We start from the raw sequence: 62,573 nt of genomic DNA, 5'->3' as shown, positions 1-62,573 counted from the left end.
TCGGACGAGAACAGAGACTTCTGGAAGGAAACGACCGAAGCTCTTCTCAGAGGATGTCATTCTTCAGAAGATGCCCCTGGGGGCTGGAGACAGAACAGTGGGTGGGAAGCTTGCCTTCCACATGCTGACCCAGGTTCATTCCCCGACAGCCCCTATGGTCCCTTAAGCATCACATGAAGGCAGAGCCAGGAGTAACCTCTGAACATCACCAATAACAACAAAAAGGCGTCTATTTCAGTTTATTGGCACATCGCAGGTAATGCACGCTGAATCTATTATCAAACCTTCCAGTGTTGAGGTCCACGTTTCTAAACTCCGAAGAACTTCTGGAATTCTACAAAAGAATTTCTGCTGTATTTATCACTGAGTTTCCTATGGGGTTCCTTATCTTCTAGTTTCCTCTGCTCTTGCTTTCCAGTCTTATATTACTTCCACCCAAATGCTCCGTCAATTCCTTGAGTCACGTTTAGCCCCTCAGGTCATCTTCATCCACCCCCAGGTGCCAGTTGCTTGCCAACTGGTCCAGTTTTGGTCACTTTTACAACTTATTCATCCTTGGCAAGTCCGGCAAAGTCAAGGCTGGAGCTGGAGTATTCTGGGTAGAGGCCAGTCACTCAGCTACTACACGTTTTTGCAAGCCTGCTGCAGTCACGGATGCTGTAATCCTTTCAGGAGGGCATCAGTGTCATCGCAGTGATTTTCTTTGACCTGAAGCAGCACTCCCCAGGGCAAAGGCGCCCTCTAGGCAGTCGTCCTTGAAAAGTCTAAGTAACTGTAGTAACCCATTTGTCCTGTGAGATAAAAAACACACACTCTAGTATTGGGATAAAGATCACCAGTAAAAGGGAGAGTTTCCATGAGCGTGATACTAACAAGCAAAAAACTGAAAGCTATCTAAGCAGTTTGTCCACTGCACTATCACCGTAATCTAGGATCTTGGAAGAGGGTCGCCGTGGAATCTGAATTGCTCCCGGAGTACACACACCGTGTGCACACAACACGGAGATCTAGAAAGTCTAGGGTGTCCACTTCACTGTGGCAGTTTGCGAAAGATTTTTATTTGTACCCTGAGACAGTGCTCAGAGGCAATGCATTCTGCCCATCAAAGCCTTGAAATCTGGCACTGACTTGCTCTCCGAAAGACGGAAGTCCTTTCAGGATCCCACTGGCAGTTTTATCCATAATGAACATTTTGCTCTAGTATATAATTTTTTCCCACAATTAGCCTATTTGGAATGTCTACTTTCCCCCTCAGCTCTATATCAGCACTCAGGAGCTCACCACTCTCTGGCATTCTGTAGTAACTACCCTAGGACTGTTTGAAGGACCCGGGGTCAGCAGTAAATATAATGTAGTTTGGTCCAGGCTTTTCTGACAAGGAAAACAACCTTCTTGCTTTGGTCATGGTTGTCATGGTGCCAAAAAAAAAAAAAAAGAATCAAGCAACCAAGTAGGAAGTGATCAGTTGTCCTGGTCTACAACTTTGGTGACTACAAGTTCCTACATATCTGATACATCTTCTCAAAATTTTGTGATTTGTTCTTGTCAAGATTGCAACCATGATGAAATGTGGAATATGTCAGTGAGTAATAACCATAACTGATTTTCCCCTTTTGTTGTCCATAATCTTTCTGTTTACTGATGAATCATTTGATATGTCTCACTGGCAATATTAGCAATGGCGTTTGTATGGTTAGGGACCAGGATGAGTATACAGGAGTTTCAATCAAACCTAAGGGGCGCTATCGAGACTTGGTCAATGTCAGATGTCTGAGGATTCTGCAGCTACCACATCATCAAGCACTAGGCATCGTGGGACATGGTCCTGCAGACTCTGTCTTATCACTATCAAGCACATCACTGTCACTGTCATCCTATTTATTGCTCATCTATTTGCTGGAGTGGGCACCAGTAACGTCTCCATTGTGAGACTTGATGTTACTATTTCTGCGTATCGAATATGCCATGGGTAGCTTGCCAGGCTCTGCTGCGCGGGCTTGATACTCTCAGTAGCTTGCCAGGATTTCTGAGAGGGGCAGAGGAATCAAACTAGGGTCGGCCGAGTGAAAGGCAAATGAACACCCAACCGCTGTGCTATCGATCAAGCACATCATTGTTGAAAAAGCAACCCAAGTTTTAACATCAACTCCAAACTCCTCTATTACTATAATTCACAAAATCCTATTCAATATCAAATTATTCTTAGGTCTTCTAAATAAAAGGGATTTTTTTGGGGGTGGATGGGTGGATGGGTGGGAGGTGGTTACACCTGGGGCTGCTCAGGGCTAACTCCTGGCTCTACGCTCAAGGATCACTCCTGGCAGTGCTTGGGAGACATCTGGACATAATATCCAGATCAGGTGCATGCGAGGCAATCGCTTTACCCGCGCTTATTTCTCTGACCCCTACTGGGCTTGTAATTGGTTAATCTCTGTACAGTAGAGATAAAATACATTTGCTAAAGTTTTAAGATTGTTGTTCTCTTAGTACATGAATTTACTTTTCAAAGGCTAAAAGATTATCCACAAAAACATTTCAATTTTTTATTAACATTGGTTACATATTGAAGTACACTGCACCATCTCACAAAGACTTAAAATGATTAGTAATATATATATAAAGTGCAAGCAAGAGAACCAAACTTATTCCACATACATCTGCAAAATGTAGCAGTTAACTTAAATTTACAATTATCATTTAAGTAGGAAGAAGAGAGATATCAGAGGGAAAGTACTATTCAATATCTGAAAAGGCAATTTATTAAATGAATATAATACTGGGAATTAAATTAATTATAAAAGTGGAAAAATCCTAAATATATATCATAGTGGTTTTGCCTGTTAATTGTATAGCCTTGTTTTATTCTAAGGGGCCCGGTTTTGAAGATGTGTGGTCCATGTAAGAAAAAAAAAAGTAGCACTATATCTGAATTTTAGCAAAAATCACCTTGCTCTATTAGGTGAAAAATAACCAATTTATTTAAATGACTGTTCTTTTAAATTACTTTAAAAGTCTAGGAGAGTATTTTTAAGTGAGTGAGCTGTTCAGTTTATTACATTCTTTCTGTCTCTCAGGACAGAAACCACATCTCTAATACATATTTCCACTTTGTGGAAAATATTCTGGGAGATTTATTGTACCTGCCTGTTTTTGACAGAGGCTGCACGCAGCTGGGCTCAGGACATCTGAAGACAATTCCCCGGTGACGCCCGGCCCAGCAGACCAGGAGACGGGTCAGCGCGTGTGCCGGGCTGGGTGCAGGGCTGGGCTAGGCTGGGCAGTGCCCGGGCACCACCGCTGGTGTCTGGGGGGCGCTGGCGGGGGGCTGAGCAGTGCGAGGCTCGAACTCAGGGTGTCTCACATCCTAGACATGTGCTCTACCACTTGAGCACTCTTCACGGCCCTATACATTTCCTATACATTTCGATAAAGACTTAATTTTTGGTACTTTTCGGTAAAAAAAAAAGTGTCCTTTTCTAGATCAAAAGCTAAATCATAGTCGCTGGGTCTGTTAATCTGTCAGCAGGATTTTAAACAACGACATCCTAGAATGGGTAACAAATACTGATAAACATTTAGCTAATAAAGAAAAAAAATAAATAATGGAGATTGTCATGCCTGTTCTCCGGGAAGTGTACCTTAGCAGGTGGAACGCCTGTGCAGTTCAATGTAACTGCATTAAAAATGGCAGCGCATTTACAACGCTTCATAACAAATACGCAAAACAGTAGAAACAGGGCTGGGGAGAGGCCAGCGGTCGGCGGCACATGCCTTGCCTTGCAGAGTCTGAGCCGCAGTCACAGCAGCCCGACTGGGTGTGGTTCTGGCAGCTCTGGACCACAGCGAGGGTGGCCGCTGTGGACGGTGACCTGGTTTGCTGAGCACTGCCATGAGAAGCCAAGGGCTGGCCCCTAAGCACTTCTTTCTTTGCGGGGGCAAAGGGTACAGTGTTCTGGAATTGCTCCTGGCTCTGTGCTCAGGGTCACTCCTGGCGGCTCAGAGGATATGGTGCTGGGGACCAAAGGCAGCATAAAAACACGCTCCGGCCTGGTCCCCACGCACTGCTGGAGGACCTCCACCAAAAGACCCAGACAAAACAGTGGCAAGAAGATAAAAATGAAACAGGGCTTTTTAAACAACCGAGTACAAAGCAGATAGAAACATTTTTAAAAATGAAGCTGACTCACAGATCCTAGGAGACTTTTTCAGAAAGTGAAATAGTAAAGGCACTGTATAATTTCTTTTTCCTAGCTCCAATTATTAAGGAAATTAATTCACCAATGACACTTGGCACAAAACACTTTACTCTTATAAAGTGCATCATATATAATTTTATAAAGTTAAATGTGTTAAAAAGAACATCAGCCCGATTACACTACAGAAAATTAGCCACATGTAAAGGAATAATGTAATGCCAGGAGTCAACACAGTTAGGAACTTTGTAGTAATATGGCTTTTTTATTAAGATTTTTGTTTAGTGTTTGCCTAGAACTTATGGTCTATTTCCCAAAGGGTATGCCTTGATTAGCAAAAAGAGGTAGTGTTCTGAGAGGCAAACTCACCAATTCTAAGTGGAGATTTAAGGTAAATGCAGAAGGAAAATACATAAGAAGCTGGGACAGTAGTTATTATACAGTCTCTGGCTATCAATGAATTAGCTTTTAAAATGAAAGCTATCAGTTTCATTATTCTTCTATCTTTTTTGAATAGTTTCCCTTTGGTTGGTACTAGAAAGTTTCCTTTTTTCAATAGCATAGCACTCCAAATAAGCCATTTTTATTAAAATACAAAATAAGCAGGTTATTATTTTAAATTCAACTTTCAACCACCGATTCAAACAAAAGTGAAAACATCATGTCAAAGAGCAAAGGATCCACCAACCAGGCAGTAACATGCAATTTTCACTTGAGTCACAGGACAGACCCGGATACACGCACACAACACTCGAGCCACCACACTCACAGCCATGTTACTTGGGAGCAATCCACGGTCCCAAACGCCACAATAACTTACGCACAATATTCAAGAACGTGGAGCTTGATAACAGAATTCCTAACTAGGACTTTTTTAGTATATTAAGTACAACAGTTGGCTAAAGGATCATCTTAAGCAGCAGTGAATATATTTCTTATTACAATAACTTAAACTGTATGTAAACTTTATACATGTGCATTCTTACTGTTTTCAGTAAATGTTTCAGTCTGTTTTAAAATTTTAAATTTCTGCCACTCTGGAATGGGAACAAAGACGAAATATTTGCCACTCTATTCTAAAGCTGATAAGACAGACATGTACAGAACTGCTCGTGACGCTTCAGTCTTCTTCAGCATTATATGCCACTTCTGCGACTTCTATCTCTGATACGGAATTTTCAGGTTCACTAAAACTTAAGTGTGTCTTATTACCAACTCTGTAAAGAAAGAGAAACATCAATGAAGAGACTGGATATATGCTATTTCATTTTCCATAAACTTAAAAAAAAATCTTTTAACATATGTAAAGCATATTTTTGTACTCAATGAAAAATATAATCAGAAAGTATTTAAATATTTTTGTTTTGTTTTTGCAACACATCCAGCGGTGCTCAGGGGTTAGTTCTGGCCCTGCACTCAGAAATCACTCCTGGCGGGGACTGGGGGACCATATGGAATGCCGGGGATCGAACCGGGTAGGAAGTGTGCAAGGCAAGCGCCTTACCTACTATATACTATTGTTCCAGCCCCCGAGAAAGTACTTAAATTGTTAATCAGAAAAAAAAAAATTATATTTTGGTGGTGGTGGTGGGAAGGGGGGGAGGGGGTGCATCCCACGCAGTGCTCAGGGTGTCTGGATCCCTCTCTGGGTGCTACTCACCTACTAGGTCAGACGGCTCACGCCAGGGCCGAGAGTACCACCCCAGAGCAGCTGGCTGCCAAGTGGGTAGTGCTCTGGGGGCTGCTAGGGCTAAACCCATGATACTTGGGGGTCAACTAGAAAGTTAGTATTTGGAAGTCATCACTGCCATAGAACTCTTTAAAGTTTATTCTGGACTCTTCCAGCTCTCTCAACTACCACTTACCAACATAAATCTAGTCTGCAATTACTTTTGCCAACAGAAACTCCATGTACAAAACTACATTTGAAGCTCTGCCATTTAAGTATTGAAAACGACCTTGAGTTTCTAGGCAATACGGATTATAAACCGTCAAATGCACCATCATTTAATTAGGTAGGCAGGGTGGTAGTTATATCATGCCATATTTTTGAATGGAAAAAGTAACACTGACGGAGATAAAAGCAATCCATCAAGATAAATAAAAAAAGGGGCCAGAGAGATAGTATAGTGGGGAGGGCCTCTGCCTGGCAAACAGTCGACCCAGGTTTGATCCTCAGCATCCCATGGTCCCAGAGCACCGCCAGGAGTAATTTCTGAGTGCAGAGCCAGGAGTAATCCCTCAGCATTGCCAGGTATGATCCCAAAAGCAACAAGAACAACAACAACAAATAACGATTCATTCAGTGCTGAATGTATGTTTACCGAGTCAGTGCTCGGTTAACAAAACTTGGTTAATTCGGAATAAGTTTCTTTTATTCCGAAAAAGGGGAATAAAAAAATGTAGAGCCTGGACACCAAAATTCACTGTTAGGCCCTGGTTAGAATATCCATCGTCTGTTTCCGGTTTTTTAAGGCAATTAATGATGAAATGCTGATTCCATAAAAAGTAAGCCAAAGAATTATCGTTTCTGTCCAATGATCAGGATGACTAGTGTGTAAGACACTAGACACTATGTACCGAGGTTCTTCCTCCAAGGCCTCTCGATCCCCCTCGGACGCAGTGCACTCCACCTTCCGGTCAGGCCCGTCTTCTGCCTTGTACATGTGCAGTGACCCTGCCGGATCTAAGGAGAGTGTTCTGAAAGGAATCAGAGCAGCCAGTGAGAGTCCAAGAAGGAGAGACGTGTGCTTATTACTGCGAATCCTGGTGGCGCTAGTAGCCTTCAGCTATTAAGTCTTAATACGGTCAGATGGCTAATGAACTGCTGATAGAGTCTAATGATTAATTTTAAAATGATTTATTTTTAATTTTGGTATTCTTTCTTTCAATTTGCATTGACACTGGTTTTCAAAGCCGCACACGACAGCTGTTTGAGAGAGACGTCCTGACACCAGTCCCACCACTGTCCCAACTTCTGCCCCCAGCCTTGGCAGAAATACAATAAATTTGTTTCATATTACCTGGTCCATAAAACTTAAAGGAATGGCAGATGGAATTATCATAAAATGAATCAGTAAGTGAATTTGTGATGACCGATTACTCTATGATTTTAACCTATATAGAGAAATTCAGATAATGTACTACAATATAGTATACTATTTTCATAACTAAATGCTCAACTCTGGCATCTAAAATATATTGCCGCATGCTATATTTGAATCTTATTGTGGTAACTCTCATGCCTTTCCTGCAAGAAAGCTTTTCATAAACAAAATTCTGTGCAATACATTTTAGAGTTTCCATGAAATAGGCAAAACCTTCAAAAGCAAACTTTAATGAGGGACAGGAATTAAAAAATTTAAATGGGAAAATATAAACAATTGTATAATAGTACAAATAATATAAAGCACTAAGAATCCTAAGAAAAGGAATATTGGTTTTTTATCAGAAAATACAGATACTGTTAAAGTGTCTGCATTAAGTAAAATATTATTTTTTGGGCACTTTATATGCATGAAACTTTATTATTAACAGTATGTAAATTACATTCCCCCCCAATTTTTTTAAATTAGTGAATCACTGTGAGGGTACAGTTACAGATTTACACATTTTCGTGCTCGTGTTTCCCTCATACAATGTTCGAGAACCCATCCCTCCACCAGTGCCCATTCTCCACCACCAATAAACCCAGTATCCTTCCCACCCTCCCCAATCCCATCTCCCCCCCACCCCACCCCAACTCTGTGGCAGGGTATTCCCTTTTGTTCTCTCTCTCCAATTGGGTGTTGTGGTTTGCAATAGGGGTGCTGAGTGGCCATTGTGTTCAGTCTCTAGTCTACTTTCAGCACGCATCTCCTTTCCCGTGCATGGCTCCAACCACATTTAAGTAAAATATTATTATAAAAATATCTCTGGCTGTAAAAAAAAAAAAAGCTGATCAAACATAGGTCAATATAGATATTAACTCATTATTGAAAAGGTATAAAAGGTCCCATAGTGAGCTGGCATGATATAACTACCACCCTGCCATAGCTCACTATTAATCTCATAGTGAGTGAGATTAATCTAATCTAGTAGATTAAAAAAGGACAACTTAGGTTTAGTGAGGGTCTTTATGGAAGGTTTGTCCTGACCTTTATAGAAGCTCTTTTAATGCTTACAAAACTGGCTTCAGGGCTATGAATTCCCTAAGCTGTTGTATGTCCCTGAAGTTCTTTATTATTCCTTCAAATCTAAATAACAAGCTAGCAGGATATACTTGGTGAGGTGTCCATTTTGTTTGTTTTGGTGGTTTTTTTTCGTTCCCCCCCCCTGCTTTCTGGGTCACACCCAGAGATGCTCAGGGTTTACTCCTGGCTCTGCACTCAGGAATTACTCCTGGTGGGGCTCAGGGGACCACATGGGATGCCGGGGACTGAACCTCAATTGGCCGAGTGCAAGGCAAAGGCCCTCCCCTCATTATTACCACTCCAGCCCCGAGGAGACTGTTTTGATGAGTTTCTGTACTGCATCTCTCTATTCTCTTCTGGCTTGTAGAATCTCAATTTAAAAATGATTTTTAACATTGATTCAATAAATTTTGATAAGATGACAAACTAGAATCTTCATATGCAAAGTACTGCTAAGTATGGCCTCCACCCATTAAGTAAAAGGCCTAAAATGTACCATGTAAATACATTAAAATGCACATTAATAATTGAACAGGTAGAGCTTATTTTTTGATGTTTCTTCCCATTCTCCAAATGTGTAGTCACCTGAATAATCAAGATTCCAGTCTATAGGTAGTGCACCGGGCGTAACTGCAACTTCCTGAGTCGTATCAAAATACAAAGGGTACTGGCCAAGAGGACTGGGAGCGGAAGTGGCCAGACCAAAAATACAAGTACCACGACATACCTGAACCTGCTCTGCAGCGTGTCTAAGAAAAGCTGCTTCTCGCTGAGTAGTTTCTTCAGCGATTCCACTTCTTTTTGTTTTTCAAGGAGTTCCTTCTGTAAACGGTAGTTCGTCTCTTCTAAAGTTTCACAAAAAGCCTTAAAAATAATGAAACACAGACACAGAATCACTTACACAATACCATTCGTCACAGCCTAAGCTTCTTAAACTGAGTGTGGAGCATTCCAGAAACTCAACGTGAAGTCACAAAAAACTTAGCAGTAGCACAAGATTTCTGAACGTGTAACTCGCCAATCAAAAGTGAATTCGTTTTTGATTTGACTTTTGCACATGACATCAGAAAGACGGCTGAGTTTGATTTCTTTTTTTTTTTTTTGCATGTGGCCAACCAGATTTCCCAGCATCATTTACTGAAGAGACTTTCCTTGCTCCACTTTATAAATTTTTTGTGGCTTCATCAAAGATCAACTGATCATATACCTGAGGGGCTGCCTCTGGATTTTCAACTCTATTCCACAGGTCTGAAGGTCTGTCTTTACAGTCAGAGGGAGAGAGACAGACACGGGAGGATCTCATTCGCACGTGGGCTAGAGAGAAACTACACTAGGGAATAACTAAAACCCAAAGCAACAGAAACCAAGAGCACCAGAATTGGTCCTTAGTAGGAGGAACCTTACCACGGGGAGGGCGGGGGAGCTGGGGGAGATCAGGGAAGAGACCCCTACAGCGACAGAGGAAGTGGTCACTGTGACCCAGGACTTGGTGCTAAATGGAGGTGGAGTGAGTGATATGCACAGTAAACTACAGTGCTGAAAACGGTGCGGGGGGGGGGGGGGGGTGGGGGGTGGGGGGGGAGGGTGTGGGGGGAGGATAGGGAAAGAAAAAGAAAAAAATAAAAGTGCCTGCTTTGTTTCTTTCATTCGTCCTATATGAATTTAGTTCAGTTTAAAAATCTTAAAAATCTGTCATATATGACAGATATGTCATATACTCATTAACTAAAATTTTGCATTTTGTTTCATATATATATATATTTATTTTTATTTATTCATTTTGTTTTGCTTTTTGGGTCACACCTGGCAATGCACAGGGGTTATTCCTGGCTCTGCACTCAGAAACTACTCCTGGTGGTGCTCAGGGGACCCTATGGGATGCTGGGAATCAAACCCGGGTCAGCTGCGTGCAAGGCAAACGCCCTACCTGCTGTGCTATCGCTCCAGCCCATGTTTCCCACATTTTTTATCATTAAAAGAAAATTATTTCAAACTTTATTTTACAGCATTTACAAGTATTTAAATTAAATTTAAAAGTAATCAAATTAAATTAAAATTAAATTTATTTTACTACATTTGAAAGTATTACTTGAACAAAACCAGAGAGGCAGCTGGGAGGACACAGATAAGCTAACCGGGCGTATCCCTGGTAGGAATGATTACTGAGCAGAGCCAGGAATAAACCCCAAGCACCTCTGAGCATAGCCCTCAAACCAAAAAAAAAAAAAAAAACACCCTGAAATTTATTTAGGAATCTCATAGATGACATATCCAAGATACACAGTTACAAAGCTGTTCACTGGATTTCAGTCACACACTGTTCCAATACTCACCAGTGTACATTTCCCAACAATAATGACCCCAGTATCCCCCCCCCCCCCCCCCCAGGCTGCCTCTACGGCAGGCACTTCTCTCTCTCTCTTGCTCTCCTTCTCCTTCCTTTTGGGCATCATGGTTTGCAACACAGGTACTGAAAGGTTACCATGCAGGCTGCCACTCCCTCTAATACAAAGAACTCACGCAGTTTAACTGAAAACATAACAAACCTACCAATGAAGTGTGCTCCTTTTAAATACTACCAAACATTTGGGGTGGGGGTGGGGACGGGGGAACAGGCATAATTTCCAAGCCATTCTACTAGTACTAAGCTCTGCTCTGTGAGTCTGGCCCAGCTGCGACCAGAAACAGGCTTGAATACATCAGTTGATGCAATCTGAGCAGCATCAGGCTTGATCTGAGTGGACGAGACATAACTGCTAAAGAGTTTCAAACTTAATGGTAGGTTTTTCACACAAATGCTTAGAAAGCATCCAAATAATACTTTTAAATGCAGTAAAATAAATTTCAAAATAATTTTCGGTTAGTGGTAAAAAATACGGAGAACAAAGTGCAAGATTTTAGTTAGTGACTATATGACATATCTGAGTATTTAATTTTTAAACTGAACTAAATCCACAAGCGGTCAGTGAAAGAATGTAACCTTTGACGCAAGCATTAAAAGCTTTCTGTGCAAAATTACCAAGTCTGAAATGATATTTAATTATTTTCTTCATTTCAGCAACAATGGCGTCATTGTAGTACATTATGGGTTCCTCTTACATGTGGTACATGTGATATGCAGCACTCACCCTGCTTTCTTCCAGGCTGTCAAATGGACCTGGTGGGTCATCCAGACAAAGGAACTCTCTCACTGCAAGGCTTTCCAAAGGGAAAAAGGAAAAAACAAACCATCAGCCAGGGCATAAATAAATTTATAAGACAAAAAGCAAAAAGCAAAAGTTACTCTGAAGCTCTGCAATGTTTAAAGCAAGTTGAATTTGCTGATAAACCAAAAATAAAAGCAATTTTCATACAAAATTCAAACATGAAATCTATTGAAAATATAAAATCTTACAATATTAACAGATTATGAAATTTTTATACTGACTACATACATGAAACATAATTCAGATTGGCACAGGAAACCAACCTAAATGCTTTTCAAAAGAATATGTGTTTGAACTAATCAGAAAACTCATATCCTGTTAGAAGTTAATAAGTTAATGTAATTTCTAATTCATACTTCATTTATCTCGTCTTAAATGGCTGCTTCTAATGAAAGAGTATTTATTTTTTTAAAGTTAGATTATTCTTGGAACCATACTTACTATAAAACTTTTCCTAGACAGAACAAGAAAAAAAATTAGCATTCCATTTCTAAAGATTATAAATAACAAAATAATGAATTATTATACCAGGTTAGGAAGGCAGATAACCCAAGTTCCTTGTTACAAAAATACTCTTAAGCAATTTTGGACAGACAATTCTAAGGGCATGTTAAAACAAATATGGAGACAAATTTAGATATAAATAGGTAAGAATATGATTTTTTTTCAAATAATTTATTTATTTTTAATTAGAGAATCACTGTGAGGGTACAATTACAGATTTATACACTTTTGTGCTTATACTTCCCTCATACAAAGTTCGGGAACCCATTCCTTCACCAGTGCCCATTCTCCACCACCCGTAAACCCAGCGTCCCTCCCACCCTCCCCAATCCCATCTCACCCCCAACCCACCCTGCCACTGTGGCAGGGCATTCCCTTCTGTTCTCTCTCTCTAATTAGCTGTTGTGGTTTGCAATAAAGGTGTTGAGTGGCCACTGTGCTCAGTCTCTCGCCCTCATTCAGCCCGCAACTCCCTTCCCCCACATGGCCTTCGACTACAATGTAGTTGGTGATCGCTTCTCTGAGTTGCCCTTTCCCCGGAACGTGAGGCCAGCCTCGAAGCCATGGGGTCAACCTCCTGGTACTTATTTCTACAGTTCCTGGGTATTAGTCTCCCACTCTGATAAGGAATATGATTTCTTAATATGCTACAATGATAGCACAGGGCTGGAGTGATAGCACAGCAGGTAGGGCATTTGCCTTGCACGTGGTGGACTGGGGTTCAATTCCTCCATCCCTCTTGGAGAGCCCGGCAAGCTACCTGTGGCGTATTCGACATGCCAAAAACAGAAACAACAAGTCTCACAATGGAGATGTTACTGGTGCCCGCTTGAGCAAATCAATGAACAACAGAATGAGAGTGCTACAGTGCTAATATGCTACATTAACTGTCTATAAAGGTGGGGTATCCACGTTTAGTTTGGGTCATACAGGATAATTACTGACAGAGGAAGATCATGAAAAGAAAAATGGGAAGTTTAGAGGAATCATCCAAAAGAAAATACCCCGAGAGTATCCCTTGGTACGATTATTATTTGAGACTGGGTTTTATTTATTATCATTACTTTTATTGTGTGGTGACGGGGATCTAACCCTGAGTCTCACATTTGCAAGCTGAACGCTCTGTCACTAGGCCACATGCTTGCACCCCTGACTTTGTACTTAGAAGAGAAAGAAAAACAACCCTAAAAACACTGGCCAAAATCTATTAAAAAGTTCACTAAGAACTATGTAAAAATGCATTGAAAATACAAAATATTAATCATCAATACCAAAATTGCACAAAAAGTCACTGTATAAAAGTACTAGAGATACTTATGTTAGGAAACATTTTATTTTGGGGTTGCAGGCGGCAGCACTCCAAGTGTTCTGGTTCTGAGCTCAGGGGGTCATACCTGGCAGTATGTGGGGACCATGTTCAGTGTTTGGGGACTGACCTCGGGTCAGCAAAAAGCAAGGCAAGGGCCCTAACCTTTGTACTGTCTCCCTGGCCTGAGACAGAAATGTTTTATCAGTTTTTCTCTTCAGAACTTGCCACTTAGTTAAAGTAACAAGAAAGCTCTGGCCTATAGTCCTGAGGGTAAGGGTGGGTGGGCATGAGGCCGAGGGGCCCAGGCTGAGCTCTCGGGGAGCCGAGAGGGCCCTTGGTGGGGACCCAGACTAGACCCTGATCACCTCTCTAGTTACTAAGAGCTCGACTGCCTCCCCACGCTGGGTTTTCTTTCTTCTAACCCAGAATATATCAAAGACAAATGCATTAATCTCAAACCTAGCTTCAAAGCTACACGTGCCTCCTTGGTCAAAGAGGGAAAGGTCAAGCTCCTAGTGTTACTAGAAAGCACCCGCCTATACTCAAGTTCAAATCCCTTTCCCACTCGGCAATCCAGTGAGCTCCCAGGAGCATCACGCTGCTTCTTGCATGCGTCTGTGTTTTCACTCATGCAATTAATCCTAGACCATCCTTTCTTCCATCATCGACTAAATCATATTACTCTTCATGACTCACCTCATTTATTACTAATAGCACCGTCTTTGTCGAAACTCCCTTTTCCTATTCTCTAAAAGGGTTGAGTACTCTTACAGATACCACAGTTTCTTGAAGATAGCTACTTCCTAAAACGCATTATATAGTATTATTTATTTTCTGTTTACCAAGCATTCTGTTTCACTAATAATTAGATGACAGTTCCTGGAATGTGTAGAACATATTAGGATCAATCAGCATAGCATAAATATTCTACAAATAATGAATTTGTAAGAGTTATGTAATTAGGAAAACGAAGCTATGAAAGCAACAGAACAAATTTCTGTTCACTGTTACTATGCCGGGCTAGAGCAATAGCACAGTGGGCAGGGCATTTGCCTTGCACGTGGCGGACCCTGGTTCAATTCCTCCGTGTCCCTCTTGGAGAGCCTGGTAAGCTACTAAGAGTATCCCGCCCGCACGGCAGAGCCTGGCAAGCTACCTGTGGCATATTCGATATGCCAGAAACAGTAACAATAAGTCTCACAATGGAGATGTTACTGGTGCCTGCTCGAGCAAATCGATGAGCAACGGGATGACAGTGACAGTGACAGTCACTATACCATCATACAACTCACAAATATGAGGACTGACTTTTCAACAGATGCTTGAACTTTCATATAAAAGGAACTGCCTAAAATTATTCCATTACTAAGCTTAAAAAATTAAGTTTCGTGTAAACTCTCAGAGATATAGTTTAGCTAGGGAAGTGTTTGCATGTACCTGAATACAAAGCATTTTTTACTGCAGTTTTCTACCAAACTAATATTGAAGTCAGGCATCTAACTAGTGGAGTCTTCCAAAGCCAGTCTGCGGATGATCCTGTTCTGTAAGTGTAACACCACCGGTCTACGAGAGCAATGGTTTCCAACCATACCCCCCCCACAGGTGTAAAAAAACACTGCCTCAGTTATGGTGCACCTAGGTAGTAACATGCTGACTCCCATGAGATGAGGCGAAGCATGACACTCATAACTGAATTACATCATTTTATAAAAATACAGAATTGACTCAACCTCTCTTGATAACATCTTCGTATTTAAAAAAAAATAATGCAGTAATAAAATCTCCTTGAAGACTGCTGATTAAAAAATTTAATTATTATTGCCTAAGAACTAAGGAATTACTGAGTTTTATAACTAGAGGTGACCTTAGAAATAATCTAATCTAATATATTCCATTTAATAACTTCCCTTTTAATTGCACTGATTGCTATCTCTAAGAGTAAGGTAAAACTCATTTTCTCAAAAATCCGACCATCTTTCTATTGGAGAATATGAAATGATACATAACTCTCTTATCTAAACAAATAGGGCCTGACTCTCACTTCTCACTCCGGACGCGTGCTGGCTCTCCACAGCACACGCTCAAAAGGATGTCCACACGCCTTATCAAGATCACTCAAAACCCATTAAAAATTTGGACTCTTGACTTCAGACTTGCTGGTTCATGATCAGAATTTTAACAAGCTGTATACATTTGGAGAAGCAACACTTAAGATTAAACATTGCTTTTTTTTTTTTTTTAAGTAAACAGATTTTATTTGGAGGGTTTTTGAGGGGGAGAGTGTGAGAGTGAGAAAGCGAGCAAGAGAGACAGAGAGAGAGCAGAGAGGAGAGAGAAAGACAGAGAGAGGAAAGAGGTGAGAGGAGAGAGAGAAAGATGAGAGAGAGGAGAGAGGAGAGAGAGGAGAGAGAGAAGAGAGGAGGAGAGAGGAGAGAGGAAAGAGAGAGGAGGGAGAGGAGAGACAGAAGAGAGGAGAGAAAGGAGAGGGGAGAGGAGAGAGAGGAGAGAGGAGAGAAAGGAGAGGGGAGAGGAGAGAGAGGAGAGAGGAGAGAAGAGAGAGAGGAGAGGAGGGAGGAGAGAAAGAGAGGAAAGGAGAGAAGAGAGAGAGGAGGGAGGAGGAGAGAGAGAGAGGAGAGGAGAGAGGAGAGAGTGGAAAGGAGAGAAGAGAGAAAGAGGAGGGAGGAAGAGAGAGGAGAGGAGAGAAGAGAGAGTGTGAGAGTGAGAGTGAGAGAGAGAGAGAGAGAGAGAGAGAGAGAGAGAGAGAGAGAGAGAGAGAGAGAGAGAGAGTGTAATGCACTCAAGAGAGAACTCGGGCTTCTCCAAGAGCGGAGAGAGCCCCTAGACACCCCAGCATTAGACAGGAAAGGATGAAAGTACACTTCTCAAGAGGGGAGATGTGGGCGACACACGTGCTCGGGTGACACATGTGCTTGGCCACGTGGGTGCAAGCAGCACATGGGCTCGGGCAGCATACGCACCTAAGTGTTACCTTTTAGAAAATAAATGAAATAAATGATAACACTGCTGGGAATGTTGGGGAGAGAGTGATTCTGTTTTTGTTTTGGTCCATACCAAGGTGTGCTCAGGGCTTACTGCTGACTGGACACTACGGCTCACTCCTCGCGGGGCGAGGGGGCTACTGGCGGGGCCCAGACTGAACCTGAACCTGGACTGACTGCGTGCAAGGCAAGGGCCTCCCCTCGCCCTCCCAGGCCAGTCTGAGAGGGAATCTTAAGTATTCTGAGATCCAGACTTCAGTCTCTCTCTCTCTCTCTCTCTCTCTCTCCTCTCTCTCTCTGCTTCCCTCTCTCTCCTTTCTCTCTCTGCCTCTCTCTCTCTCCTCTCTCTCTCTGCTTCCCTCTCTCTCCTTTCTCTCTCTGCCTCTCTCTATCCTCTCTCTCTCTCTGTGTGCCTCTCTCTCCTCTTTCTCTCTCTGCCTCTCTCTATCCTCTCTCTCTCTCTGTGTGCCTCTCTCTCCTCTTTCTCTCTCTGCCTCTCTCTATCCTCTCTCTCTCTGTGTGTGCCTCTCTCTCCTCTTTCTCTCTCTGACTCTTTCTGCCTCTCTGGTTCCCTCTCTCTCCTCTCTCTCTCTCTCTTTCCTCTCTCTCTGCCTCTCTCTCTCTCTGCCATGTCAATGTCCCATATACTCTGGGAGATACGGTAACGTGCCCAGCTTTAAAGAGACCCAGTGCCAGCTGTGAAAGCACAGACCCTGTTCTGCTTTAACCCGGCAATAACAACCAAGGCTACCACGGAGGGGGTGGTTTCGGACAAAGCCCTTTCTGTTGCCGACAGGCACGAACCAGGGAAAGGGGAAGGAGACAGGAGGAGCACGCTTACTCGCTCCAGGAGAGGACTCGAGTGCGAACCACTCTGCAAACCTGAGCGAGGACTTTGACTCCAAAGCGGCCCTTCCCTGCAGAGAGCAGGGGCTCCAGGCTGGAGAAGCGCGAGAGGCCGAGCTCCGCAGCTGCGGCCCAGCAGCACGAGCACTCCCCGCCCAGCAGCACGAGCACTCCCCGCCCAGCACACGAGCACTCTCCCTGCCCAGCACCACGAGCACTCCCCGCCCAGCACCACGAGCACTCCCCGCCCAGCACCACGAGCACTCCCCGCCCAGCACACGAGCACTCTCCCTGCCCAGCACCACGAGCACCCCCGGCCCAGCACCACGAGCACTCCCCGCCCAGCACCACGAGCACTCCCCGCCCAGCACCACGAGCACTCCCCGCCCAGCACACGAGCACTCTCCCTGCCCAGCACCACGAGCACCCCCGGCCCAGCACCACGAGCACTCCCCGCCCAGCACCACGAGCACTCCCTGCCCAGCACCACGAGCACTCCCCGCCCAGCACCACGAGCACTCCCCGCCCAGCACCACGAGCACTCCCCGCCCAGCACACGAGCACTCTCCCTGCCCAGCACCACGAGCACCCCCGGCCCAGCACCACGAGCACTCCCCGCCCAGCACCACGAGCACTCCCCGCCCAGCACCACGAGCACTCCCCGCCCAGCACCATGAGCACTCCCCACCCAGCACCACGAGCACTCTCCCTGCCCAGCACCACGAGCACTCCCCGCCCAGCACCACGAGCACTCCCCGCCCAGCACACGAGCACTCTCCCTGCCCAGCACCACGAGCACTCCCCGCCCAGCACCACGAGCACTCCCCGCCCAGCACCACGAGCACTCCCCGCCCAGCACCACGAGCACCCCCGGCCCAGCACCACGAGCACTCCCCACCCAGCACCACGAGCACTCTCCCTGCCCAGCACCACGAGCACTTCTCGCCCAGCAGCATGAGCACTCCCCGCACGCCCAGAGCAGCTCAGAAACAAACCCGACTGGAGAAGCGCGAGACAGAGAAGGTAGAGGGGTGTGCGGAGATGTTTCTAAAGTATCGATCTCTGCCAGTCTGAAGCGACTTGTGACACATCTACCCAACGCCCCATTTGCTTCACAGAGAGACGCACCAGCCTCTCCGGCAGCTCGACAGACAGCTCGGTTCATTCTCAGCCCACCTGCTTGTCTCTCATTGTTTAGAAACAAAATATTTACGTTAGGGGCTGGAGCGTTTGCCTTGCAAGCGGCCGAACCGGGTTTGATTCCCAGCATCCCATATGGTCCCCGGAGCACTGCCAGGGGTGATTCCTGAGTGCAGAGCCAGGAGCAACCCCTGAGCATTGCCAGGTGTGACCCAAAAAGAAAGAAAAAAAAAGAAAAAAATATTTATGTTCAACAAATTCCTTCATTAAGAAAACTTTACAATGAAGCATCAAAGAAGTCAAATGCCAATTGATTTTATCCTTCGCCCATAAGCGAAGATGGCTATTGTGACCCCCCCTGCACATTAAAAAAACTAAAAAATGAGTATTCTCATTTCTACTGTTTCCTCCTGTAAACTGTATTTCAGGCACATATGACAGAAAGAAATCCTATGGGCCGGAGCGACCGTCCAGCAGGGAGGGCGTCTGCCTCGCCAGCCTCCAGCCTGGGCTCAATCCTGACACCCCATAGGGTCCCCCAGGCCCTGCCAGGAGCAATTCCTGAGCGCAGAGCCGGGAGTGAGCCCTGCCAGAAAGAAAGGGGAAAAAAAAAAAGAAAAAAGAAATCCCAGGAGTTGTTAGTCCATATCTCCATGCAGCAGGCTGGTGGCTGTGAGGGAACTCGAATTAAAAACAAGTCATTAAAAACAGGGCAGAGGCATAGCAACACGAGGAAAAATTTATAATTTTAACCCCTGTTTTTTAAAGGGGGAAGATGTGGGCATATCGAGATCCATACATAAGTACTTTGGAAAATAAATAGTCAAAGGGCGGGGGGGGGGGATGGCAGAGGGAAAGGCACTGCCTTGCGTGCGGCCAGCCCTTTCATCTGGCGCCCGAAGCCCCCACCCCACACTGACCCCCAAGAGCAGCCCTTGAGCACAGCAGCCTCTGAGCACTGCTGGGCGGGTCCCCTCCCCAAAGAGAAAATAAATAGTAAAACATTTGTTGTCATTCTAATGACATAACAACTTCAAAGCAGCCCACGAAAGCATCAAGCATCACAGCACAGTTTAACTGTAACAGAGTCTGTGAGGTAAGATAACTCCCGACTCTTTCCATTGTTACATGTATTTTCACATTGGCAAATTAAGTTACAATGCCATTCTTGGTATGCTTTTTTAGTGTTGGCATCCTGAAATTTCGGGCATGCGGCTGACTCGGGTTCGATTCCTCCGCCCCTCTCGGGAGCCCGGCAAGCTACTGAGAGTAGCCCGGCAAGTTACCTGTGGCGTATTCAATATGCCAAAAACAGTAACAAGTCTCACAATGGAGACGTTACAGGTGCCCGCTTGAGCAAATCGATGAGCAACGATAGTGATACAGTCATCTAGAAATTGCGTTCTCTCTTATCTGGTAATTTCCTTCCTTCTCTCTGCCAGCAGAATTACCACTTATTCCTAAAATCTAGCAATCTCAAATAATCTTCCTCTAACACCCTCAAAGTCAAAAGCTCTCTCCCTGCTCCTCTACTGAAAAAGATCGAACTTTATCTATTGTATTTTTTGGGGTTGCACCTCCATCCTATTCTCTTTCTCTCAACTAAGAAAAAGAACTAAAGTGCTTTCACGTAATTGCAAAACTTTAACACAGAGTTAAATGTATTTATCAAAAAGAAAACAACTTTTATTATAGAACATTCGTCTTACTTTGTACTTTCAAATGTACTGGAAACTAATACTCTCTTAAAATATTCAAACTAACATCATAATATCCTTTCCCAGTTCTTATTGTCTTCCCTTTCTACTTTGTTACAGCTAGAAATATCGCAATAGGAAAAGATGTCATTTGTAAAATGGCAAGCTCTTAGCAAACATGAAATTAAGAAATAACTGTGTCAGGACTGGAGCAATAGCACAGCGGGTAGGGCATTTGCCTTGCACGAGGCCGACCCAGGTTCGATTCCCAGCATCCCATGTGGTTCCCTGAGCACTGCCAGGGAATTCCTGAGTGCAAAGGAATTCCTGAGTGCAAAGGCAGGAGTAACCCCTGTGCATCGCCAGGTGTGACCCAAAAAGCAAAAAAAAAAAAAAAAAAAAGAAAGAAAGAAAGAACTGTGCCAGAGGTGCCGAGGACAGTCAAAAAAAATATGAAACTTAAACTTAATATAATTATTTGGCCAAATAAAGACAGCAACTTCTCAACTAATAGACATATTCCAAAGTGCTATCTTAAATTAGAGATTTTTTTATTTTTTGGGTCACACCCAGTGATACACAGGGGTTACTCCTGGCTCTGCACTCAGGAATTACTCCTGGTGGTACTCAGGGGACCATATAGGATGCTGGGAATCAACCGGGATTGGCCTTGTGCAAGGCAAATGCCCTACCCACTGTGCTACTGCTCCAGCCCAAATCAGAGATTTTTTGAAAAGTTTTATGTTTTGATAGAAAAGAGCTCTGTTTTCTCCTTTGGAGGAATAGGACTTTGTTTTTTCTTTTGGATTATAAAAATAAAAGAACTGTTATTTCACTTTACGCCTACATTTTTGGAACCAAAAATAGCTTTTGTTTGGTGAATTACCTTATGAGCCAAAACTATTTTAATTTAGACTATAAAAATATTTAAAATACAGAACAGTAGTACAAAAGAAGTATTAATAGTGATGGCATAATAACTGCTAAAATTCAGTCTGTTACACTTCGATAATTAGGCATTTACCTCGGAGAAGGAACAGAACTCTGAGAAGACAAAAATAATAATAGAAAAAAGGTGTAGGAAAGGTATCACGTCAAACTGATCATCAATTCCTAAGTGTCTGTTTGACAAACTTAGAATTTTCAGATTGTCTAATCATTTGTGATAATAACTTCTTCATTTTTTTTTTTTTTTGGGTCACACCGGCAATGCTCAGGAATTACTCCTGGCGGTGCTCGGGGGACCATATGGGATGCCAGGGATGGAACCCAGGTCGGCCCCATGCAAGGCAAACGCCCTACCCGCTGTGCTATCACTCTGCCCCCGATAATAACTTCTTTGAACCCGTAATTTAAGTCCAGTACTCAATGCTCCCAAACCCCACCTCCACATAGAGAATTAATACAAAGGTTAAGGCACTTGCCTGAGGATGCAGCCCGGAGCCGGGTTCAAACGCCACCACCTCATACGGACCCTCTGACACAGCCAGTGTGTGCCCACCCTCCCATGCCCCGGTCTTAGGTGAGTTACCCAAATCCCACCACCCGCCCTGCTCGGCCACCACCGACAGTACTAATCTTCTGCTTCTCTGAGTTCCTGTGTACTACCAAATGGCATTTCAAATATCCTGTACTTTGTTCAAAAGAAAGTCTAATTTCTTTAAGAAGTACTGAAAATGATCCCAAAGAAGACAATGGGTATCTATCGTCTTATTGTGACAGAGCTTATTTCAAGTTTTTTTTTTTTTTACTGCACTCCCTAAATGTATGACATTATGGCATGAGAAAAGCAAATCTTCCTGATTTCTAACAAGTATTAATAAAAACCAAAATGCCAAGTAAAGTCCTAATTTTTTTTTCAGAGGCAAGAAAATACTACCATCTTTAGAGGACAAATACATAATATACCTGAACCCAGTATTTCTGTGATTGAATAGCCACGATTTATTATTCTTTAGCTTAAATCAGTTGCTATAATGCATTCACAATCTCGTAATTCAATTTGTTACATACCAGTTAGCAATGTCCTTATGAGCTATTAAATTTTGAAGAAACGCTTGTAATCCTAATTGTCTATCTTCTAAAAAGTCGGCGTTGTAATTATCTTTAAACCAGCGTTTTGGTGGAAGCGCTAATCGAAAGCCTGGAAACATATCTTTTAACTGAAAAACAAAACACAAGTTTCAATTTAATTACATCAACGACAAAGTACAGACTTGTTGACTATGTTGAAATTACTCATGAAATAAGGTTAAATTCAAATCAGATTCAGCTAATTTTTTTTAACACCTTGTTTCTTTGATTTCTAGTGATTTTGCAGCACAGTAGTTATGGCTATTCCATATCCTTGCCAATCCTTGGCAGGCTATTTCCAATGCTGGCTATTCTCACTGGCTATGTGCTATCAGTTAACTGAGGTTTAATCATCAGCATTTCTGGGCCCTGAGAGATAACACGAGGTCGTAGGAGGAAGTAAGGAGCTTGTCTGGCACACAGCTGACCGCATGTGGCCCCTGGCGTAACCCTTACACAGAGTTAGGAATAGGCCCTGGCCACCACTGGGTGTGGCTGCCCCATCCAAAAAAAAAAATATATATATATATAATATAAATATATATACATATACATATATAAAAAAATGCACGGCAGAGCCTGGCAAGCTATTAAAATGTTTTGACTCAGTTTAAGAAATTTTATTGTCTTTATTATTATGTTGTAAGAGATCTAGATAAAATGCCTTTCTGAACTACATGTGTGTGTATAAAACAAGTATTTTCTCCTAGACTATGGCCTGATTTGTCAGTAGTCTTAAAAAAGCATAAGCTTTGAACCCGATACAATTCATCCATCTTTTTCCTTCGGAGGTTATGATTTTTAAGAAAGCATCTAAAAAAAGTCTGTTCATCCAAAATTGAAATATTTTCTTCTGTGAGTTTTCCTAGCAGCTTACTATTTTAGTCTTTACATTTTGGTTTATGACCCACTTTGAATATTTTGTTGGAATTTTACACTCTTTCCTGGGAAACCTCCTGTGGTGCTTAGAGCACACACTGCTTGGGGGGCTCAGAGGGTCCGAGCAGGGCTGGGGGTCAAGCCTATGTAGGCGGATCAAGGCAAGAGCTAGAAACCCTTTGATGGAAGATTTCCCCCCCCAACCTTCTAAACTAGAAGGCTGCTTATAGCTGCATCTCCAACAATACCCTCTATATTACAAGTAGTCAATCATCCCAGAATCTGGAAACAACTTGAGTGCCTGAGAACAGATGACTGGTTAAAGAAACGTTCGTACATCTACACAACGGAATACTTATGCAACTGTTAGGAAAGATAAAATTATGAAATTTGCTTATAAGTGGGTGGTCATGGAGAGTATCATGCTAAGTGAAATGAATCAGAAAGAGAGGGACAGACATAGAAGGACTGCACTCATTTGTGGGATATAAAAGTACATAATATGAGACTGACACTCAAGGACAGTAGACACAAGGGCCAGGAATACTGCCCCATAGTGGGAAGCCTGTCTCATGAGCTGGGGGAGAAGGCAGCTGGGATACAGAATGGATCACGAAGCCAATGATGGTTGGAGGGATTGTTCAGGATGGGAGATGCGTGCTGAAAGTAGATAAAGGACCAAATGTGATGGCCTCTCAGTATCTATGTTGCAAACCATAATGCCCCAAAGTCGAGAGAGAGTACGGGGGAAATTTTTTGTCACAGAGGCATGGGAAGGGTTGGGAAGGTCGGGGGGATAGTGGGGAAACTGGTGGTGGAGAATGTGCACTGGTGGAGGGATGGGTGTTTGATCACTGTCTGACTGAAACTCAAACATGAAAGCTTGTAACTGTATCTCATGGTGATTCAATTAAAAACCAAACCAAACAAAAATCAAGCAAACAAAAAACCAAGCAGTCAATCATCTATGCTTGAAAAATGAAGGAATAAAATCAAATTTCTGTACTTCAATATAATGTATCACACAGAAGCAAAGGAAGAAATTCACAGGCTAACTGTTCAGTACAAATATAAAATATAATGTTGGGGGGCCGGAACGATAGCACAGCGGGTAGGGCGTTTGCCTTGCATGCGGCCAACCCAGGTTCGATTCCCAGCATCCCATAGAATCCCCTGAGCAGCGCCGGGGTAATTCATGAGTGCAGAGCCAGGAGTAACCCCTGTGCATCGCCAGGTGTGACCCAAAAAGCAAAAAAAATATATAAATAAATAAATAAAAAATAAAAAAAATAATGTTGTGCCTATATTTCTATAAATATTTAAACAATAACAGACAAAAATTAGAAAGCATTTGGACAACTGAAAACTCTGGTTTGAGGCAACAAGATGTGACCAGACATTTTTGGTTTGTTAGTTTTATAAATGTGTTTGGAATGAAAATAAAATAGTAGTAGCCTAGAAGAAGTTAAAATGTATTTCACCTGTAAAAGGTTATTTTTTGGGGGGGATTAAAGCAGAGGATAGTGTTGGTTCAGGCCATATTTAGCAGTGCTCAAGAGCTAAGTTGTTTCTGTGCTCAGGGCTCACTCCGGAAAGTGCTCAAGGGAATTATAAAGTGATACAGATATTGATCCATGGCTGGCTGCATGAGAGGCAAGAATAAAGCAGCCTTAAATCTTTTAATAATTTAAATGTATGACTAGTTTTTTTTTTTTTAACCATTAAAAAATTATCCTCAGAAGAGTGCGTTGTCTTGCACCGAATTCTCACTAAGTCTTTATCTTCTGGGTGTTTTCTCAATTATTTTTGAACAAAAAGCACAAATTGGAGAACATATGGTAGCTTGAAACAACTTTAATAAATGCTAATTTTTGTATTTCATTAAATCAATGCAATTCCTGGGAGAATGACATCTTAATAACTGTATTTCTTTCTTTCTTTTTTTTGCTTTTTGGGTCACACCTGGAGATGCACAGGGGTTACTCCTGGCTCTGTACTCAGGAATTACTTCTGGTGGTGCTTGGGGGAGCATATGGGATTCTGGGAATCAAACCCGGGTTGGCCGCGTGCAAGGCAAATAAATGCCCTACTCGTTGTGCTATCACTCCAGCTTCCAATAACTATTTCTATAAACAAAACTTCAAAAAAGTAATGTACATGTTTTTGGGGTTAGGATGGATACCTGAGCACACTTCTTTATGAAGCTCCACTGCAGTGACGAGGAAAAAATGAAACCTCTGGAAACTATGAATGTAGAGTGATGACTGACTTAGAAAAGCGAAGAAAATACTCAAGCACAGGAAAATCAATACCAAGTTTACATTGCAAAAACCTCAAATTGCTCAGAAACTGGCATTACCAGGCAGGAACTCAGAAAAATGCTTTCAGAAGAGTTCAATGAGCACAAGAGAAATGGCATGCAGAGGCCATCATCAGGAGGTCGCCCAAAACGGTCCCTCTCTGGTCGCCTTTCAGGAAAGCTACGAAGTTCATTAATGTAAGGGGCAGGAGACAGCACTGCGGGTGACTGGGTTCAACCCCCAGAACTGAGTATGTGCCCGGGTGCTGCCAGGCATGATCCCTGAGCACAGAGTCGGACCAAGTTCTGAGCACCGCCAAAGGTGGCCGCCACCAAGAAGGGGAGACCTGGAGAGAGAGAGAGAGAGAGAGAGAGACACGGTGTGCAGGACGTTTGCTTTGCAAGTGGCCAACACAGGTTTGCTCTCTGGCACCCCCGATGGTCTCCCTGGTCCCGCCAGGAGTATTCTCTGAGCAGAGGAAGCCCTGAGCACTGCTGGGTGAGACACTCCTCCGCCCCAAACTAAAAGGTAAGAAGCCAACATGAGCCTCAGCCAAGAATTTGCACCCACGGGAGGCTCTTTATCATGGAAGACAGAGATAAAGCCAAAGACAACAGAAAGATAAGAAGACAGAAATATGCCAAAGCCATCTCTGCTTAATGGATTAAAAGACACTACTTCAAGATAGAAGAAAGGGGCATCAAAAGAGGGGGGCACTCAGTGAATGGGGAAGATGCCCACAGAAAACCTAACAAATCTCACTCACAGTGAGGAACTAGTCTTAAAGGTCGATTACATAAAATCCTGCAAGGAGCTGTGATACAGATGAAGTCATAAGGCAGTATGCTCAGTGAAGGGACAAGTGCATAGGATTTTTAAAAATACGTGGAATATAAAGAAACAGAGCAAGCAATTTAAAAATGGCCAAAGCTAATAGCCAATGAGAGTAGGCCCACAGAACTGAGTTTCCCAAAGGGGTCTGGCGGGGACCGGGAGGGGGAGGGGAAGGACGCTAGGACACAGCCAGAGGGATGCTGTCTGGCCTTGGACAGGGGGTGTGGAGCTGGCACCCGAGAGGCTGAAATGCTACTAACCAGGCTGGAAATCACGGCGCTGAACCTGAAAACCAACCTTCCACCACCCCACAAGATCTTAAAATGCGATGAGAAGTTAGAAAAAGAACCAAGAACATAAAAAGAATGATTAATAAAGCAGCTCAAAACTATTTCCCCGAACAAAGAACTTAACAAATTAAATGTGCTGATCAAGTATACAATATAATAGAAGGAAACGAACCTATAAAAATTATTGTTACACTGTCATTGCCAGGGTTACTCCAGGCTCTGCACTTAGGGGAACATATGGGATGCTACAGATTGAACCTGGGTTGGCCACATGCAAGGCAAATACCCTACCTGCTATACTTTCTCTCTGGCCCTGCAAAGGTAAATTTTAGACTAATTGTGTAGAGCGGATAATACACACTCACTAAAGTTAGGATCATATCCCTGTCAGTTTTACATACCTTTTAGTAAAGGATAAAACAGTTCCTATTTAGCTTTTAGTATTTTACCTTTTACTCAAACTAGTTTTGACTGTTTTCAGAATGGCAGAAACGTCTCAGCAGTCAGGGGATTGTGAAGTCACACAGATGGGATTTCCCACAACAAATACTTTCATTAGAGCATGCCAATTTAAACCATGGGAAAATGAGAAGGGAAGCGAAGGCTGATGTAAAATAAAGCTCCCAAATCTGACTGGGTTAAACTGAAGCAGAGCTTGAGGGGGTTCTCTGGGAAGCCTCAGAATTTCAATGGAGTGTAATAACGCATAAGTCAACTCAATAGAGAAAAGTTTCTAATTTTATTTTCTTGGAGTTATGGTTTCAACGTTGTATAAACCTACCTGGAATTTGTATTCTGTGGATTACTCTATTTATATTGTTTGCTGTATCCTCTACTTTTAGGTTTACTTTTAAAATTTATTTTAAAGGTCTTATATACTAAAATTTTATTACCCTCCCCGGGAAATTCGACAAAAATTCATTACCTTTGCTCCTGGTATGAACTTTGTGATTTAGTTGCTAGATAGCAAATGGAATTTTTGCAAATATAATTAGGTTTCTCACAGCTGACCTTAAGACGGGAAGATTATCTGGGTGAGCTTAATCTTATCACCTTTCAGAAGCAGTTAAAAATAAAACTTTCAGGAGCAGTTTTTCCTGCCCTGTGGCAGAAAAGAAAGTCTGAGGGATTCAAAACAAAACGGAGAAATGACCTGGCCTGCTGTCACTGCCTCTGAAGACGCTGGGACCATAGGCAAGGACTTGAGCCAGCTGGGAGCTGGGACAATTGCTGGCTGGCAGCCAGTAAGGAAATGGGAACCTTGGCCCTACGACGGCAAGAAGCTGAAGTCGGCCTGCAGCCCTGGAAGCAGATTCCTCCTCACAGGGTCCAGATTCAAGAGTCCAGTAGAACCAACAGCTTTGATTTTGATCTTGTGTGACACGTGGTGGCAAATCCAGCTGAGCCCACACAAAACACTAGGTAATAAGCAGGTGTGCTGGCAGCTGCTGGAGCGACAGCACAGCGGGTAGGGCGTTTGCCTTGCACGTGGCCGACCCGGGTTTGATTCCTCCAGCCCTCTTGGAGAGCCCGGCAAGTTACCGAGAGTATCCCGCCCACACGGCAGAGCCTGGCAAGCTACCCGTGGCGTATTCGATATGCCAAAAACAGTAATAACAAGTCTCACAATGGAGACACCACTGGTGCCTGCTCGAGCAAACTGATGAGCGACGGGATGACAGTGCTACAGTGCGCTACAGTGCTGAAAGCTGCAAAGTTTGTGGTACTTTGACACTAATACCATTTGTTGAAAACACTTTCTGTTCCTTCTCTTTCAGTCCTGTCATTTTTATGCATCTCTTTCAAATTCACACAATTATATCTCGTTACTCCTGTTAACAATTTTAAGATTCTCATATTTTATACCAAACATAATTACTGTGTGGCTGGGGCTTGAATGACAGAGAACAATCAGGACGCACTCAAGACCCCGGGATGCCGTAGCGGGAGGGAACCAGAGACACTGTTTGGGGTTAGAAGTCCCCACGCTTCTAATAAAACAAAGCAAGTAAATAAAAAGAGCGACTCACTTTCCACAAAGAGCAAATGCACATCACATTTGAAAGTTACTTTTAAATTACTGAATCACTTACTTTGTCGTTAAGTCTAGAGAAGTCGGTGTATCTCCTGAAAACTACCCAGCTTTCCTCAGGTGTTCTCCTTACGAGTATTTTATAAACCTATTCAGAGAGAAAAGTATTTAAAAATACAAATAAATCAGTTTAAAAACTTTTACTTCACAAACCAGATCATAGTCATTATTACATAAAACAATATTAGAAATTATGTTGACAACCGAACATTCAGGCAGACAATGTAGGTACCAAAAGTATTACCTTCTTCTTAAGAAATATACATATGACAAAATCGAGACAAAATCTTTTTTTCTGTGCACACTAATAAATTTACTCGGAAGCTTCCAAAATATAAGCCAGCATATTTTAAGACCGATGAAAAAATAAATTATGGTCTTCAAAGATTCAAGATAGTTATTTTTGTTTTATAAGATAATTTTCAAAATCAACAACTATGGAAGTTTCCAAATAATCTGTTAAAATATTCAAAGCTGAAATACAAACTGAAAAATGTCCATGTACGTTTATTTCTTTATAGTTACCCACAATTATCTTTGGCTATTGACTAGAAATCTTGAAGCTATATTATAAAGTATACTATAAAAGTATATTGCACTGTAGCACTGTGGTCCTATTCATCAATTTGCTTGAGCGGGCACTAGTAACGTCTCCGTTGTGAGACTTGTTGTTACTGTTTTTGGCATATCCAATATGCCACGGGTAGCTTGCCAGGCTCTTCTGTGAGGGCGGGATCCTCTCGGTAAGCTTGCCAGGCTCTCTGAGAGAAACAGAGGAATTGAACCCGGGTCAGCCATGTTCAAGGCAAACGCCCTACCTGCTGTGCTATCGCTCCAGTCCTTAAATTATATTATAAAAATATATTATAGAAGTATATAAGAAAAAACTTGGTTCTATTAAAAAATAATTTTAGAGCTAATTATGAGGAAGTTCTACTTAGAACAGAGAGTCAGTTCTAAGTTCAAATATCTGACAGTTTTAGTACGGTATTTTGGGCCAAGCTAAATGCACAGTGCGGACAAAGTACATTAAATTAATAAAAGTCCCTTTGAAGAGAGTATCTTTGTACTGCACAGTAGAAACTGCAGTTCTAGAGTTGCCCTCTAGCTACTGAAGGCGACTGAACACTTCAACTATGGTTAGCCCAAATGAAGGTGTGCTGTGAGTATGAAATACACGCTGACTTTAAAGACAATATACAACAGCTAAAAGTACTTGATTAAAATTGTTTTAGTCATCACACATGGAAATCTTTTGGGAATACCTTAAGTTAAAAATATTTTACTCATATAATTGTACCCGTTTGTTCTGGCCGATTTTTGACATGGCTACTAAAAATTAAAAATGACAAACATTAATTCACATTTGTGTGACATCAGAGTTCCCCTGCATCTAGAGACAACCTACTATTCACACACCAGATGATTCTCACCGGCTGCCTTAAGAGTGCTCCTTAAATCAGAATGCTCTTTAAGTCCTTAAGAGGGACAACAGTGAGGTTGTTCGAATGTGGAAAACAAGAGATTCATCTTTGTAACATACAAAGGAGAGTATGATAATGTGGATATTGAGTGTCCACAAAGCCCAGTGCACTCTCAAAAGAGACACAAAGGAAATATTTACATGCCTAGAGTCACCAATTCAAACAAAAGGGGTTAGTCAACTTCAGTCATTTGAGTATGAATAAGTGATGCATGACAAAAAGCACTCTGGATTATTTACATGTAATGTGTATTTTAATTTTCCTATTTTTTTTAAAAAAATGCCCCACCCTTGTAATTAAATCATACTCCATAGTGGCCTCTAGATACTCCTGTTTCTTTAGAAAAGATGAAGCATAGAATTTTTTTTTTTTTTTTTTTGCTTTTTAGGTCACACCCGGCGATGCACAGGGGTTACTCCTGGCTTTGCACTCAGGAATTACTCCTGGCGGTGCTCAGGGGACCATATGGGATGCTGGGAATCGAACCTGGGTTGGCCACGTGCAAGGCAAACGCCCTACCCGCTGTGCTATCGCTCCAGCCCCTGAAGCATAGAATTTTATATTTCGGCTTTTTCTAGAAAGCTCTCCCGTCTATCTGTTTAAATTCTGCTTTCAATGAAAACGTCCGGCACATTACCAAGCATCCCTAACAGCACTGAACTGTCTGTGCTCTGTTTGAAACTTAGTATATTCTCTTATGTACTTTTTATGGACTCCTTGTCTTAATACTGCCAAGTAAATGATGTCATATGCATAAAACACACTGAATAATAAAGATACTAATAAAATAATAAAAACAATAAAGGTGCACAAATCCGAAGTACGTAAGTTACTGGATTTTCAAAGTGAAATGCTGTGTGGCCGGTACCCAGAGCAGGCCGCAAAACATTCCAACACAACAAGCTCCTCCTGTGTCTCCTTCCCGCCCCTACTAAGGACTCCATCCTAGGCACTTGATTTCAATCACTTTCCAAGATTTGATTCTGAGACCTCACCACCCAGGCCTAATATCAGGGGCTGGAGCGATAGGTACAGTGGGCAGGCATTTGCCTTGCACGCGGCCAACCCGGGTTTGATTCCCAGCATCCCATAAGGTCCTGAGCACCACCAGGAGTAATTCCTGAGTGCAGAGTCAGGAGTAACCTGTGAGCATCACTGGGTGTGACTCAAAAGGCCAAAAAAACCCACAAACCAACAAAACATCAAATACGGTGAGGGAATGTCTTTATTACAATGCTAAGACTCCCAGGCTTCTATCTCAGCTTGAACCTCTCCCTAAAAGATGCACGGTACCTCCATCACCGTGCACAACACACATAGGCACATGCATGCGCCCACTAACATCTAACATCTCTCCCACTAACACATCCGCTATATTCTTTTTTGTTGTCTGTTTCTTAATGTGTGTGTGTCTGGGTGGCGGCTGCTCAGGGGCTACTCCCGGTTCTGTGGTCATTCTTGACTCCAGACAGCACTGGGGGACACACCCGTGCAGGGAGTGGAACCACGGTCAGCCACCTGGTCCCAAGCAAGGCATGGACCTGCCCACCTGGACTACCTCGGTGGCCCGATGGGGTGATATTTAATAAACATCTCGACAGCTATGCCTGAAAACAAACACTGTTCCTACCCCCCACGCCTAACTGAACGGCAATCTCCTTCCTTGCTCTCCTTGTTCAGGCCCCAACCTGGGAACCCCTTTTAATTTCCTTCTCCCCCTTCCACAGTACTAGCACTATCCTCAAAACAGACCCTGAACTTCCTCTCTTAGTCGTCACCCTACCCCAGTCTGCCATCACACATCTCTGGGGGATGCTTCAAGAACCTGCCACCCCTGGGGCTGGAGTGATATGATAGCACAGCGGGGAGGGCGTTTGCCTTGCATGCGGCCGACCCGGGTTCGAATCCCAGCATCCCATATGGTCCCCTGAGCACCGCCAGGGGTAATTCCTGAGTGCATGAGCCAGGTATGACCCCTGTGCATTGCCGGGTGTGACCCAAAGAGAAAAAAAAAAAAAAAAAGAACCTGCCACCCCTGTCTACTGTTGTCCAACAAACGTTACTCTCGACACCGTCAGAGTCAGTATGAACTTTCTAAAAGTGTTTTAGAAGATTCCCATCTAATACAGAGTTAAAATCTAAAGCCTTTGCAACAGTCTATGCAAGCTACTTAGCCCTTGGACTTCACTCGTTATCTCAGGTCCCACGTCACTCTCACTGATGCCGCTGTCATTCATAAGGTCTCTGCAGTCTTTCATCTGTCTGGAAAGCATCTTCTCAAAATGCTCTTATGGTTTCCACTCTCTTTCAGAACTACACAGCTTTTCTGTGAGGCCAGGGCTAAGAAGGTCAATTAAACCACAATTTTAGATTCTCACTTTTCTCCCTTTGTAACACTATCATGTGAAATACTACTCTTGAAATTACTGACTCTCTTCTTTCATTCATCTGAGCTGCTGGACCATAATCACCAGGAACAGAACCTAGACTATAACAGGTACCTCAAGCATTTTCCCCCCTTGAGATTCCCTTTATCATTTCACAAATTTACAGCATAAAATATTGGAGTAAATACAAAAACTTTACTTCCAGAAAATCCAAAAGAAAGAAATACTTTAACTTATAAATAGATTTGGGTTGCTATCATACATAAACATTAATACACAAGACCAAAATAGATGAACTAACAGTAACCAAAGAGAAAAATCAGAAAGATTTCAAAACTATTAGGAGGATAACCACATGGAGAAATAAATCTAGTTAAAAGATGTAAAACCTCTGTACTGAAAACTACAAAACATTATTAAAAGAGACAATTTTGAGTGAACAAATTAGATACATAGGGCCAGACTCACTATGGTAAAGGCTTTAGTTCTTGATTAGTGTATAGCAGTCTTCTGAAAGTGGGTGGGATCATCTCTGGGGGCCACAGGAATGTGTGTGTGTGTGTGTGTGTGTGGTGTGACAGGAACCAGAGGTACAATTGAGGAGGTGCTTTTTTGTTTTGCTTTGGGCCACAGGAATGGGTGTGTGCGTGTGCGTGTGCGTGTGTATGTGTGTGTGTGACAGGAACCAAGGGTACAATTGAGGTGCTTTTTTGTTTTGCTTTGGGCCACAGGAATGGGTGTGTGTGTGTGTGTGTGTGTGTGTGTGTGTGTGTGTGTGTGTGTGTGTTTGTGACAGGAACCAAGGGTACAACTGAGGAGGTGCTTTTCTGTTTTGCTTTGGTTTTTGTGCCACACCTGGTGGCACTCAGGGGTTACTTATGCCTCTGCCCTTAGGAATCACTCTTGATGGCTCTTGGGGGACCATAGAGCCTAGAATCAAAAGTGAATGAATAGTTGGCATACAAGGCAAATGCCTTACCTGCTATACAATCACTTCGGTGCCATTTGGGGGTGATTTTTGTATGTTCATTTAAAAAAGGTGGATTTCCAAGGGGAGAAATGTTTTTTTTTTCTTCTCTGAAAGGGTATGGCAGACAAAATAAATCTGGGAATCTCTGGTATCTCGATACAAATCTCATAATATAATTATAACATAATCTCAATACAAAGGGCCAAGAATAATTAAAAAAAATAAAACCGCTGAGCAACAACAACAACAAAGCTAGAGTATTTGATTTATTAGGCATCAAGACAAACTACAAAGTATCAGTAAAACCATGTGGGACTGGTAAAGGAGGAAAAAAATGGACATAAACCAGATTGAGACTTTTAAGGTCACCTGAATTTTGATACTGGAATAGTGCAAATGCAAAGGAGAATAGTCTTTCTCATAAAAACCTAATTGAGGGCCTGGAGCAATAGCACAGTGGGTAGGGCATTTGCCTTGCATGCTACTGACCCAGGTTCAATTCCCAGCATCCCATATGGTCTCTCAAGCACCACCAGGATTATCCCTTGAGCATCGCAGGGTGTGACTCAAAAAGAAAAACAAAGAAAAAAAAAAACTGCACCTAACTGTTTAACGAACTAATCCTATATGGGGGGAATGGAAAAAAAGTGTTTCGACTCTGACCTTACACCCTGGACAATTCCAGACAATTTACAGATCTAAGTGTGAGGTTCAATAATCAAGCTTTTATTTTATTTAAAAATTTAAAAATTTTATTTACAGTTATTATATTTTGTTTTGTGGCCACATCTGACAGTGCTCAGGGGACCATGGCGGGGATTGAACCTGGGTCATCCACGTGCAAGGGATCTACCCGCTGTCCTATTTATTGCTCCAGTTCTAATAAATTTCTTTCAGAAGAAAATACAGGACTAACCTTTTTATATGTTCTAAGCATGAAAAGAAAAATTTAGAAACTGGGTCATATTATAACCAAACTTTTGTTTATGAAATAAACCAGTAAGGAAGTGGAAGGGCAAATCAGAGTGAGACATTACAACCCCCTAATACAGGTCCTAAAAAGTACTTATTCCCAAAATTCAAAGACTACTAAGTGGAAAAGACTTAGCAAAGGAAAAGTGAACCAAGAAAGGTCTTGAACAGACACTCTTCCCAAGAGAATATGGACAAAAGTCTTCCGTTTCATTCCTGCTGCTGTCACACACACGACACAAGTCCCAGATGGCTCTGCTGTGGTCTGTGAGCCCCAGTGCCAAGAGCACTACACCCGGAGTACAGCCCGAGCACCACAGCTAAAGAGTGCAAGCCCGATGAGTGCATGTACAAGCACTGCAATTAGGCGTGCGGGCCCCAGCCAGCCAACCCAAAGTTGGAAACCCCATAGTCCAGTGAGTGGCCCACTGGTCACTGCAACAAAAACAGCAAAGGGGAGGGATTAATGAACTAAGAAGGATCTTTTTGGGAAAAGATCTTAAATTTATAAAATTTATTTTCTTTATTTATCTGACACCCCCCCCCCCAAAAAAAGGGTCTGAGTTTCTAAAGATGCCTTTTCTATTCACAACAGCACCCTACCCAATGGATTAGTAGAAGGCCAAAACACAAAACAACAACAATAAAACCACATGCTAGGAAGATGGAGAGTGACTGGAGCCCCTGCACACTGCTTAGAGCTGGCACTTCACCCATTAAGGCGCACTGCTCATCAGGAATCTCTAAGGCAGGGTGAGAGTGTATAATAATCTTATCCCCTTGTAGACGCCAAATAGAAATGCACATTTATACTTTCTGAGTGACGAAAACGAAATGCTTCACAACATAGTTATGTAGCCCCAAACTGGAATTTATCCAAGGGTTCTTCAATAGTACAACAGGCAGGCAAATTGTGGTCTAGTCATGTGAAGGAATACTATCAGCTATAAAAAAAAAATCAGTTGCCTTGGAGCTGGAGCGACAGCACAGCAGGTAGGGCATTTGCCTTGCATGCGGCTGACCCGGGTTCAACTCCCATCATCCCATATGGTCCCCCAGGACCGCCAGGAGTAATTCCTGAGTGCTATGAGCCAGGAGTAGCACTGTGCATCACTGGGTGTGACCCAAAAAGCAAAACAAACAAACAAACAAACAAATAATTTTCCTACAATTATATTCCAGATCAAGGATAAATCTTGGAAACATAATGTTCCATAAAAGATACAACCACTAAAAGAGTCTAGGCTTATAGGCTGCATAATTTCATCTAAAAAAACAAAAACAGGCAAAATTAATCTCAAATTATCTACCAGGTATTAACTGGTAGATGGCGTGAGGGTGGACTTTGAGGATGGCAGTAATGCTGTGTTTCGTCATCCATGTGTCAGTTTCTGAGGTGTCAATTTACAGAACAGAATTTAGAGGTGTAAAGTCATTTGGATTTTATGTCCAAGAAATTTTAAGTAAAGGCTAATAATAATCAGTTTAACACCAACTTAGAATATGTGGCAGTCAATCTTTTCCTACCGGTGCAGGGCAGAAGTCTATACTTACAGTAAATTTAGCTCTTTCTTCCATCACTTCGTAACCCAGTATCGTCGGTGTTGAAGGTCTGTTTTCCCAGTTCACTGGTTCAGGATTTTGCTCTTCGTTTTCTTTTGGTCTAGCAGAATACTCAATGGAAGAATTTGTACCTGTGAACTTAGTCCTAATGAGGGGGCTGCTAGAGGCGGATGCTGTGGCATCCATTGGGTAAGGGACACTTGTCTGTCTAAAATTCGAGTCCTCCAGCTGGCCTTTGGAAGAGGCTGAGCTGGTTGAGATGCTCCCAAAAGAAGAACTTCTTTGGTTTCTGTTGGCTGTAAAGCTGGACGCAGAGTTGCCCAGAGGCATGGGGACGGGGACATAGGGCGTTGCCATCTTCCCCCGCTGCACAGCAGCCCCGCACACTGGTGGCACGAACGCTCAGAGAAGAACTTGTATGCAATCCATTCTTTTCTTCATGGGACTTCACTATCTAAGAACGAGAACACACTGAAGATTAGTCCTGCATACGGAGCAGAAATCAAAAGAAAACAAAACGTTCAAACCCATTTACTTCGGTGGAGGGATTGGAGAGTTTGGCCCACACCAGGAGGTGCTCAGCGCTTACTCCTGGTCCTGAGCTCAGGGATCGTCCTGGCAGTGCTCAGAGGACTCCATGTGGTGCCAGGGATCCATCCAGGGTCCGCTGTGTACAAGGCAAGCACCTTAACCTCTGTACAGTCTCTCAGGGACTCCCCCCAACACACATACACTAGTTTATTATTTGCAGTGAAACATGATCTAAACGTTAATTACAAAACACCATTTCCAAGAACTCTTACTTGTAAGGTACAGACAGCAGAACTAACTTACCTCCCTCCCTCTCTTTCTTAAACCCAGGGCCTCGCAGAGGCAAGGCAAGTGCTCTACTGCTAAATGACATCCCAGTCCTCACACTTATTCTCTTAACTCTCATCCCATACGTTATTCTTCCCCTGTTAATTTCCTCCTGATGGATTTCTGCAACATTCATCTTAACCGGATTTCGTCCATACGAAAGAGTGGCATCTCCCTGAAGCATCAGTGCCGGCATATGATCTTGACTAGACTACACACTGTAAAAGGAAGTCACAGGGGAAGGTGCCAATCTATTCACACTGCCTTTACGAGTCAATTAGTGAAACTCCAGAATGATCCAGAACAACAGTGACTGCTCTACTAAATTACTAAGGCAAGGGTCAAGGATTTTTCCGAAACAAGAAAAAAAAAAACGGGTAAAATTCGATAAAAACCCATGAATGTCTCTTTCTGACGAGAAGTAATGCAAAGTTTAAACATTATTCAGTTTTCCTGATCATTAACTCTGCCCCCCCCCAAAAAAAAACCGAAAGACAACAAAAACCAAAACCCTGAGAACTTAAATCTTTGGAATTCACACTTAATCATCTCCAACCTTCAAGGACTAGTTGGCTTAGAGTTTGAATCATTTCAGAGTGCAAAGGAAGGGTTTTGCCAGCAAGGAGCCAAATGACCAATCCCCAACTGCACATCGACCGAGATGCCTTCACGCTGAACTGCAAATCCAGCCCAGCGGAGGCCGCTCTGGGGCCGGGGGCGGCGGGCCCTGCGTGGGCACCTCTTGCAGGGCAGCTGGCCCGCGACCAGGAGCCAGCACGTGGCCCTGGGCATCCACCCCCGGCCCCCCGAACCCAAGCTCCCCCGGGCAGCAGACAAGCCCCGGTCTGACACCTCCAGCCTCTCAAGGTCGCGGGGATCGCCCAGCCCGTGGCCGCTGTCCCCACGCCAGGTCACCCCGGGGGCAGGCGGGGGACCCCCAGCTCCCTGCGTGCAGAGACGACGGTGGGGGACGCCCCCAACACTCCGGGGCGTTGTCCCGCCCCCCCCGTCCCCCCCCCCCCGTCCTGATGCTCCCTGGCGGGCTCCGTCCCACCCTGAAGCACCTGGGGCAGGTGAAGGGGGCCCCCAGGTGGTGCAGGTGAAGGGGGGCCCGGGATGCCCCCTGCGGCGCCGCAGGACCCTCCGGACGCCGGGTCTGGGGGGTCCCAAAGCGCGGGGGCCCCCCAGTAGGGCGGGGCCGGCCGTGCAGCCGGCGGGTCCCGAGACCCCCGCGGCGCCCACCCGCGCCCCGCCCGCCCAAGGAGAAGCAGGTGTCACGGCCCCAGGGACCACCCCCAACCCCCGGCCCCCGCCGCAGCCCACCCGGCGACTCGGGGACAGCACGTTTCCCGGCGACCGCACCGCGCGCGCGAGCCCGCGTCCCCGTACCTGCCCCGTCTCCAGTCTCGGCACCGGGAGGCGCCCCCGGAAACCTCGGCCCCCGCCCCCCGAAACGGGAACTCCCCGCCCCGACTCGCCCCAGCCCGGGAAGCCGGGGCCCGGTCCCCGCGCGCTCGGAGGAGGGGCCAGGCCCACCGCCGCGCCGGAAATGACGTCAAGACCACGCCCACCGGGAGGCGGGCTGAGGGGGCGGGGATTCCCGGGCAGCCCATTTCTAGTAATAATCTGACTTTATCTGCCCCAGTTCCATCGCTGTGTTAAGTTTGGGTAAATGAAGGCCTCTGGTGACTGGTTTTCCCCACAGGCCATCAGGAGAGCACACTTTTAGGGAGTCCCTCCCGCCCACCCACGGCCGGGCGCTGCTTTGCATCATGGGATTTGTAGTCCGTACCAACCTCGATGCGTTGGGTTAGGGTGTAGGTTGCTCGCCAGAATTAGCAGCGCTGCAAGGGTTTGCACAATCGATTCTTAGAGAAAGAACCGTGAGTGACCTGCTCCTAAAGTAACCAGAGGAGTGAGACCACCGATTGGCATCCCACCGTATTCCAAAGAACCCGTAACTTATGCAATTTCCTAAATCCAAGATAGGATTTTTCAGTTTTTGAATTTATGATGGCACAAGGAAGATACGTCTTCATGACTGCTACTGTTCTTTAGGGATGTTAGACTAATATTTGCTAAGGAAAAATTTGAAGGCGTGTAGAAATCCTACTGAACATATATATCAAATCCCTTTTCAAAAACCACTGTCAGTCCGCTTAGAACTCGAGGCCGCGGCGCTGTAAGCTTCTGCTTTGGAGCTAAGACTCCTGGATAAATCAGGGTCCTTAAGACTAGTGAATAAAGCAGAGTCCTCTGCTTGAAATCGCACAATCCAGTGAATCCTTGGTTCTCATACCAGTAAGCTTTTAACCCACCCTCATGCCCTTTCCAGAGCACTTCTGTACTCTGGTGTGAACTAAATATCTGTTGTCTTTCTAGGCACTTCTCTAGGGCTTAACCCTGGCCCTGCACTCAGGAATTACTCCCCGTGAGAGTCTGGGAACTATATGAGGTGCTGGGGATGGAACCTTGGGCGACTGCATGCAGCGTATGTGCCCTGCCCACTGTACTATCTATCCAGCCCCATAATATCTTTTGTAGCTTCCAACAAAGTCTTGACTGGTACTAAGTAGTCAATTAAGATTTGATACCTGAGAAGTCTTCACGGATTTTTGTGTATGAGGAAGGCTTGCATTGGGTCGTTAAGAGTTAGACAAATAAAGGAGTGAGCTTGGACACACAAGGTAAAGTAAATAAAGAGGGAAACTTGAGAAAGACATAATGGAGTGTGGGAGGATGGGGCGGTGAGAACAAGCTGAGTGACTGAAGGGAGTGTTAGGTAAAGCTGGAAATAGAGAAATGAGCCCTTATTCATTTCTCAATCCCATCTGAAGTGTTATCCCATCACTAGTACCTTCCTGATTTCCATAGGTTGATTCAAGGAAACCCCCTTCTCTGTCATCTCATTATATTTCGTACCTAAATGGAGGCCATAGTCACATTGGCTTGTAGGTTTTTATTTCTGTGTTCAGGCTGAGAGCCCTTCTATTAGAAATCTCTGTTCTGACAGTACTTTATCTAGTACCCAAGTTAGACAGGTAGTTATATAGAGTTCCTGTAATTACGATTTCTTTTTTACACCTGATTCACTTAATCCAATTTCCTCTCAGATCCTTATATGCTTTTGACTCCTAGTTTTTGAGAATAAAATCCAAATGATTGGAGTTGGTGTACTAGTTCCTTTATGAGCTGACCTTTGTTAACTCGATAGTCCTAGTTCCTTTGATTAAACAGACAGCTATTTATTGAGTGCCTATCCTATACAATGAATCTTAAAGTCCAGCCATTTCTATTCGTTCCCATCTTGAGTTCTCTCATTCCACCTACCTCTCTAGTCTTTGTTCTTGCTTTTGCATGGAATTCTTCTTTTCTCATCCTATGTTTGAGGCTTATTTTTAAGAGACTTCCTCTCCAACAGTCTACGTCCTGATGTCTTCACCATCATTTTTATAAACTTTTAAAAAATAGATTCAATGGCATCAGATCTGTTGCCCAACATACTTACCTCCCTGATTAATATATGTGCTTTTGAAATAGAGATTTCTTTTTCACAGGCTGGCAGTACTTCTGGGATAAAGTGAGACTAAATGGAATGAATCAATGAATTAAGATTTTCTTTATTCTTTTTTGGGTCAAATTGGAAAATCACTGGAACATTATACATATCCAGTGGACTTTAGTTTTAAAGAAAGGTGAATTGGAAGTTCAGTCCATAAAAAAGTGAAGCAACTGTGATTAAAGTAAAAGGATTTCTCTTTTTATTCCCAGTGATGTTTATAGTACTGAGTTAGTTAGGTGATTGCTGAAGTTCATTTGGAAGTTAATTTATGAATTTATATTGGTTCTTAGTAACTTAAAATAGAGAATCAGATATCACAGACTAATTAGCAGTGTTAAGATCTGTCAGAGGCATGGGTAGAAAGAAAAGAAAGTGAACCCCCAGAGATAGTACAAGGGGTCAAAGCACTTATCTTGCATCCTTCCAACCCAGTTTGAATGTCTGGCATCACATCTGGTCCCCCGAGCACTGCCAGGAGTCATTTATGATCTCAGAGCCACATGAGCACTGCTGGATCTACCTCCCCTCCAGCCCCAAATCAAAAAGGTGAAAATGAAAATAAAAGCAAAGCAAAAAGTCAAACACCTGAAATTAAATAGACCACTCAATCAGATATTCCCATACACCTAGGTCTTTGTCTAAATTCAATTTTAAAGATGTTTTACTTTCTATTATATACATAGGGAAGAAATTCTGTTTTCTGATGTTCCCGTGCTAAGTTTTAGCATTGCAGTATATAAGAGATCCTTTTCTTAGAGTTCACCTTCTAGGTGAATGTTGTGGGCACACATAATAAATGTAATAAGAAATATATTTAAAATTTAGCTAAATTTATCACTGTCATCACTGTCATCCCATTGCTCATCGATTTGCTCAAGTGGGCACTAGTAACGTCTCCATTGTGAGACTTGTTACTGTTTTTGGCATATTGACTACACCGCAGGTAGCTTGCCAGGCTTTGCCATGCAGGCAGGATACTCTTGGTAGCTTGCCGGACTCTCTGGGAGAAACAGAGGAATCGAACCCAGGTTGGCCTCGTGCAAGGCAAACACCCTACCTGCAGTGCTACATCTATATTCTTTGAAATAATAAAACAATAACATGATCAAGAGGGTGTCTCTCAAGAATGTTTTTTGATCACTGAAAATTGTTTTAAAGGAAACAAATTTGTAAAACTCTGGTGTCCTAGCATTCCAGGAAAGCTGCCTCCATGTTCTCTGGTGGTAAGGGAAATTGGTTAACAAAAGTGTCCCTCATCCTTCTCCCAAGAGCTCTGATTGCAGGAAATATAATGCCAGAAATTTTTATAATTGCGACATATACTTTGCATGTTTCTGAATTTTTGCATTTGACTGTGAATGCTCGAATCTGGTTAGTTTCAATCTCCCCTTCACTGCAAGAAATTCTACTCAATTGTAAATTTCCCCCTTTCCTGCATATCCCTGGAATCCCTAAGAGGTTGTCCATGCTCAGGGGAGTCCATTCTGGCCGCTGTTCCCTGCCACTCCGGCAGGCCCAGTGCTATTACTGCTTTTGCTGCGGGCCGAGTCACGAGTCACTGCTTGCCTTGACATTAGCAGAAATCAGACACTCGTTTATTTCCGGGGTCAAACTCTGACACTCCAAATGCAAAGCAGAGGATCTTCTAGTAATAAACACTGCTTACCTCTGCTGCCCTGGAGACTCTCATTTGGTGCTGTCCTGGGCTCTCCTTCGAAATGGGGAACATTCACTTTGCTTAAGCACTGTTGTCCCATTGTTCATCAATTTGCCCTAGTGGGCACCAGTAACGTCTTCATTGTGAGACTTGCTATTGTTTTTGGCATATCGAATACGCCATGGGGAGCTTGCCAGGCTCTACCGTGCGAAACCCTAAAATAGTATAGAATTTGATGAGCGCACCCTTTCAGTGTGGTTCATGCAGCCCCCTTTTCCTCAGGCTAAACATCAAACAGGAGTGACTAAGTTGGCAGCTGGGAAGCGGATGCATGAGTAGGATCTTCATGTGTGAGAGGTAAGTCGTGGCGAGAGGTAAGAGGCTAGGGTCCAGCACATGTCCATCCTCTGCTCATCACTGACCCCTTTCCCAAGCTTGCCGTGGTGGAGGCCCAAGTGTAGGGACTAATGCTAGTAGTAGAACTTGTCTCACAAGCCTCATTTTGGATTTCAGTGTTATAGTCTGTTGCTGGCTATGGTGTTCCCACCCTTCCCTTCCCACAGATTCTACGAGCTACAAAATGTTTATTCTTGAATTGGACCCAAACACTTTTTTTTTTTTTGGGTTTGGAAAATGTATTGGCATAAAAAAATTACCTGAGTGGTAAATTGAAACACTGGTGGTGGGGGGGGGGGGGGTGCAGGGGGAGGATGGGGGCGGGGATAAGTGTAGCCTCAAGATATCCTATCTTATTTTGTTTGTTTATTTTGTTTTTTGGGCCACACCTGGCTGTGTTTAGGGCGTCTTCATGATTCTGTACTCAGGGATCACTCCTGGAGATATTGGGGTGGGTGGAATCATGTGGGGTGTTGTGGCTTGAACTCAGGTTTAGCAGCCACACACACACAAGGCAAATGCCCTAGTCTGCCGTACTATTGTCCTCTCCCCTTAATTTTATTTTTAAAATACAATCTTCTAAACTTTCACAATACAACATATGCTAGTTCTGACAGAGTATATGTTTACTTGTTTACTTTTGTGGGGAAAAAGCTTCTGTTTGAATATTCCTAGCCAGAGTCCTGAGATTCATATTGATTTGGCTAGATCACATGCTGAACATACATGCCGGAGACTGTGGGCAAGGGAGAAAAATCCATCTGCTGGTCAGAATCAATGGCAGCTGGGGCTGGAGCGATAGCACAGCGGGTAGGGCGTTTGCCTTGCACGCGACCGACCCGGTTCGATTCCCAGCATCCCATATGGTCCCCTGAGCACCACCAGGGGTAATTCCTGAGTGCATGAGCCAGGAGTAACCCCTGTGCATCGCTGGGTGTGACCCCAAAAACAATAAATAAATAAATAAATAAATAAATAAATAAATAAAAATAAAAAGAATCAATGGCAGCTCACCCAGGACATGAGAATTCTTTGGTTCAGCTTTACCACAGTGCACTGGGAATGAGCCATATATTTGAAGAAAAAGCTGGATGCTGGTAGGAACGGAGAATGGGCCGTGGATGCCGCAAAACAGGCAGTAATGTTCCCTAGTAGGTGAATGAATGCCATAACAAGATGAATTCAATGATGGGGATATATGAGAATCCTAGATCGGAGTCAGGAACTTGCACGCATCCCGCTTAGTAGATGAAGATGAATAGCTTTCAGAGAACGGCAGACGTGACTTGGAAGAACTCTCTCTCGGTAAAGATGAGCTTATACATTTAGTGAGATCTGTCTTCATTTGTGGAAAAACAGGCTAGTGGGTGTCTGTAACAGGTTGAGTGACTGTATCTCCCTCTAGTGATAAGGAGCTTTGTCCTGATGGCATTACTCTAGCTGCAGAAATGGTGAAGTGACGCTAATCCCAGTTTTATTTCTCTGAAAGTGAAGAGATATACTGTGTGAAACATAAAAAGGAAGGAATACACCACTTAGGATTCCTTCCAAATGCTGGCAACGTATTTCTACCTGATTGCCCTTATCAGCACTTAAAACCATTTCTTTATTGTCTCCTCTTCACCTTGACATTATTTCCCAGCTCTATTTGGCTGATTTTTCACATCACCTAAAGCATGAAGCCAGGCATTTTCTTTGGTTTCCCTTTCTAAAGTCTTTTTTTAGCCACGAAACAACAGTTTATTGTGTGTGAGTTGTTTAAAATCATTATTTCTTCATTTTATACGAAGTTAAAGGTAAGTGTTCCGCTTAACACATGGAACTTGAAGACCATTCCTGAAATATGCTTAACCAGGAGAGCGTTTCATTGCTATGATCTGGTAATCCTTCGTCAGGCGCCCTGGTCAGCATCACATTTCTTGCCAGCAGCTACTAAATGTCCAAGAAGCTTTTCATCTTGGGCTACTATAATTTGGGTTAGAATTTCTGTGGGTAGCACCGGAAAATGTACTGGCCCTTTCAGGGAAATCTCATAGAAAGCTTCAGTGATGATCAGTGATGATCTTCGTAAATGATTTTGGCTGGGATTTTCTTGGCCATGGGCTTCCTGAGGATCATGTTGCTGTCTGCTGGAAGATCTGAACCTCAGTGGTCCCATCTGCCATTCCTGCCTCCTTCTCGTGCCTCTCTCTGTCCTCCAGTTCTTTATCTCTTGTACAAAGTGGTCTGCCAGTTGTGTTATGAATATTTCTCAAGGCTGTTTTTTTCCCCCGTTATCACCACAACTATTAGCATCTTTCTTTAGACCCTCATATATGTAACCTTGGGTTAATAGTGTTAGCCCCAGATCTTTATCTTTAACATTCTCTACTTTTTGCTACTAGAGTGAACATGCCGTAGCACGAACATCCAGGCATTGTAATTCAGTTGTTCAGTAACCTAAGCTCTTATCATTTCACTGATAAGGTGAAAAGTGAAAATTCTAGCTTTGTAGCCAGTATGCAAGTACCTTTATGCATTCACTCTTACTGCCACTATAGTTTAATCATTTCTAATTTATTTTCTTCCTCTTTTGTCAGTGGCAAAGGGGCATTGCAGCCTCACTAATGGTGCTCAGTTCTTTTTCCTCTCTTTTTAGTCCTTATTATGGGTAAATCCCTGTCATAAATGTGAAATGCCTCTTTTCCCTGGTTCCTGCTTTTTCTTTCCTCTCTTTTAAAAGAGACCATTCATAAAGCTTGCATTTTAAATATTTCATGTGGTTCCTCATAACCTCCCCACTTTTAGTTGGCATTTCTTCTTCTATGCCCTTGTTTGTTCTTTCTGTAGCTATTGGCCTTTAACACACTGTATTGAAATTGTTCTCATTCTTGTCTTCCCATTCATTCAGTCATGCCACGTTTCTAAAGTACCTTTTTATGGAAGAAGCATAGCTCCAAACTGTTGGTCATTTAGAAATACTGTATACTTACTGACTTTAGCCAACAGTTTAGAAGAAACACATATTTAAAGCAATAAATACAAAAGTGTTCTAGAGTGCTAGGGTGGATCTTTTCACAAAGATCAACATAAAGATGGAGATTTTACTTGTAGTTAGAGGTTAAATGCCAGATTATTTACTAGTCACTTTACATATGCTATTTCATTTATGCTTTTCATCAACAGAAGATTTATTAAATATTTATGTATTTATGGTTGATACAATCTGAACCCAGAGTTTGATTACATGTCAATCAAAATAGAGTTAGCAATTACCCTCATGACATTTATGGTATAACTGGGAGCATATAGGATAAAGAAATAATTGCAATTCAGGACAATAAGCGCAATTGTTGGGTAAAATCGAGAGTGTTCTTGAGAAGAGGATACTACTCAGGCGTCTGGAGGGATAGTCAATAATGATCTCTTGGAAGAAATAATATCTAAGCTCAAACATGAAGAGTGAGTAGAACTTAGGCAGGTGGAGAAAATAGGATTTATAAATGGCAACTGAGAGGCTCTCCAGAAAGGACAACTCAATCAAGAGTTTGATTTGATAGAATCAAGAGTATTGGGGCAAAACAAATATATGGATATACCCTTGAACTTTAGGTGGAGGATTAATCTTGGTTACTAGATCTTTTATATAATTTATAAAGGGTTTCATTTATTTATTTATATTTATTTATTTATTTATTTAAATTACTTTCCTGTTATTTGAACATCATGACTTACAAAGTTGTTCATTGCACAGTTGTTACAGGCATTCAATGTTCTAATACCAATCCCACTACCATTGTCTCACCTTCCCTCCACATTGTCCCTATTGACCCCTCCCCACCCCAAACTTGCTCCCTTGGTCAACACAAAATAATTTCTTTCATGTTGCTTTTTTACAAATGAATGGTTACCAGAATCATCAAAAATACTTCAGTAAAAGAAAACTTGTGGAAGTGGTTATCTCTTACCCAGGGGCCCTTCAACCCTTGTCTGAGGGTTTGCCAAGTGGTTTGTTGCTAGTCCAGCTTTCTGTGGGATTGTTTGTTGAGAACAGTCGGCTTCTATGCTACTTTCCCCATCGAATTTGGTGTGCTGCTACAGGGTGTCAGTGCTGTAGAATTTGGAGGGTGTGGCACGGCCGCAAGGGCATCCAGCAGCTTTGAAGCAGTGTCTTGGGATTTATCAGTGGGAGGACAGGCACAGGAACCCGGCTCTGATTGTGTTTCAGAGTCTGGAGGAAATAGAAGGGAAGCAGGACTCAGTGGAGCAGTGACACAATAGGACACATGGCAATCCTCAACAATCCTTAAGGACCAAGTATTATGACCTTGATTTTCCAGATGCTTCAGCAGAACTCAAGTAAGTACTTGGCTGAAATCAGAATTGGGTATCTGAACTGTGTGGCTTCAAGCTTCATGATTTTTTTTTTCAAGTACCATTCCTGACTATTAGTTTGCGCTACTATTTGTAGGAAGAAAGCAATGTTTTAAAATTGAATTTATGGGGTTGCTGTGCATATTGTGGGCTATCTGTTGAGAAATGACTAATCATAACAATGTTGAAGGTCATAAATGTGTCTGCAATGGGACACATAAAACAGTAACTTAATTTTGCTCATGTGTCATGTGTCTGCAATGGGACGCAGCCAACCCATGTTATTATTAAACAATAACTTAAATTTGCTCATGTGTTTGCAATGGGACACAGCCGACCCATGTTCAATTCCTCCACCCCTCTCGGATAGCCTGGCAAGCTACAGAGAGTATCGCGCCCGTATGGCAGAGCCTGGCAAGCTACCTGTGCGTATTGGATATGCCAATAACAGTAACAATTAGCCTCACAATGAGAGACGTTACTGGTGCCCACTTGAGCAAATTGATGAGCAACGGGATGACAGTGACAGTGACAGTCTGCAATGGGAGACAAACTGCTGTTCTCAGTGGTCCAAGGAGAAAATTAAAAACCTGGGGCTGGAATCACCTGTGGATGCTACGTGCTCATGTTTGCTAGTTGAATCTACTGTTGCCTAGAACCTTCGTTGAGGCTGGGGGCCACACAACCTGACAAGGGCATTTGTTGTATCCACGCCTGTTTCTTCACAGCAGGTGGGCCGGGTTCCAAAGATAAGCATCCCAAGCAAAGAACACCATGAAGTTGTATATAAAAAAATACTGTTAGAGATCATGTATCTTTTATGGAAATTGTTTCCTGAGAGCTTCTTGCACAATGCCGTTGGTAGCTAGCATCTTTCCACATTTGAGGCCCCAGGTTTAATTTCAGGCATCGTACGTACATACACTTGAAAAATAGCTTCAAGGAGAGCCATCTTGTGGCAAAATTTAGCATTGCACAATTAACATTTTTTTTGTCCGCTTGTTTATGGGCTTCACTAGATGGTGCTATTGCCTGCTCCAGGCTTTGTGCTTGGGGGTCGCTCCCGGCTGCGCTCAGCGACCATGCAGTGCCGCCGGGGTAGAACCTGGGGATCCCACAGGCAATACACGCATGCGTGTTCCTCAGCTTTATCTCCAACACTGGTTTTTTTTTTTTTTTTGCGTCAATCTGGCTGTGCTCAGGGTTGACTTTTGGCAGGGCTCTGGGGACCATGTGGGGTGCAGTGGGTGGGACTTCAGCCACTGTGAAGACGAGCACCTTATGTGCTGCACTCTCGCTCTGGCCTCTTTTTTTTCTTTTTCCTTTTAAAAAATTAAGTAACTGCATTTTAACATAAACTTGAGGCGTGTATGATCGAAAATCAGTTTATGTCTATACTTATTAACTTCAACGCTAAAAGTACAATTTTGTACTTCACCATACTACTGTAACCTTTGTAGCAACTTACCTAACTCCATTACTTTTGACATGTAATATTTGACTTTATAGTTCAAAGCTTAGTTTTGTCCTATTTAATTCATCTGTTTTATCTCTATCCCACACCACATGAGTAAAACCATATAGTATTCTGTATTTTTTTTCATCCAAGCATAATCCTTTCAGCTCAACCTATGTTGTTACAAATAGTAGGTTCTTTTCTTAATAGCTAAATATTGTATATAATCTATATATTTCTAGTTCTTTGCTATTGTAAATAATCCTGTACTAAATGCAAATAAATATACCTCTTCAAATTCGTATATTTCTTTTTGGTGACTAATACCATAACTAGATGATATGGAACTTCTATTTTCAGGTTTTAGAGGACTCTGTAATGCTTTCCATAATGATGGTGGGTCCCCAGATAAGATAAGAGCTCTCTTTCTCCATGGTTTTGCCAGCATTTGTTGCTTATCTTTTGGATACTAGCCTTTCTCACAGGACTAAGGTGATGGCTCATTTTTGGGGTGCTCCCAAGTGGTATTCAGGGGGGTGAGGGACCACTATGGTGATACTTGCTTGATCAGGCTTGTGGGTCAGTGTAAGGGCCCAAGGATGTGGTGCTATTTGTGTTGGGGACCACCAGGGCCACTTCAGTTGTGCTGGGCGTGGGGTGGGGGACGTCAGGCCACCCACTGATGCTCTCAGGGCCGTATGATGCAGGATTAAACCCGGATTGGGTTCATTGAATACAGCTGTGCTAACCACTGTACAATCTCCCCAGCCTCTCTCATTGTTTTGATTTAAATTTCCCTTAGTAATAAGAGATGGTGAACATTTTATTTTATTTTAAAATTTTTAAAAAATTTTTATTGAATCACCGTGAGATAGTTACAATCTTTCATGTTTGGGTTACAATCTCACGATGGTCAAACACCCATCCCTCCACCAGTGCACATTCCCCACCACCAATATCCTGGGTATACCCCCCCTTTCCCACCATCCTCCTGCCTCCATGGCAGACAATATTCCCCATACTCTCTCTCTACTTTTGGACATTATGGCTTGCAACTCAGACACTGAGAGGTCATCATGTTTGGTCCATTATCTACTTTCGGCATGCGAGATGATGAACATTTAAAATGTGACATATCTGTGTATATTGTATGGGGGAGGATTTATTTAGCTCGTTTGATTATTTGGATATATATTTGAAATCAGTTTTTTATTGTTTTTGAATTTTATGAGTTTAAAAAAATATTTTATTTATATTTTAGACATTTATCCCCTTTTGGATGTGTGATGTAAAAATACTTTCTCCCATTCAGTGGAATGGTCTTTTATTGATTGATTGATTGAATTGATTGATTGCTTTTTGAGTCACATCCAGCAATGCACAGGGCTCCTGACAGTTCTTAGGGAACCATATAAGATGCTGGGAAACGAACCTGGGTTGGCCGCGCAAGGCAAATGCCTTGCCCACTGTGCTATCGCTCCAGCCCCATCATGGCCTTTTATTTTGATGTGAGTTTCTTTCACTATGTAGAGGCTTCTTAGTCTGGTGAGGTTTATTTGTTTATTTTTGCTTATTTTCCCATGACTTCTGTAGTTGAGTCCCTATACACATTTTTAACTTCCATGCTAAGGAATCCATGGCTGTTTTTTCTTTTTCTAGTACCTATTTAATGGTCTACGGTATTACATCCGAGTTTTTATTGCACCCTGAATTAATAGTGTGTGATGTTAAATAATGGTCCAGTTTCATTCATAGATTTGCCTTGTTTTAATTTTTTTTTGGTCTCCTCAGTGGTGCTGAGGGTTGTGAGAATTTGTCCCTCTAACCAAAAGAAAAAAAAAAGAGGGGAAAACACCAAACCAAACAAAACACAAAAACAACAAACCCTAAGGATTCAGAATGCCAATGTACCTTAGAGAAGGGAAGAATAGAATAAGTAGCAATTATCTGTAAAAATGTGCCAGACCAGTATAGAATAAGACTGTTTAAGGTCTTTTAGATATAGGTTCTTCTTCTTCTTCTTCTTTTTTTTTTTAAAAATTTTATTAGTGAATCACTGTGAGGTACAGTTATAAACTTATGAACTTTCATGTTTGCATTTCGTTTACATCCCTCCACCAGTGCCCATTCTCCTCTACCAACGTTCCCAGTATCCCTCCCACCACCCCCACCCGAACCCCCACCACTCCACTTTGCCTCTGCGGCAGGGCATTCCCTTTTGTTCCCTCTCCTGGTGGATGTTGTAGTTTGCTATGGAGGTATTGAGTGGTCATCATGTTCGGTCTATAGTCTACTTTCGGCACGCAGCTTTCAACCCAAGTGGGTCCTCCCAAAATTCTCTACTAGGCATTCCCTTCTCTGTCTCTGCTGCCTTTACCCCCAGCATGTGAGGCCAGTTTCCAGGCTGTGGGGCAGACCTCCTGGTTTTTATCTCTACTACTTTTGGGTGTTATTGTTCCATTCTGCTACTTTATATTCCACAGATGAGTGCGATTTTTCTATGTCTGTCTCTTTCTTGCTGACTCATTTCACTCAATGTGATACTTTCTGTGTTGATCCACTTATATGCAAATTTCGTGACTTCATCTTTTCTAACAGCTACATAGTATTCCATTGTATAGATGTACCAAAGTTTCTTTAACCATTCATCTATTTTTGGGCACTCAGTTTTTTCCCAGATTTTGGCTATTGTAACCCGTGCTGCAATGAACATACAAGTCCAGATGTCATTTCTGCTATACCTTTTTGGCTCTTCGGGATATATTCCCAGGAGTGGTATTGCTGCATCAAATGAGCTCAATTTCTAATTTTTTGAGAATCATTCGTATTGTTTTCCAAAAGGGTTGAACTAGTTGGCATTCCCACCAGGAGTGAAGGACAGTGCCTTTCTCCCTACATCCACTCCAACACCAGTTGCTTTTTTTTTTTTTTGGATGTGGGCCAGTCTTCCGTGGTGTGAGATGATATCTCATTCTTGTTTTGATCTGCATATCCCTGATGATTAGTGATTTAGAGCATTTTCTCATGTGCCTCTATATAGGGACTTCTATTTTTTTTTTTCTTTTTGGGTCACACCTGATGATGCACAGGGGTCACTCCTGGCGATGCACAGGGGTCACTCCTGGCTCATGCACTCAGGAATCACTCCTGGTGGTGCTCAGGGGACCATATGGGATGCTGGGAATCGAACCTGGGTCGACTGCGTGCAAGGCAAATGCCCTATCTGCTGTGCTATCGCTCCAGCCCCTATATAGGGACTTCTTGAGCAAAAAGAGAATAGGAAAGTGCCTGGACCAGCTTTCTGGACCACACCCGGCAATGCTCAGCAGTTGCTCTTGGCTCTGTGCTCAGGAATTACTCCTGGTGGTGCTCGGGGGACCATATGGGATGCCATTGGTCAGCGTGTGCAAGGCAAATGCCCTAACCGCTGTACTATCACTCCGGATTTTATATTTCTACAGTGCCTACTATAGCTCTGACCTTAATTTATTTCCCTCTGGCATGTTGAGGGGCTCACTAGTTCTTACTGTCTCAGTGTTGGGAGCCTGGGAAAGAGTTAGGGGAGCATAGTTTGCTGGCTAAACTGATCTAAAGCTGGGACAGCCCAATGTGTGTGTGTCCTGAAGTATTTGCCTCATCTTCTGTGACCAGCCCCTGCTGGAGGAAGGCGGAAGTGCCAATCCATTAGACACAGGGTCACCGGGGCTAAACCCCAGCGCTTGGCTGAATACGCAGCTCCGCGGATCCCGTGCAGGCCAGGCACGTGATTCAGCCCTTTGAATTATCTCCCTGACCTCTCACAGACAATTTTTATTTTTTTATTTTTTTTTTGCTTTTTGGGTCACACCCAGCAATGCTTAGGGGTTACTCCTGGCTTTGCACTCAGGAATTACTCCTGGCAATGCTTGGGGGACCATATGGGATGCCGGGGATCGAACCCGGGTCGGCCGCGTGCAAGGCAAACGCCCTACCCGCTGTGCTATCGCTCCGGCCCCGACAATTTTTATTTTTATTTTTTGCCACACTCAGCCTTACCAAGGGCTTACTCCTGGCTCTGTGCTCAGGGATACTCTGGGGATCAAACTGGAGTCAGCTGTGTGCAAATCACCTTGTCTGCTGTACTATCCTTCTGATTCGCACAGTTTTAATTTTAAATTTTTTTTGGGGGGGGGGGTCATACCTGGTTGTGCTAGGGGGACCGTATGGGGATGCTGGAGATGGAACCCAGGTTGGCTGAGTGCCAATTTCCTATGGCTCCAGCTGCAACTCTGAGATAGTTTTAAATAAAAAGAATTGTAGCGGCCGGAGCGATAGCACAGCGGGTAGGGCGTTTACCTTGCACGCGGCTGACCTGGGTTCAATTCCCAACATCCTATATGGTCCCCTGAGCACTGCCAGGGGTGATTCCTGAGTGCAGAGCCAGGAATAACCCCTGTGCATCGCCGGGTATGACCCAAAAATAAAAAAAAAAGAATTGTAAGTAGCTCTAAATTAAGAGTATTGGCGATAAAATAAAATGTAATTATGTTATATAAAGCAATTAGTATCATTTCTGGAATATATACACTGACTTTGACATCAGCAAATATTATCCAAAGCTATTCACTGAGAATTTAAAGTTTGGAATAAAGCATGTGTATGTAAAGATGACGTCCCAGCAAGGTATTTATTTAGTGAATTTTATTCAAGCTATGTTGATTGATCATAGGCCAGTGCTAGAACCGGTTTGGGCACCGATTATAGACAGGTGTGCTTATTAATTAATATGAACTAATATCTTAATGTTGTGTCTGATTTTTATGGATTTAACAGTCTAATGTAAAAAAAAAATGCATTGTGAAACCAGGAAGGTTAGAGGGAATCAGTCATGTGAAACTCTGGCGGTTAGATAAAAGGAAAAGGGAAGGAAATGGAATGAAATTAGAAAAATGTATAAAGCAGATGAGGGCTTGAATTCTTGGTGAAGATTTAAAGAGGAATATGTGACAAAATAGAATTAGTCCTAATGGCTAATTACTCTAAGGGTGTGCGCTTAGCTCTGGGACTGTGAAAACTTAATATTTACCAAGCTGTAAGAGTTTTCACAGCAATTGCACTCCCAGGCATCAAAAGCTATGTTAGCTGACAGGAGTATCGTTCAATTGCCTTTCTATCTAACGATCTTCTAATCCCAATTAGATATAAATTGTATGTCTATCTAATATAACTCATAAATAATATAGTATTTGCAGTTTTCTACTTTTACTCCTGAAGGCATATCTTAGAATTTTTTGCATGTGTATATGTAGATTTGCTAAGGCCATTTTATTGATAATGCAATTTTGTGGGATAGACACACTGTATTATTATTTGGGCATAATACATGAACATTAGGTTGATCCTTTTTTGTTATTATTATTGAAAGGATACTGTCACTAGATAAAAAGATGAGCTCATTTCTTGTTTTGTTTAAAAGTTTGATAAAGACTGGTAAATTGCTATCTTAAATGGTTTTAGCGATATGTTTCTACCAATGTTTTTTTACATCTTTGGGAAATGTTGATTTTGAAATGCTGATTGATCTAAGGAAATTATAGGTTAAAGAATTTCCAGATCAATAACGAAGGGGTTTGATTTAATATCTGACTTGAAATACTCTGTCAGCTACCTACTTGTGTGACATTGTGTAAATTATTTTTCAGTCATCTTTTTTAATCTATAAAATACAGGCAGTGGATTATTGCCCTGTAAAGAGTTCATTATAGATAACTAAAAGTGTAAAGTACTTGTTGCAGTTTTGGGGGTTAAGGAATATAGTTATTTTATTTTTATTTCATCAAGTTTTTAATTTAAATATAGATCTCAAAACATAAGCCCTATTTTAATTTTTATTTAAAAAGTACAAGCTTCAGTTTGATTATTACACTTCCAGAAGACAAGTCTTCCTTCTGAAATTATAGCTTAAGTTTTACATGCATATTTGGAAGAATGAATATAGATTTTGACAACTTCTGATTTTTCTAACTTCAAAAATCTAGTTATAGGACAATGAATGCAATTCAGTGGTAGAGCTTTTGGTTTGATCCCTGGTATTACTAAAAAAAGAAAATGAAAATCCAGTTGTATTCACTTTTAAAAAAATTTTCCTTATATTGCTTTCTTTGAGCATATAACTGCAACAACTATTTCTTGATACACTGGTTCACTATAAAATGTACTTTTCCAGTTATAGTTGTCCGATGATATTTGTCAGAATATCATACTAATTCTGGAGAAAAGCTATAGTTTCCCTAGACTGTATTTTTAAAGCTTCAGGGATATATTAAAAACAGCAACAGCTGGCATTTCTACTTATATTAATGTAAAATGTTCCCAAGAAAAAACATTTAAAAGACAGTTTTTAAACTTCAAAGTTACAGTGTAACCCTTGATTGTGTTTTCAGAAATTTATTGGACTGAGCACAATTATTTGGTTTGTAATGAGTTTTAGAAGAAATTAAGAGTGGAGGAGGTATTGGAAAATGAAGTATGTCTCTTAATTGAAAAGAGATTATGATTGTTTTTTTCAATCTAAATCAAATTATATGACAGTAGTTTCAAGCAATTGGAAAGAGGAATTATTGTCTGGAAATAATGACTTCATTTTATAACCTAAAGTGTTACTAAAAAAACTCTTTTGTTGTCATTCTACAGAAATAAATGATTTAAAAGCGAAACATTATTCTTTGTTGTTGCTCATCTGCAATGCCCATTTTTTTTTCCTTCGAAAATAAATGTTAGGAGACTGGGCTCTTACAGAATCTTGCTTATAATGCTAGTGGGGAAATTTCATAACAGAAATCACTTCCTTCCTTCCTTCCTTCCTTCCTTCCTTCCTTCCTTCCTTCCTTCCTTCCTTCCTTCCTTCCTTCCTTCCTTCCTTCCTTATTTTTTTCTGGGCCACACCTAGTGATGCACAGGGATTACCCCTGGCTCCTTCTATCATTCCTTTCCCCCTTTCCCAAATGTCACTACTCTTTTCATAATAATCCACAGTGCAACTGAGACCATGTAGTTCTTGTCAAGGTGTTGCTGATTTATCATGGATCAAAGAAGATTATTTTTGATACACAGTGCCTAAATATATTTACACCTATGCTCACTTAGTCATCCTGTCTTGCTTTCTGCGTGGTGTTTTTCTAATTAGCGACAGCTCAAACTCCATCATTTGAGCCACTACAGAATTTTCAATCCTCTCCATGTATCAAATACGCAGGTCTGGAAAGAGGCAAGTTTCCTCAGAACACAAGATCTTCATCTCCAAAATCTTCTTAACCCTCTGGCACAATGTGTTTTAGAATAATTGTTAATAGCAAACCTTTGCCTTTCTGGAGAAACTCCAGTACAGTTCTCAAGGATATAGAGTGTTTCTAAGCTATTATTAATATAATGACCCGAAAGAAAGGAGTACTGCTATTTGATACAGTTATGTCTTGAATTACGTCTTGAATTGGGCTGCAGCGATAGCTCAGCGGGTAGGAATTTGCCTTGCACGTGGCCGACCCGGGTTCAATTCCTCCATCCCTCTTGGAGAGCCCAGCAAGCTACCGAGAGTATCTCGCCCACAGGGCAGAGCCTGGCAAGCTTCCCGTGGTGTATTCGATATGCCAAATCATATTCAATATGCCAAAAACAGTAACAACAAGTCTCACAATGGAGACTTTACCGGTGCCCACTTGAGCAAATCGATGAGCAACGGGATGACAGTGATACAGTGATTAATATAATACTAGTCTTGATATTGATACATTTTCCTGAAACTGAGATAGTTTATTTAATTTATTCATGTGTTATTTGTTTTCTGATAAATATGTTCTATATACTCAGCTAGATTGTTTGTTCTCTGTGAGCAAATATTTTCTTTTTCTACTAAAGTTTCTAACAAAGAGAAAACGTTAATAAAAAAGAGAAAGATTCAACAGAAGTTACTAATGAGCTTGATTAAGTAGTGCAAAGCACACCTAATTTATAAAATACTGATTCCCCCTCCCCCCAATTAATGTTTCTTCCTACTGGACAGTATAGAGGTACAACAGCTTTTCATGAATCACCAATCTTGCTCAGTAGAAGAGATGTTCACCTCGTGATGATTTGTGTTATGAAATTTCCCCAATAGCATTATCGTTGTCTTGGAACCAATCTGACACTAAAACTTCATTCATTCACTCTGGCAACTCTTCAATTATATAAGACAGAAATATTTATCTGAAGTGTAAACTTTCCTCTTTTCAAAGCTAATAGTTTTCACATAATAATATATCTTTGTCACCCAAAGCTTTCTATGTGTGTTCCCTTGGATATCAAACATGACACAAAACAAGGAAGGGCTTACTCTTTCATCAGTGCAATGTTTCTTTCTATCATTCATACCGACCTGGTGTCAGCAGCTATTTCACCAGACCCCATCATCAGTATTTACTGTTAACCATAAAGATATATTCTCAGATTTTGACCTTTGTTCTACACACTGAGGACAAGGGGAAGAAAAAGTGGTATTTGATGTGAGCAGAAAATGATAGAGGAGTCAGTAACAGTGGACTCAGTGAAAAATTCTACTGTTTACTATAATTTAACCATATTAAATTGATTTTAAAATTGTGTACTCATTAGTTTAATATATTAAAATATTATTTTAAAAATATTTTAAAGTTAATTAATTTTTGTTTTAGGGCCACACCTGGTGGCGCTCAGTGGCTAATCCTGGCAGTGCTCAGGGGATCATATGGGATGCCAGGGATGGAACCTATGTCAACCTCATGTAAGTCTTCTTGCTGTACTATTGCTCCGGCCCTGTAATTTTATTTATTTATTTATTTATTTATTTAATTTATTTAATTTTTAAATTTTTTTTTGCTTTTTTTGGTCACACCCAGAGATGGACAGGGGTTAACTCCTGGCTCTGCACTCAGGAATTACTCCTGGTGGTGCTCGGGGGACCATATGGGATGCTGGAAATTGAACCTGGGTCGGCCACATGCAAGGCAAATGCCCTACCTGCTGTGCTATCACTCCAGCCCCAAGGGCTCCGTAATTTTAATTTTTAAAGCTTTGCTCTTTTTGCAGGGTGTTATAGTTTCTAACTGGCTTATGAAACTCAACATGAAATCATAACTTAGTTTTGGTAGTAAGTGAGTGGTATCAGTTATTCATTGCTTTGTGTAGTGTGTAATAAACTCATGGTTATCAGATTGACAAAATGTGGAACCTTGAGAAACTTTTAAATTGGTATTTCTGGTATCATTGAAGGGAATAAATACATATCTCTTTCTCCCAGAGTAAGCTAGATGGAATTCCAAATAGCCTTATTCCTCTTAAGGCTTAAGTCCGAAGGGCCCCGGGGGACTTATGTGAAACGGAGGAGAGAGATGCCCATTTTTCCCCCTCTGCCACCTTGGGATCCGTTGGGAAGGCTCGGACTGATAAAGTCCATGATTAGTCCTTTCATGGGTGGACCGGAGCCCTGCCAGTGCCACTAGGTAGCCGTCAAGTCCCATCTGATGTCCACTCCATCTGATGTCCACTTGTGTTTCTCGACATGGGAGTTAACTCCCACCACCTGATTTCTCAGGAAGCTGTGGACTCAGGCTGGAGCGAGGAACTGTTCTTTGCAGGAAAGGAAAGTCGGTCTTAAAGCCTTACCCCAGGTCTGTCAGGCCTTGTCTTTTTCACAGAAAAGAATTTCATGGGTGGATGGGCAGAGGAGCAGTGAAGTAAAACCAGTTTTTATTTAGAGGCTTTTTTGAGGAAGAGAAGGGGGGAAAGGGGATGAGAGAGAAAGAGTGGGAGAGAGAGGGAGAGAGAAAGGGAGAGAAAGAGGAAGAGAGATAGAGAGAGAGAGAGATAGATAGATAGATAGATAGATAGAGAGAGAGAGAGAGAGAGAGAGAGAGAGAGAGAGAGAGAGAGTGCCCAGGCCATACAAGGCAACCCTCTTGCTCCTGTACTACATCTCCAGTCCCAAATTTGGTATTTTAGAATGCAACTCATTTACAAGTAAGTTTTTTTTCTTTTCTTTCTTTCTTTCTTTGTTTCTTTCTTTCTTTCTTTGTTTCTTTCTTTCTTTCTTTCTTTCTTTCTTTCTTTCTTTCTTTCTTCCTTTCTCTCTTTGTTTCTTTCTCTCTTTCTTTCTCTCTCTCTTTCCTTCTCTCCTTCTCTTTCTTTCTTTCTTTCTTTCTTTCTTTCTTTCTTTCTTTCTTTCTTTCTTTCTTTCTTTCTTTCTTTCTTTCTTTCTTTCTTTCTTTCTTCCTTCCTTCCTTCCTTCCTTCCTTCCTTCCTTCCTTCCTTCCTTCCTTCCTTCCTTCCTTCTTCCTTCTTTCTTTCTTTCTTTCTTTCTTTCTTTCTTTCTTTCTTTCTTTCTTTCTTTCTTTCTTTCTTTCTTTCTTTCTTTCTTTCTTTCTTTCTTTCTTTTTTATTTTTGGGTCACACCTGGCGATGCCCAGGGGTTTACTCCTGGCTCTGAACTCAGGAATTACTCCTGGCTCTGCACTCAGGAATTACTCCTGGCTCTGCACTCAGGAATTACTCCTGGTGGTGCTCGGGGACCATATGGGATGCTGGGAATCGAACCCCAGTTGGCCGCGTGCAAGGCAAATGCCCTACCAGCTGTGCTATGGCTCCAGCCTCCATAAGTATATTTCTTTAATACTAAATTCTGGAATTAGGCAATTTTATTACCAAGTTCAATGATTTTAAATTATTTTATTGCCAATCACTCTGCACTAAGGCAGCGTGCTGAACATACATCAGAGGGCAGGAGTCTGTAGTTGATCTTACTCTCCGTCCATGAGAGACAGATGCTTCTTAAAGTACGTTGAGGCCCACGTGTGTCACTGGTGGCTCATATTTGAATGTGGTTTAATTAGCACAAATTGCAGTGCTGGCATCCACATGTTGAAAGAGCGCGAAATACGAAGAGAAGGATTTCCATAGCTCATTTCCTTTTCTGTACTCATTGTTTGCTTAGGGGGTACGGAGTGGTGAAGAGTACTTAGGGTACTTAGAGTACTTATGCAGTGAGGTTCCCTCGGTATCAAAGGAAATATTACAACTGGACAATAAGAGACTTTTTTTTAATAGAGTAAGAAAATAGGAGGGAAGCTTGTTTCTACAAAGGATGGTTTGGGAACCTGTGGCTACAGAATGATTAATAAATTCTCTCATGGGTTGGTCCCCTGAGGCACACTTCATCTCTGAAAACCTGAACAAAGAATTGTTGAAAGAAGGGTAAATTGAGGCCTTATCTTTAGGTTTTGGGGAAAGGGCAACGAAGAACAATAGTCTCTGCCTCAAACACTACTGCTATTAATTACTTTGGGTGGGTTTTACCTTCATATAAGTTTCTACATACAGAGTAAAAACAAAGCAAACAGGGTACTGGAGTAATAGCACAGCGGGTAGGGTGTTTGCCTTGCACGCAGCTGACCCGAGTTCGAATCCCAGCACCCCATATGGTCCCCTGAGCACCGCCAGGAGTAATTCCTGAGTGCATGAGCCAGAAGTAACCCCTGTGCATCGCCAGGTGTGACCACAAAAGCAAAAAAAACCAAACAAAACAACAACAACAACAACAAAAAACAAAACCAATGCAAACAAAACAAAATCTGAAGTCATATATCATAGTTATTCCAGAGTTTTCCTTCAATCCTGGTGTATGTCAGTCCTTCAAAATTCACAAGGACCCTGTTTCCACATAGAAGATATTGCTTCTCAGCACATTAAAAAATAAATGTAAACCCATTAGTCAATATAGGGTACATTTTATATCCTGATGTTGAGTGGTAGAGAGTGTTTTTATTTATTTATTTTTTGCTTTTTGGGTCACACCCGGTGGTGCACAGGGCAAACTCCTGGCTCTGCACTCTGGAATTACTCCTGGCAGTACTCAAGGAACCATATGGGATACTGGGAATCAAACCCAGGTTGGCCAAATGCAAATGCCCTACCTGCTGTACTATCTCTCAGTGCCTAGTGTAATTTTTTTTAGAGGACTTTGATTTTTAAGGAAAAAAGAGAGATGAAGAAGCTAGGTATTGTGTTCAGAATACCCCTCTTGAATCTACATTTCATAGTTAAGAAACCTAGCTATGAAAATGGATTACTTGCATCTCTGCAGTAGGACTGCACTATAGCACTGTTGTCCCGTTGTTCATCGATTTGCTCGAGCAGGCACCAGTAATGTCTCCATTGTGACACTTGTTGTTACTGTTTTTGGCATATCGAATATGCCACGGGGAGCTTGCCAGGCTCTGCTGTGTGGGTGGGATACTCTTGGTAGTTTGCCGGGCTCTCTGAGAGGGACGGAGGAATTGAACCCTGGTTGGCCATGTACAAAGCAAATGCCCTACCCGCTGTGCTATCACTACAGTCCTGCATCTCTGCAGTAGGTGACATAATTGCTCAGCTGTCCTGATTTCAACTCCCTTGGACAGACCTCCAAAGTTGCTCTGAAATCACCAGAGCTGACTGCTTCCAGTTACCACCCACGGGGACTAGGGGAGCCCATTTCTTCAGATTTTTCTAATGGAAAGTTTGCTGTGAGCCTCTCGTTGGCTTTGCCTTTCTAGGAAAGCCACTGCAATCTGTGATTCTTCTTACTAATTCTGTTTAGCAATGGTCAAACCTGCATTAGATTCTGAAGATTCTTTCTTTTGGCCTAGCTCCTTCTCTTTATCTTTCACACCCATTTCTTCCTAACACACCTTTGGCATGTCTAATTATCATCTTGTATCTGCATCTCATAGGACTTGACTTAACCATCATCTAAATTCGTTGAATGAATAATTTTGCCTACCTGTTGAGATTAAGTGAGGAATGACAAGAGAGTGAAGCTGATAAATCTTCCTTCATGTGAAAGATGATATTAGGGTTGGTAATATTTAACAATGAGAAGTTAGATTCTATGCTATCTTTTGTATGTTTTAAATACATCAGTTATCAAAACATGTCTGAATAATCTGAAAAGCAGTCATATTGAGCATGTCCCAAATAAATTTTTTTTGGTAATGAGAAAATATGGCTGTTTGGTTTAGTCAGATGAATAAAACTAAGTCAGAATTTTTAACAGTGAAAGTAAGGCATTTGTACTAATTTTATAATTAGTGTTGCATTAATAAAATTAAAAAGTTGAGTTCTTACTTTTCAAATTTCAAATAATTGTTGCTGTATATTACAAATGGTGTGAATCATTTTTAGTGCGTTCCTACCTGTTAGTTACAATTGCCAACAGACTAGAAATTTTGAATTATCTTCCTTCTTTTTTAGTTCATAATCCATTATATTAACTTCTTTAGAGTGTACTATTCTAAGATGTCTTGATATATTTCTTCCTTTTCATTATTTCTGATATCACTTTTTGTCATTTGATTTGATCAAAAGCTTTTTATGATCTTTCTGTCTTCTGTCATATTTTTTCAACTGATTTTCCAATCTATAAACCAAGTTACATTTTGTTCTTATTTAGAAACTTCTTTCCTTTATCTGTAAGATAAAGTTAAAACTTCTTACCATGATGTTAAAACTTCTTCAAAATCTGACCTGTACTTTCTTTTGGGAATCATACTTCATACATTTAGCCAAACTCTTTTGTGCTCTGTACAGTACACACACAAAAGAATCATTTCATATCCCTTATACTTGTTTTTTTTTTTATTTCACTTTTTTATATAATTGCAAATATTTTTGTTGGAGGTTAGGTTTTGAGTTTTCTTACATCTGATTATTTCTTCCATTCCTTAAAAACTGGCTCAAACACAACTTTTCAAATATAACTTTCAAGGTTTTCCAAAGAAGAATTATCTATTGTTTGTTCTTAAAACATTATACATGAATCTACCTTGGTGCTTTTCAACTATATTATAATATTTTCCCCATGTGTCTTTGTCTTGCTTGTTTTTAAACTCCTATGAGGGTAGGTAATTCTGATTGGTACATAATAAATTCTGGTGATTTTAAGTGAAAATTTTAATATTTCATAAAAGATATAGAGATAAAATGTTAAAAATGTATTTCTTCTTTAGCATTTGTGTTTCTATTCAATAATTAAACATGTTTCAAATAACATAAGCTATCTGTATTACTGCAACCTAATTTTTACTATCATAATTTTTTAAAGATTTTGGTCTTTGTCAGAGGGATTGCAATATAAAAAATTACTTAAGTTACATTATTGCACCTGAGAGTCTTTTATATTAGTTCCCAAAAAGATTTAGCTAAGATATAGCGAATTCAGAAGTCCAACGGGAATTGACTATTTTATGCATTATTTATTCGTCCTCATTTTTATCATCAGTTTGTTTGTTGTAAGCAAAAATAAACAATATGTACAAAACTTAAATGCAGTTCCTTGTATTTGTCAATTTAAAGTA

At 42.1% G+C, this 62,573-nt stretch overlaps 1 protein-coding gene across 1 annotated transcript; it reads right to left on the bottom strand.

Annotated features, from left to right (window-relative positions):
• Positions 1 to 2,529: 2,529 nt before the first annotated feature.
• On the bottom strand, positions 2,530 to 38,292 carry SNX16 (sorting nexin 16). Its single transcript, XM_055128457.1, has 8 exons — positions 38,158 to 38,292; positions 35,902 to 36,364; positions 28,536 to 28,622; positions 22,080 to 22,228; positions 11,494 to 11,563; positions 9,093 to 9,229; positions 6,774 to 6,893; positions 2,530 to 5,410 (listed from the first exon to the last, which is right to left on the bottom strand). Exons 2-8 carry the CDS (start codon positions 36,265 to 36,267, stop codon positions 5,314 to 5,316), a joined length of 1,026 nt encoding a protein of 341 aa, XP_054984432.1. The 5' UTR covers positions 36,268 to 36,364; positions 38,158 to 38,292; the 3' UTR covers positions 2,530 to 5,313.
• Between the last annotated feature and the right edge of the window lie 24,281 nt (positions 38,293 to 62,573).

The sequence above is a fragment of the Sorex araneus genome, chromosome 2, assembly GCF_027595985.1.
Source record: "Sorex araneus isolate mSorAra2 chromosome 2, mSorAra2.pri, whole genome shotgun sequence".
In the NCBI taxonomy this organism is placed as follows: domain Eukaryota; kingdom Metazoa; phylum Chordata; class Mammalia; order Eulipotyphla; family Soricidae; genus Sorex; species Sorex araneus.
This window is presented reverse-complemented; position numbering and strand designations above follow the sequence as displayed.

Coding starts and splice junctions, on each gene's coding strand:
- SNX16 (XM_055128457.1), bottom strand. CDS start 36,267: ATGGCAACGCCCTATGTCCCCGTCCCCATGCCTCTGGGCAACTCTGCG. Junction 11,564..22,079: donor CATAAGGACATTGCTAACTG/GTATGTAACAAA, acceptor CCCTTTGGAAAG/CCTTGCAGTGAGAGAGTTCC. Junction 6,894..9,092: donor ACGCTGCAGAGCAGGTTCAG/GTATGTCGTGGT, acceptor GATTCCTTTCAG/AACACTCTCCTTAGATCCGG.